General features: G+C 33.8%; 1 protein-coding gene across 1 annotated transcript; it reads left to right on the forward strand.

The window, feature by feature from the left end:
- Positions 1-26,170: 26,170 nt before the first annotated feature.
- On the forward strand, positions 26,171-32,670 carry LOC147400234 (putative disease resistance protein RGA1). Its single transcript, XM_086445853.1, has one exon. The coding sequence runs from the start codon at positions 26,275-26,277 to the stop codon at positions 28,225-28,227; it is 1,953 nt and encodes a 650-aa protein (XP_086301979.1). The 5' UTR covers positions 26,171-26,274; the 3' UTR covers positions 28,228-32,670.
- The last annotated feature ends 39,419 nt before the right edge of the window (positions 32,671-72,089 follow it).

The following is a 72,089-nucleotide window of genomic DNA, read 5'->3' on the forward strand; positions in this document are numbered from 1 at the left end:
ATATCCAGGGATAATGTTACTGGTTGCATGTTTATTTACTTTCTGTTAGCGCGAGGCGCTCTGTTATGTTATTTATTTTAGGCCGGGTGGCCACACTTGCATGGTAGGAAACTGGATATCTATTCTCAACCTTGTATTGTTAATTTCTCTTTTATTTTCAAATGAAAATAATATATATAAGTAGCTATTTTGTGAGCTGTTAAAGAGTTTGTGAATGCCTGAAGGGATAGTGCATCATATCATCCGGAGTGGTGTACTATCCTGGGATGTACGGTAGGGACCACCAAACTCATACGTGGTATGGGACGCGTATGAGAGTGGAGTCACAACTGGAATCCGGGTTTATTCCTCTCTATCTTTACCAGTGAACTTGTAATGTAAAGGTGGTCGTATACGAATGGTTTGTATCTTTGGGAATCACATGTACGCCTGATAGGCATAGACGAAGATGATTAGTCAGTGATCACTAACAATCTATAGTAGTCGAACGTTCTGACACATCGAAAAGAGACCCATTGCTTACGGTCACGTCAAACGGCCAGCCTGAGCCGGATAAATGGTCAACCAAACGTGGTAAGTGCAGCGACCGGCCACAAAATCAGGAACTAAAAGCCAGAGAGAAATTGTAACATCATGTCCCGACTGGGAGCGATCCAGTCGTGAATCCCAACACTCTAATTCCAATACTCCACCATTGTGTATTATGTATCTGTTGCTTATTTTGATATATAAAATGAAATCCATGTTTAATGTTTCCATTTGATCAATTAGAATTGAATGTTATAGTGAGTACTGTTGATTGATGTAATGTGAGTTTTAAAATGTTTAGTTGCTCATCCCTGGCTATATGTACCAGTTAATCGTAGTTTTCTTCTGTAAAACTTTGTTTATTTTAAAATGATTCAGTATGTTTATTCGTTCATGTTAGGAGAGGTTATTGGCAGAGATTGTTGCTTCCTTACTGGGTAACCATTGTTACTCACCCTTTCATCCTCCATTTTTTTAGTTTCAGATCCAAAGCTTAGCGAGGCAGGAGTAGAACATGAGTGAGAATCATCTGGTGGGTCAGATAGACAGCCAGAGTCCGTCACCTGGTAAGTATTGGAGTTATACTCCATTTGTCTAGGAGTATTATAGATTTGTATTGAGCGTTAGGACTCTTGTTAGAGTGAGAAAATTTTGTATAATCCCGTAAATTTTCTTCTTCCGCACTCTGATAATTCGTACGTTATTAGACGTGTATAAGCTTCCGCTAGTATTATATTTTGTATATGTATGCAGGATTGTATGTCGTTTATCAGGTGCAGGTTGAACGCCTTGGAATGCTAACATAAACAGAGGAGACCATGCCGAAATTTCGAGGTGCCACCTAGTACCTCGAGATCTGACATGGGGATTTGTGTTAGCGTTCGGCGGGGCGCCACAGATGGTATCATAGCATAGTATTAGATCCGTATGGGATACTGATCAGCTATGTTTTAGAGAATTTGTGGATACCATAGATATTAGATCGACAATCATAGAGTGTCACTAGGAATTCGGTATCCGAGCTCATCAGTAATTCCGTACTGGAATTACGAGTTCTTCTGTGTCTAGAATTCTATAGAGCTTAGTAAGCCTAGGATAGGATTCTTGATTCGTTCTGTTAGTAATGAAAATAGAATCCATTACTAAGTTCCAGGCTGTAGTAGAATTCATAGTTACGTAAGAGTAGTTTTGGCCTTATTCTAATAAGCTCCTTGTTACGGATAAATACAAGCTGGAGGAGCTAATGAGGTAAAGACCGAAACGCAACAGAGACGAGGCAGATTCTGGATCAAACTACTGACCTGATAATATAGCTAATGTTATTCATGGGACAGATGGCCGAGTCTCATGTCAAGTTTAGAGAAGAAATATGAATAACACAACCATCAATACCTCAAAGCCAAATGAAAGGAAAACAAGTAGTATCTAATAAGATACAAGCAATTATGAAACTAGCAAATTCATAGGCAAAATAACTATATATGAGGAGTAAGATGATAGACATACCAACTCAATGGATGAAAGAATTTTATAAGAAACAACATATACTACTAAATCAGTTGAAAATAAGAGTTATGATATATTACGAATGTGGTAAATTGGGATATAAAGGAGAACAATGTTTGGGTCGATATCAATCGATTAAGGATGCGTGTCTCAAAAAGATGCTAGACAAACCAATTGAAGGAACAATACGGCCACCAGGTTTAAATAAAGTTGATAACATATTCGTGCCATCCCGAACAGACAAGACTAGCGATCGAAAATGAGAGATGGTACAAGACTTACCACGATTGCAAGGCACATCACTAAATCCAAGGATGTGGTTGTAGAATTTTCAACGATTACGTCCACCAAGATTTGGGGGTTTTTCCGATCCGATTGAGGTCAATGAGTGGATTTTGAAGACCTGAAAGATTTTGAGTACCATGTAATACCCAAGAAATCAATGGATGACGGTGATTACATTCTAGTTGGACGAGAATGCTAATCATTAGTAACATTTTGAGATGAATGTATTGGGAGATGGATCGTTTGAGTGGGTAAACTTCGAGAGGATATTTCTCGATAGATTTATATTTGAGATTGCTCGAGAAATCAAAAACTAGGAGTTTTTGAGATTAGTGCAGGGTAATCTATCGATTGCCGAATATAATATGATGTTCACTAGGTTGTCACGATGTGCGTCCGAGCTTATCTTGACAAATCTGTAAAAGGCCCGTAAATTCTTTAGAGGACTATAAACTTACCTAAGGGCCAGGAGGTCGATGATTGAGACTACCAATTATAGAGATACAGTCAATCGAGCTTAAAGGATAAAACAAGAGGAGATAGAGTTTCAGACCTCCAAGGGGCAAATGAGTTGACCTTAGATTTCTTTTCTTCTCAGATCAGATTCGGCTAAGAGGCCAATGTATTCGAGGTTAATCTTACCCGGATCCGTGTATCCACAATATAGAACTCCTCCACTATCAAGTTGTAGAGTTGCCCAATCGCCGAGTTTTAGAGCACTTGGAGCTCCAATGATACCAATAAGGCCAAAGGAATCAACAAGGTAGGTTCAGAGCTTACAAACCCCAGTCTACCAACTGCCTACTCCACAGAGATCTACGAAGACAAAATTATTGACATTGTTACGCGTGTGGTCAGGTGGAACATATTAGGAAATAATGCCCTCTATCACAGTCGCGAGCAAGGATTGTGACCCAAGAGAAAGTACATGTCTCCAACGAAGTTTTGGAAGATACAATTTCTAATTATAATGTTAGAACATGGAGTTTTACTCAATATTGGTTCCTCTAGATTATATAATTCTGTGAAAAGTTTGCACACTTGCTAGAACTAGAAACCACTGACACAGGTTAAGTAATGAAATTATTTATACCATTGGAAGGCCTTGCGAAGAAAGAATAAGATTTTTGGAAGATCATTTAAGAACTTGCAAAATAGGTATTAGAATAATTGTAAAGTGTGAAAAGACAAGTGATGTTCAATTGGTACGCTAGTCTTTATATCAATAGTCTAGTCAATTACCCGTATATTACGCTAGTAGATAAGCAAGTGTTTCTTGTATATCCTTCATATTGAGAGCTACTTCCTCGAATATCAACACAGGGAGTTGCGTATCTCTCTTTTCGATTGAAGATGGCTTAACTTTGGGAGACCTAACGACTGAACTATCAGATAAAGCAGCTCTTGCTTTACAACTTTTTGAATCGATTCTCCTCCTTTGAAAAGATAGATCATCTTTTTCCTTTTATCTATCTATCCTCGATGTCGATTCTAACTCTTCTTTTGCTTTCTCTTTTCACGATCGCTTTCCAGTAAAAGAATTCATTATTATCGTTCTCGTAACGTGATCAATGCCTTCTATAGACAAGCGCTCACTTCAAGACTTCGATCGTGGTTCCTTTTCACTCCTTGAAACGAGAGAGTTATAAGTAATGATTATGATTCCGTAGAAGCAGCGGCTACTACCTACTTGTGCCCACATCCATCCTAAAGAGATTTAGTAGAGTATAAGTTAGGAGGTGGGTCGATGTAAAATGTGAGAAAGAATAATCTTGTGACAATGTTGCATTAATGATGACTTAATGGAATTGTGAGAAAATAGATGTATGATTTATCCCCTCGAGTAAGATCTTAAATTATAAAGGTTATGACAGAGGTTTTGAGGAAATATCGCAATAAGTAGAAAATATAATATTGAATTAAATATAAAGATAATGGTGTGTTTGCGGTAAGACTATGCATTGAGGAGTAATATTCATAGCAATTATGAGTAAAATATACTAGACGGTGTAATTGGTGAGAGAAGTAAAGATAAGGATAGAGAAAACGTGAAAAGATTGTTGTTGATAGACATTGGTGGAGAAGTGATACAAGGCAAATTGATTGTTATCTTAGGGTTAACAGATACTGGATTTGTTGGAGTATGAATTTGAATTAGAGTAATAAATTAATGAATATACAGAATATGGGAGACATAAGTCTACGAGTTATAAATGAGATTGACTTGGGACTAAGAATAGATGATAATCGAAAATAAGTGTTGTTTCTTATATATGTCGTATTAGTAAAATCGCGACTAAGCTCAATAAGGTATGATTTAAATTTCGAGGACGAAATTTTTATTAAGGGGGGGAGAATGTAAAACCCCGAATTTTTAATTCGTATCTCGAGGAAAAAATAAATAGTGGAATTTTAAGAAAATCTTGAAAGTGGGACTTAGGGTAAAATTGTGGGACCTTATTTTGATCATTTTTAATAGAATCTAACCTCACCATTAGATTCAAAATGATCGAAAAACATAGTTTAACCTGTAAGCACGCTCAAATGCGAGTCCAAATATAAAAGTTACAAAATCCTCGATTACCGGGTCGGACCAGGCTAAAATAGTAACTTTTTGTTGGAGTAATAATTTTTAAAATTCGATCATACCATTGGTTTCATAACGAAAAATTATTCAACATAGACTATTTATTTGTCATTTTTGGAGATCAGGAAGTTGAATTATCGTCAAAAACGAAAACGACATCAAGTTTATGGGTCACGTCAGGCAAAAAATGTAAATTTTTTATGGAGACTTAATTTGTAAAAATTGACTATACCATTAGATCCGGAATGAAAAATTAGGCGAAATAGAGTATTCGTTTGTCAGTTTTGGAGACCGAATGACCAAGTTATCGTCGATCAAAACAATAGGCGAAATACCGAATTCGTCCCAAATATTATATAAATAATATTTAAAATTTTTTTTAGTCTCATCTTCCCCACTCGTCCAAACAGTGCGAAAAAAAAAAAAAACGAAAAATAAATAAATTTGTTTTTCCTCCGATTCTTCCACCTCAGATCTTTCACAAACGGCTCGCCGTCGACGATCGACGCAGAAGAGAGAAATGTCCGCAGCTACGTTCTCTACAAAACCCACCCAACCTTTCTTTGTTTCACTTTCTATTTCACCCGATATCGTCAAAAATCAGTCGTATTTGGATACGGAAATTTCGAAACTTTGACCTCGGATTTCGTCCGTTTCGGGGTCAAATCGCTTTCTGACGCAGAAGGGAGAAACGTCCGTCGTCTCATTCTCTACATAACCCACTTAAATTCCTTCCGTTTTCTCGTATTTTTCACCCCGTATAATCAAAAATCAGCCGTATTTTTATACGGAGATTTTCGTAACTTCGACCTTGATTTTCATCAATTTCGGGGTCAAATTGTCTTTCGCCGTAGAAGGGAGAAGAGACGAGCACATCGAGATCTTCAAAACCACCGGGCCGGTTTCAAAAATCAGCCGCTTCGAAGTTCGGTCCATCTCGATTTCCGTGCCGTTCGCCTCGATTTCCGCGCACGTGCTTCAATTCTGTCGCCTAGTGATTGTAAGGAACTCTCAATTTCTATTAGTAATCATAGATTGTGAAAATTGCATTTAGGATTTTATTGGAAAATTTTGGATGTATTTCCGAAATATAGAATTCTTTGTTTATTTCAAAATTCACGCCAGAAATTGCATGTTTGATATGTTTAATTGTATTTTTAACAAATTATACGTGGGTAGAGTATTTTAACGGGTTATTGCCATAAATTGGGTCTTGTGCACTGCTCGGACCCCGTTTTGATATGAAATTTGTATTTTTTTTTAATATTATTGATAGAAATAAATTGTATAGTTGAAAAATGTGATTTAATATTCAATGAACTCATATTGAGTTGATGAATATCAGAAAATGGATATTTTATGAAGAGATTGAAAACTGTAAAAATCGAAAAAATGGAAAAAGGGTATGAAACGGTAAAATGTCAGAGTCACAACCGAGGGGTGATGTCTGCATTTTACGTTGTTGTGTTGTATGCAGGTTGGTGAACGGATATCCAGGGATAATGTTACTGGTTGCATGTTTATTTACTTTCTGTTAGCGCGAGGCGCTCTGTTATGTTATTTATTTTAGGCCGGGTGGCCACACTTGCATGGTAGGAAACTGGATATCTATTCTCAACCTTGTATTGTTAATTTCTCTTTTATTTTCAAATGAAAATAATATATATAAGTAGCTATTTTGTGAGCTGTTAAAGAGTTTGTGAATGCCTGAAGGGATAGTGCATCATATCATCCGGAGTGGTGTACTATCCTGGGATGTACGGTAGGGACCACCAAACTCATACGTGGTATGGGACGCGTATGAGAGTGGAGTCACAACTGGAATCCGGGTTTATTCCTCTCTATCTTTACCAGTGAACTTGTAATGTAAAGGTGGTCGTATACGAATGGTTTGTATCTTTGGGAATCACATGTACGCCTGATAGGCATAGACGAAGATGATTAGTCAGTGATCACTAACAATCTATAGTAGTCGAACGTTCTGACACATCGAAAAGAGACCCATTGCTTACGATCACGTCAAACGGCCAGCCTGAGTCGGATAAATGGTCAACCAAGCGTGGTAAGTGCAGCGACCGAGCACAAAATCAGGAACTAAAAGCCAGAGAGAAATGGTAACATCATGTCCCGACTGGGAGCGATCCAGTCGTGAATCCCAACACTCTAATTCCAATACTCCACCATTGTGTATTATGTATCTGTTGCTTATTTTGATATATAAAATGAAATCCATATTTAATGTTTCCATTTGATCAATTAGATTTGTATAAAAAGAGAATGTTATAGTGAGTACTGTTGATTGATGTAATGTGAGTTTTAAAATGTTTAGTTGCTCATCCCTGGCTATATGTACCAGTTAATCGTAGTTTTCTTATGTAAAACTTTGTTTATTTTAAAATGATTCAGTATGTTTATTCGTTCATGTTAGGAGAGGTTATTGGCAGAGATTGTTGCTTCCTTACTGGGTAACCATTGTTACTCACCCTTTCATCCTCCATTTTTTTAGTTTCAGATCCAAAGCTTAGCGAGGCAGGAGTAGAACATGAGTGAGAATCATCTGGTGGGTCAGATAGACAGCCAGAGTCCGTCACCTGGTAAGTATTGGAGTTATACTCCATTTGTCTAGGAGTATTATAGATTTGTATTGAGCGTTAGGACTCTTGTTAGAGTGAGAAAATTTTGTATAATCCCGTAAATTTTCTTCTTCCGCACTCTGATAATTCGTACGTTATTAGACGTGTATAAGCTTCCGCTAGTATTATATTTTGTATATGTATGCAGGATTGTATGTCGTTTATCAGGTGCAGGTTGAACGCCTTGGAATGCTAACATAAACAGAGGAGACCATGTCGAAATTTCGAGGTGCCACCTAGTACCTCGAAATCTGACATGGGGATTTGTGTTAGCGTTCGGCGGGGCGCCACAAGCTTTCTTGCATTAGAGCAAACTTTCGATCATTTCTCATCCCATGTTCTTCCAAAAAATAAAATAAACATAGGTCAAAATAAATTTAAATATAGTGGTGGCAGTGGGTGGGGTCGAGCCATGTTGAGGTAAGGTCTTTTGAAAATGTTACAAACCCAAACCGACTTGTTTAGTAATTATGTCAAAAACTTAAACCCAAAGCCGACACATTATTAAAAGGGAAGTGTTCGGAGGCCTTAAAGAGAGACAAAAATTGTGTCAAACATTTTTCAAAATAAGGGAGAAGTTGCAGAATGGGCTGATTTTTTGCGAGGATGATCTCTATGCTGAGGAGATCATCCTCACCAAAAATCAGCTTATTTCAAAACTTCTAACCTTAGTTTACAAGTTGAAGAATCGTGGATCGTCCGATCTTTGTAAATAGAAGTTTTGAAATGGGCTGATATTTTGTGAGGATGATCTCCTCATCATAGAGATCATCCTCACATAAAGTCAACCCATTCCAAAACTTATAATCCATATATTGAAAAAATGTTTGGCTCCCTTTAGGGCCTCTAAACGCCACCCTCATTAAATAGTTCGACGTGTTTAGCAAATTTTAAATCTTAAGTGGAAAAAATATGTTCCATTCCAACTATCAATTTCCAAGTTCTAAGAATTTTGTCCTCTACATCCATGTGTCATTGGATCATGTTTTTGGATGACACAAGCTAATGTAGTAAGGATGTCAATAAAGAAAGTGTTTTTATTTACCAAACTAAAAACTTAACCCTTAATTACTTGAAAAATATTTTAAAACACTTTCTATATTTTAAAATTTTCTTAAATAATTGCTGATATTTTTAATGCCTCTTATATTTCATGATTTAAAATAGCATGTAAATGACACGATAATTTAAACAAATCAACACATTATAATTATGTTTTACATTTACATTTGTATCTAGATCTTCTGATATTTTGTTATGTGATGATTATCAACTCCTTCATCCCAACAGTAGTCATGCATTCTAGAATTCTTGAGATTACTTCAATCAAATTTTGAAAAAAAAATTACCAATTGTGCATTTGGCCATTTGGCTTTCTCCAATGTTTCATTAATCTATAAGAAAAATAAATAAATTATTGAGTTCATAAAAGAATATCTTGTACAAGATTTATTTTCTTCTAATATTTAATTATGAATAATGATTTTCTGACGCCCCCCTCTAACACATGCCCCCATATGCCCTGACATGGCATGTGTTAGAACCATAGATTCTTTTTCTTGAGATACATAACTGCATATATTTATGGGGAGGTACAGTGTGTATCCTAAGAGGAAAAAATATATGGTTCTAGCCAATGCCACGTCAGGGGGCATGTGTTAGAGGGGGCATCAGAACTCTTTAATTATATATGACCAGACAAACCTGGTTGATTATATGTAGGTCTTGTTATAATGGCTACTACTTTTATTTGGATAGCCCTTAAATATTATTTTAATAATATTTAAATATCGAAAATAAGAATAAAATAAACCAATGATAGAAAGAGAAACATTTTCCTTACCAACTTAGTAAAGATTTTAAGCCTTACCAAGGATCATTTTATCACCACATTGGCATCCAACACCCAAAAACAGTGTCCTCTACAACTCTGAAACATTGAATCATGGTTTTAGATACCACAAGTTGAGCCCAAGGACCCTTAGTAAGGGTAATTGGACTCTTAACACTTTGTTTGGACTGAGAGAAGTGGAGAAAAGAGAAGGAAAAACAAGAGTAACTCAATTTCTCTCTACCATGTTTGGATTGATAGGAGATAAATTGGGGCAACTTTGAAATTTTAAAGTATCTTAAAAGAAGTCTAGGGTCAGAGTTGGAACTATAAAATATTTTAAAGAGGTTTCTCTCCACTTTTGGAGTGAAATAAAGATCGTTTTTTTTCCGCTTCTCTTCTCTCCAATTCTTTCTCTTATCTCACCACTTAACAATCCAAACAAGAGAAATGGAGAGAAAATAATTTATTTTCTTTTCTCTTCTCTCCATTTCTCTCAATCCAAACACAACGTAATAGAAATGCAAGTCACCTTTGTTGCGGACAATTTAAGAATCACCAAAGTCCCACCATGGTTGAGTTTGGCAAATTCAAATCCAATAATTATTTGAACAAGATAATAAAGATACATGTACAAAGGAGCTAAAAGGGAAAACATCAAACCATTCCCCCCACAAAAATTATGTGGGGATAAGTACAATTTAAGGGGTCTAGCAACCATCTTATAAAAAATAAGTGTAATGATTTCCTGACACCCCTCTCTACACATGCCCCCATCACAGAACCGTAGATCATTTGCCTCGGGGTATGGATAACCATAAATCTTTTTATTGTGTATCTTGAGGCAAATGATTTATGATTTTGTGATGGGAGCGTAGGGGGATGTGTGTCAAAGAGGGGCGTCATATTATCAGGACTTTAAAGATAAGGGATGATTAAAAATAAATAATAGCTTTATACATATTAATATGTTTTTGAATTTTTACAATTATCGTTTGAGTCGTGAGGTTTTGAAAAATGCCAAAATAGGGGTGGAGCCAGGATTTTCTTGTTGTGGGGGGTGGCAAACTATAGATAGTTTATGATGTTAGTAATTGATTTACTTATATGTTTTAAATCAAATGTCATGTCCCCTTGACCTTGGTATTCTCTTGTAGACTAATTCTGAATGATATAAATACCCTCATCTTCAATATCTTGCTAAAAAATTGTCAACTTTTCTTTCCAAACCTATCATTTTCAAGTTATTTAAGCTCTATGATAAATTATTTTAATCTATTTAAGCTTATCTTTATCCATTGTTTTCAACATTGTCTTATTCCTTTGAAGAAAACCCTAACTTTTTTTTATCTAAAAGTTCTATCTTTCCTTGAGGTTTGAAGGTCAGGGCAAGTATAGTATCTTAAGGTTGAAGTTAACTGCTTTGGAAAAAAAATAAAAAAATCAAGGGTTGAAGATGTAATTAGTTTTATTTTTTTTGGGGGGGGGGGGGGGAAACCACTTATTATAAGTATATAAAAAAAGACTAACTTCAAGAAAAGATGTCATTATTTTGATAGATATTTGAGATATCCCCTTGTTTTCAAACTGATGAAATCCCCCCCCCCCCGCCCCTGATCGTTTGCAACCTCAAGTAAAGAAATTTATCCTTTTCTTCGACTTTAAGATTCTATCTACTTAAGACTTCAAAGTTAAAGCCAAGATAGGATATTTTGGCAAGTAGAAAACAATTGATAGAAGGTGACGTTAAATTAATTTGTCATAGATACCCTCATCTTCAATATCTAGCCAAAAAAAAAAAAAAACTCTCAATTTTTCTTTCCAAACCTATCATTTTCAAGCTATTTAAGTTCTATGATAAATTATTTTAATCTATTTAAGCTTATCTTTATCCATTGTTTTCAACATTGTCTTATTCCTTTGAAGAGAACCCTAGCTTTTTTTTATCTAAAAATTCTATCTTTCCCTTGAGGTTTGAAGGTCAGGGCAAGTATAGTATCTTAAGGTTGAAGTTGATTGTTTTATAATAGAAAAAAAAATCAAGGGTTGAAGATGTAATTGGTTTTGAGGGGGGAAAATAAGCATTCAAGCCACTTCTTATAAGTATATCAAAGAAGACTATGTTCGAGAAAAGATGCCATTATTTTGATAAATATTTGAGATATCCCCTTGTTTCCAAACTGATGACATGCCCCTCCATCGTTGCCAACCTCATGTAGAGAAATTTATCCTTTTCTTCGACCTTAAGATTCTATCTACTTCAAACTTCAAAGTCAAAGGAAAGATAGGATTTTTTGGCAAGTAGAAAACGATTGATAGAAGGTGACATTAAATAAATTTAAATTAATTCGTCATAGTAGTTGAAGAGCATGAAGAAGATTAGTTTTGGGAAGAATAATCAGAATAGAATTTTTGGGAAGTAGATAATGTTGAAAATGACAGATTGAAGATAAGGGTAACAGACTAAAATAAATAAATTTACGGTATACATAAATTCTTTTTTTTTTTTCGGAGTATATATAATTTTGTCCTCTAGAAACCTCTGGGATTTGATCATGTTTTTTAGGCCATAAGATGAGGTCAATGACCCTTAGCAAGAAAAGAAGATGTAAAACTGATTTCTTTCTTTCTTTTTAGATGCAAATTACATAACCCTAATAAGGTTTAAATAGAGGAAACATATTGAAGGAAAAGATCCAATTGATCATATTTTGACATGTAATCTTTTCTAATATTGTCTAATCTAATTCTAATCTTCATGAGATGATATGGTGTATCATTATACACCTTATTAAAATGCACCACATCATAACACTCTAACATTCTCCCTCAAGCTCATGGCGATTGAAGATCAATGTGAGTTTGACAAAATATGATGAATCCTTGAATCCTCCTCTTCGCCTTGTAAAATAAGAATTGCGTCTGTCGAATTTGAGTCATCAATGAAAGTCTAAGAGATCGTTCAAGAATTATTATTGTCAAATGTGTTTTGAGGAAATAATAGGTAACCCAAATGCTCATATGTTTAGAAGAGGAGAAAAATAACTTAACTCAACTAGACCTTCATTGAACCATGATCAGTTTAGGCTTATATAGAAACCTGTTGGAATTTAATTCGATATTGAAATTGGACCTTTATTGGTCAAGATGAGCTTGATCGTAATGGATCCAGAGGCTCAAAAATTCTCAAAACATGATTTTGGGCAATAAGAAGCTTGATCACTAGGATTCATAGGCTTTTTGACCAATAATGCCAAAAGGAACTTGATTAATGAGGATTCAAAGGTTCTTTGATCATTGTTTAAGCATCTTCAATAAATAGTGAAATCGGGTTATGATGATGATTTGATGACTATCCATGGTGCAAACTTGAGCCCTTGATGATATTTGGAAGGCATGGAATGATGGAGATAGGTCTTATTGTTGATCACAATCATACATTGTTGGCAATGTTGATTTGAAGAATGTGTGGAATACTTGAGAATAGGGTTAATAAAATGGACTCCACTGGCATTGTAACTACCACTGAATTGAAAACGAGATACAAGAAGTAAGACTACAAGTCGATCTAGGTGTTAGAGAAGAAGTGAATATGGTGACACATATAAGTTGCTTGATGAAATACCTAATAAACATAAGTTACTAATAAATGATTGTCCACCAGTAGTGTTGCCACCGTTGGCAGCGGTTAGTGGACTACCAAGATCGGTCTCTCAAGAGAGACTTTGTTTTGATACCATAAAGAATATTTAAAATTGTTTTCTTTCTTTCTTTTTAGATGCATATTACATAACCCTAATAGGGTTTAAAAAGAGGAAAGATATTGAAGGAAAAGATCCAATTAATTCTATTCTTCATGAGATAATATGGTGTATTAATATACACCTTATTAAAATGCACCACATCATGATACTCTATCATTCGGTGAGTTTACTTACCTTTCAGATTTTAATTTGAATGCTTCATACAAAGAACATGCAGAGAATTCATTTTTACAAACCAAAAGCCACGCTAGTAATTAGTGTAAAAAAGATACATTAATGGATAAAATATACACATTTCCCCTCAGTTTTCCCAACATTTTGATCCATGATGCCCATCAACTACATCATCTCTTCAATAATATTTGTTCCTCAAATTTTATTCCTCGAGATTCTTGGGATATTTCAACGAAGTTGTACCCAATTTCTCTAACGAGGCTGGATTATGTGCCATACGACAACGTTATAAACATCTAATCATAGTCATAGAAGTACAAGTTCTAACTCGAACTTTATATGAAGAAGAGGTAGAAGAAATTAGTCGACATGTTGTAGTGATATAATGGAAAGTAATGGACTAGGTGTGATTCCTGCATTAGAATCTTTTGTCGAAGCCGTACAGACGAAGAAATTTAAGAAAGGGGAGTTGAGATGCCTACTTGATTCTTAGTTGCTTTGATTTTTAATCTTTATTTGTTTTCATAGATAAACATTTATTGTTTTTTTTCCCCCTTAAATTAGAAAGACACCCACAAAAAATGTATTGGACATATTGTAATTAGAATATGAGTAGACTAATGCTAGAGTGACACAGTTGTTCTATAAAACTTAAAATACAAAAACGAAGATTGATAAATGCATGAAAAGATACAAATTTTATCTACAACTTTTGAACTATCATATTCAGTGTAATTGTGGTCATTTGATTGAGTTATTTCCATTTTAGATTAAGTTCTTGAGAATCATTCATTTGAGTTCAAATAAATGAAATAAATCAATTAGAAAACCAAACAATAGAATGAGATTTCAATAGTAATCATATTTTATTGACATAATCCGTCGAAATAATGATTTTTAGAACCTTTTGAACCCTAGATTCAGTAGAAAAAGGAAAAACTAATAACAGCTTTCTTCACCTTCGCCAATGGCATGAACAAAAATTTAAGGTTTTAGATTTCAAATGTTTAGTTATTATGGTGGGTTCAAGTACTATGATGAATGAGATCCATTTGTCATTTATTTTTCTTTTTTAAGTGGGTGTAGATTTCTCAAAAAGTGGGTGCCAATATTCTCACGATTTTCAACATACGGTGATGTTTATACGTTAATCGACGTAATTCTCAAGTTTTATGTGAAAAATTTATCAGATACACAATAATTAGGGTTTCGAATGATATATTTCTCAGCCCTGATCAATTAGCTGAACCTGTCACCTACAAAATGACATAGGTCATGTAAAACCCTGAGTTTTCAATTTGTATCTCGAGAAAAAATAATAATGGAATTTTGAGAAAGTCTAGAATGTTGGACTTAGGGATAAAACTTTAGGAGGTTTCTGATCATTTTTTAAGAAATCTGAGCTCACCATTAGATTGAAAAAAAATATACTTTAGCCTATAAGCACACTCAAATGAGAGTCCGAACAGAAAAGTTACAAAATCCTTGATTACCGAGTCGGACTAGGCGAAAATAATGACTTTTTGGTAGAGCAAGAATTGTTAAGATTCGATCATTCCATTAGGTTCAAAATGAAAAATTATTGAACATGAACTATTCTCACTTTCAAAATTTTCACAAAATTCCATTATTTATTTTTTCTGGAGATACGAATTGAAAACTTGGGATTTTACATTCTCCCCCCCTTAATAAAAATTTCATCCTCGAAATTGAAATCATGCCTCATCAAGCTTTGTAGCCATTCCACTAACACGACAGGTATACTAAACAACACCTAGTTTCGATTACCATCTATTCTTAATCCCAAGTCAATCTCATTTATAACTCATAGACTTATCTCTCCCATATCCGTCAACCCAACACATTCATTTATTAATCACTCCAATTTTAACTTATATTTCAACTAATCCATTATTTGTATAACCTCACTTCCCCCCCAATATCTATCAACAACAATCTTTTCACATCTTCTCTATTATTTATCTTTATTTTTCTTATCAATTACACCGTCTATTATGTTTTACTCATACTTGGTACGAATATTACTCCTCAATGCATAGTCTTACCACAAACATACCACTATCTTTATATTCAATTCAATATTACATTTTCTACTTATTGTGATTTTTCCTCAAAACCTCTGTTATAACCTTGATAATTTAAAATCTTACTCGAGGGGATAAATCCTAAATCTATTTTCTCACAATTTCATTAAGTCATCATTAATGTAACATTGTCACAAGATTATTCTTTCTCACATTTTACATCGACCCACCTCCTAACTTATACTCTACTAAATCTCTTTTCTTTTACATACCACATGTTTTTTCAAAATTGTACGATACATTTTTTAAATTTCACCAGTTTCTCAACTCAACCATATATAGTATTAGTTATTACCCATACATTCACTTTCTATATAGTCACATTACTAGTCTTATAAATCGCACTCGCCTTCTCACACTTTACAACCATCCTTACACTTAAAAAACATACATATCAACTATCAAAACGCAGTTTAGTTGGTTCACGATTAGCTTTTTTTTTTTTAATTTTTTTATAAGCTTGCACTCTTTCATTCTTGTTCTGAATTAGTTTCATTCATTTACCTCCTTACTATTAGTTGTGTAGTTTCTACTCCGCTCACTTCTAGAAACTTCGCAGTTCCAAATTATAATAAATATCAAATCGCTAGAAATATGGTGAGATTAAAGATGAGGATGGGATGATAGCATAGAAAGTGAAAAGTGGCAGAAGAAAGATTGGTTGTTTAGTCCGCTCCAAATATTACACTAGAATAATGAATATTAGGAAGAACAACTCTACCAAGTATGCAAATTTTTAATAGAATTATATGATCTAGAAGAATCAGTATTGAATAGAATTCCAATTTCTAACATTATAATTAGAAATCGTACTTTTCAAAACTTCGTCGGAGACAGGTACTTTCTCCTGGGTCATAACTTTTGCTCGCATCTGTGATAGAAGATATTCTTTCTTAATATGTCATAACTGATCACACGCGTAACATGTCAACGATCTTGTTTTCGTAGATCTCTATGGAGTAGACAGTTGGTAGATTGGGGGTCTGTAGGCTCTGAACCTGCCTTGTTGATTCCTTTGGCCCTGTTGGCATCATTGGAGCTCCAAATGATCTCTAACTCAGTGATGGGAAACTCTACAACTCAGTAGTGGAGGAGTTCTATATTATGGATACACTGATCCGGAGGAGATTAGCCTTGAATACATCAACCTCTTGCCTGAATCTGATCTGGGAGGAAAAGAAGTCTAAGGTCGACTAATTTGCTCTTTGGAGGTCTGTAACTCCATCTCTCATCGTTCTACCCTCTAAACTCGATTCATCGTATCTCTATAATCAGTAGTCTCAATCATTGACCTCCTAGCCCTTAGGTAAGGTTATAATCCTCTGAAAAATCTACAGCTTTCTACAGATCTGTCAGGAGAAGCTCGGACGCATATCGTGACTACTTAGTGAACATCATCTTATAGTCTATAATTGATAAATGACCTTGCACTAATCTCAAAAATTTCTTATGCTTGATTTCTTGAGTAGTCTTTGATATAAATCTGTCAACAAACATCCTCTCAAAGTCTAACCACTCAAACGATCCATCTCCCAATACATTCCTTTCAAAATGTTACTAATTACTAGCATTACTAATGACTAGCATCTCCATCCAACTGGAATGTAGTCACCGTCACCCACTGATCTCTCAAGCATTACATGGCACTCAAAATCTTCAGGTCTTCAAAACCCACTCATTGACCTCAATCGAATCGAAAAAAAAATTCTCAAATCTCGATGGACGTAATAATTGAAAATTTTACACCCACATCCCTGGATTTACCTATTCTTTGGGCTAGAGAATTTTCTCATTCTTTAAGGGCACGACTTGTAGTAGTGCTCCCTGAAGTGGAATAGTATTTCCCTCTTGCGAAGAGGTCCAGCACTCCCTCATTTCTTGGATTTAGTGGTGCACCTTGCAATTATGGTAAGTCTTATACCATTTCTCGCTTATGATTGTTAGTCTTGTATGTTCGGGATGGCATGAGTACGTTATCAACTTTGTTAAAATTTAGTGACCTTATTATTCTCTGAATTGATTTGTCTAACATCTTTTTGAGCCACACATCCTTAATCGGTTGACGTCGTCCCGAACATTGCTCTCCTTTATGTCTCAATTTACCACATTCGTAATATATCACAATTCTTTCTTTCGACTGATTTAGTGGTATATATTGTTGTTTCTTATAAAATTCTTCCATCCATCGAGTTGGTATGTCTATAATCTCCCTCCTCATGTATAGTTATTTTTCATATGAATTTCTTAGTTTTGTAATTTTTGTTTCTTATTAGATACTAATTGCCTTCCTTCTATTTGGCTTCGAGGTGATGGTGGTTGTACTATTCATATTTCATCTCTGAACTTGACATTAGACTTAGTCATATGTCCCATGAATGACATTAGTTGTGTTATCAAGTCAGTGATTTGATCCAGAACCTATTTTATCTCTGTTGCGATTCGACCTCTGTTTCATCTATTTCTCTCTATTGTGTTTATCCGTAATAAGGCACTTATCAGAATAAGGCCAAAATCGTTCTTACGTAACTATGAATTACTATCGTAGCTTGGAACTTAGTAATGGACTCCATTTTCATTACTAACAGAATAAACGTAGAATCCTATCTTGGCTTACTAGGCTCTATAGACTTCTAGACACAGAAGAACTCGTAATTCTAGTACGGAACTACTTATAAGTTCGGATACCGAATTCTTAATGACACTTGATTATCGCTCTAATATCTGTGGTATCAGCCAATTCTCCAAAACATAGTAGATCAGTATCTCATACAGATCTAATACTATGCTCTGATACCATTTGTGGCGCCCCGTCAAACACTAACACAGATCCCCATGCAAAACTCGAGGTACTAGGTGGCACCTCGAAATTTCGGCATGGACTCCTCTGTTTATGTTAGCATTCCAAGGCATTCAACATGTACCTGATAAACGACATACATTCCGGCATATGTACATTTAAAATATAATACTAACGGAAGCCTATATACATCTAATAACGTATAAAAATCAGAGTACGGAAGAAGAGTTTATATTCACGATTGTATAGAAATTCCTCACTCTAACAAAATTTCTAACGCTCAAGACTAAAATCTATATTACTTTTAGACAAACCGACACCCCTAGGGGTAATAACCCTAGTACTCACCAGGTAATGGACTCTGGTCGTCTATCTGACCCACCAGATGGTCCCCACTCGCTGGTTCTACGCCCGCCTCACCAGCTGCAGGCTCTGAAGCTAAAAAAAAAAAAAGGAAAGAATGGATGAGTGACAATGATTACCTAGCAAAGAAACAAATAATTTCTGCCAATAACCTTTTCTAGCATGAATGAATAAGCATATTAAATCATTTTAATATATGCAAAATTTTACAGAATAAACTACAATTAACTGGTACATATAGCTAGGGATTCGCAACTAAACATTTTAAAACTGACATTACATCAATCAATAGTACTTACTATAGCATTTTCTTTATATACAAATCTAATTGACCAAATAGAAACATTAAATATGTATTTTATTTTATATATCAAAGTAAAGCAACAGATACATAATACACTATGGTGGAGTATTAGAATTAGAGAGTTGGGATTCACGACTAAATCGTTCCCAATCGAGACATGATGTTACAATTATTTTCTGACTTTTAGTTCTTGATTTTGTGGCTAGTCGTTGCATTTACCACGTTTAGTTGACCATTTATCCAGCTCAGGCTGGCCGTTTGACTTGACCGTAAGCAATGGGTCTCTTTTCGATATGTCAGAACGTTCGACTACTATAGATTGTTAGTGATCATTGACTAATCATCTTCATTTGTGCCTATCAGACGTGCATGTGATTCTCAAATATTCAAACCATTCGTATACGACCACCTTTACATAACAACTTCACTGGTAAAGATAAAAAGGAATAACTCGGATTCCAGTTGTGACTCCACTCTCATATGCATCTCATACCACGTATGAGCTTGGTGGTCCCTACCGTACATCCTAGGATAGTACACCACTCTGGATGATATGACGCACTATCCCATCAGGCATTCACAAACTCTTTAACAACTCATAAAATAACTACATGTATATATATATATATAGGAAGCAGTTTGACAGCCCTAAAGTTTGCCAAGTTTGGTGCCAAACATTTTTTGTAAATCACTTTTGATAGGGTTAGAAGTTTTGGAATAGGCTGATTTTTGGTGAGGATGATCATAAAGATCATCCTCACAAAAAATCAGCTCATTTCAAAGCTTCTAACCCATATTTTGAAAAATGTTTGGCACCAAACTTGGCAAACTTTAGGGCTGCTTGGTGCCAAACATTTTTCAAAATATGGGTTAGAAGCTTTGAAATGAGTTGAGTTTTTGTGAGGATGATCTCTATGATGAGGAGATCATCCTCACCAAAAATCAGCCTATTCCAAAACCTCTAACCCCATCAAAAGTGATTTACAAAAATTTGACGGTCCACGATTCTTCAACTTGTAAACTAGGCTTAGAAGTTTCAAAATGAGCTGATTTTTTGTGAGGATGGTCTCTTCACCGTAGAGATTATCCTCACAAAAAAACAGCCTATTCCAAAACTTATAACCTCATCAAAAGTGATTTACAAAATATGTTTGGCACCAAACTTGGCAAACTTTAGGGCTGCCGAACCACTCCCTATATATATATAGGCTCAGGTTCAAGGGCCATATGAGAAAACATATGTAAAAACTTTCGTTTTTAATAAAATTTTAAAATATGGGTTAGAAATTTTGGATTGAGCTGATTTTTTGTGAAGATGATCTCTATGATGGGAAGATCATCCAAAAAAAATCAGCCCAATCTGAAACTTCTAACCCCATTAAAAGTGATTTAGAATGTGGACCGTCGATTTTTTACCAATTTTTATCACTAATTTGTAAATCACTTTTGATGGATTTAGAAGTTTCTGATTTAGCTGATTTTTTGTGAGGATGATCTTTTCATCATAGTGACCATCATTGCAAAAAATCAGCTCAATCCAAAACCTCTAACTCTTATTTTGAAAAATGAAAGTTTTTTCATATGTTTTCTCATATGGCCCTTGAACCGCCCCCATATATATATATATATATATATATATATATATATATATATATATATATTATTTTCATTTGAAAACAAAGAGAAATTAACAATACAAGATTGAGAATGGATATCCAGTTTCCTACCATGCAAGTGTGGCCATACGGCCTAAAATAAATAGCATAACGAAAAAATAAACAGCGCTTCGTGCTAATAGAAAGTAAATAAACATGCAACCAGTAATATTATCTATAGATATCTGTTCACCAACCTACACACAACACAATAATGTAAAATGCAGACATCACCCCTCGGGTGTGATTCTGACAATTTACCGTTTTCATACCCTTTTTTCCTTTTTCCGAATTTTACAGTTTTCAATCTCTTAAACAAAATATCCACTTTTTAATATTCATCAACTCAATATAAGTTAATTGAATATTAAATCATTTTTCCAATTGCAAAATTCATTTTTCCAATTGCGAAATTCATTTTTATCAATAACATTGAAAAATTACAAAACTTATATCAAAACGGGGTCCGAACATTGCACATCCCAACTGACGGAAATAACCTAGTGAGATATCCTACGCACGTATATTTTGTTATAAAATACAGTTAAACATATCAAACATGCAAGTTCTGGCGTGAATTTGAAATAATCAATTGAATTATATAGTTTTGAAAACTCACCACAAATTTTTTTATAAAATTTTAAATGCAATTTTCATAATCTACGATTACTAATAAAAATTGAGAGTTCCTTGCTATCTCTACGAGATGAAATTGAAGCACGTGCGTAGAAATCGAGGCGATCAGTGTGAAAATCGAGGTAACTCGTACTTCAAGACGGCTGATTTTTGAAACTAGTCCGGTGATTTTGAAGATCTCAATGTCGTCATCTTTTCTCCCTTCTGCCACGGAAGACGGTTTGACCCCGAAACGGATGAATCCGATGTCAAAGTTTCGAAACCCCCGTATATATATACGACTGTTTTTTTTACGATACGGGATAAAAAAAGAATAGAAAACAGAAGGAATTTGGGTAGATTTTGTAGATGTTGAGGCTGCGGACGTTTCTCCCTTTTGCGTCGGAAGTCAACGACGAGCCGTTTGTGAGAGATCTGAGGTTGAAATTCGAAGAAAAAATTAATTTTTTTAATAAAAAAGTTGGCTGATTTTGATTCGTTTAAGATGAAGGTGAAAGTGAAAAAATATTAAAAAATTTATTTTTATATATATCTTGGGATGAAATCGATATTTTACCTATTGTTTCGATCGACGATAACGTGACCGTCCAGACTCCAAAAGTGATGAATGAATATTCTATTTTACCTAATTTTTCGTTCTGAATCTAATGATGTAGTCAATTTCTATAAATTCTGTCTCTAACAAAATTTTACATTTTTAGCCTGAGGTGACCCCTAAAATTGACGTCATTTTCGTTTTTGACGATAATTCAACTTTTTGCGGTCTAAAAATGACAAATAAATATTCCATGTTTAATAATTTTTTGTTACAAATCCAATGATATAATCGAATCTTAATAATTCTTGTTCTAACAAAAAGTGATTATTTTAGCCTAGTCCGACTTAATAATCGAAGATTTTGTAACTTTTCTATTCGGACTTGCACTTGAGCTTACTTACAGGCTAAAATATGTTTTTTGATCATTTTGAATCCAATGGTAAGATCAGATTTCATTAAAAATGATTAGAACAAGGTCCTACAATTTTACCTTAAGTCTCAATTTTAAGATTTTCTCAAAATTCCATTATTTATTTTTCTTGAGATACGAATTGAAAACTTGAGATTTTACAAAACTGGATATCCATTCTCAACCTTATATTGTTAATTTCTCTTTTATTTTCAAATAAAAATAATATATATATATATATATAGGAAGTGGTTCGACAGCCCTAAAGTTTGCCAAATATTTTTTGTAAATCATTTTTGATGGGTTTAAAAGTTTTGGAATAGGCTGATGTTTTGTGAGGATGATCTCTACGGTGAAAAGATCATTCTCACCAAAAATCAGCTCATTTTGAAACTTCTAACCCTAGTTTACAAGTTGAAGAATCGTGGACCGTCCAATTTTTGTAAATCACTTTTGATGGGGTTAGAAGTTTTGGAATAACCTGAGTTTTGGTGAGGATGATCTTCTCATCATAGAAATCATCCTCACAAAAATTCAGCTCATTCCAAAGCTTATAACTTATGTGTTGAAAAATATTTGGCACAATGCTTGACAAACTTTAGGGTTGCTAAACCGTCCGCATATATATAGTTATTTTGTGATCTGTTAAAGTGTTTGTGAATGCCTGAAAGGATAATGCGTCATATCATCCGGAGTGGTGTACTATCTTGGGATGTACGATAGGGAATACCAAGCTCATACGTGGTATGGGACGCGTATAAAAATGGAGTCACAATTGGAATCTAAGTTTATTCCTCTCTATCTTTACCAATGAACTTGTAATGTAAAGGACCGTATACGAATGGTTTGTATATTTGAGAATCACATACACGCCTGATAGGCATAAATGAAGATGATTAGTTAGTGTTCACTAACAATCTATAGTAGTTGAACGTTCTGACATATCGAAAAGAGACCCATTGCTTACGTTCTCGTCAAACGGCCAACCTGAGCCAGATTAATGATTCCACAAGTGTGGTAAACAGCGACCAGCCATAAAATCAAGAACTACTACTTTATTATGAAACATCATGTCCCGACTGGAAACGATCCAGTTGTGAATCCTAATTCTCTAATTCCACTACTCCACTATTGTGTATTATGTATCTGTCACTTTATTTTAATATATAAAATGAAATGCATGTTTAATGTTTCCATTTGATCAATTTGATTCGTATAAAAAGAAAATGCTATAGTGGGTATTGTTGATGAATGTAATGTGAATTTTAAAATGTTTAGTTACTTATCCCTAGCTACATGTACCAGTTAATCGTAGTTTATTTTATAAAATTTTACATATTTTTAAATGATTCAGTATGTTTATTCGTTCATATTAGGAAAGGTTATTAGTAGAAATTATTTGCTTCCATACTGGTAACCATTGTTACTCATCCTTTCCTTTTTCATTTTTTTAGTTTCAAATCCGGAGTTTGGCAAAATAGGTGTAAAATACAAGTGAGGACTATTTAGTAGGTCAGCTAGACGACTAGAGTCCGTTACTTGATGAGTATAGTGGTATCAGTGCATCTAGGTAGTCTTATGGATTTTGTCTTGAGTGTTAGGACTTTTGTTAGAGTGAAGAATTTTTGTATAATCCTATATTTTGGTTATCCTTCCAGACTCTGATCTATCGTACGTTATTAGAAGTATATAGGTTTCCGTTAATTATTATATTTTGATGTATATATGCATGATAATGTATGTCGTTTATCAGGTGTAGGTTGAACACCTTGGAATGCTAACATAAACAGAAGAAAACCATGCCAAAATTTTGAGGCACCACCTAGTGTTTTGAGATTTAATATGGGGCTTTATATTAACGTTTGGCGGGGCGTCACAGGTTAAGGCTAAAAAAATAGTTTTATTTTCTTTTTTGGAAGACTTGTTTAATTGTCAAGACATTTTTATGCCTAACTTTCCATGTTAGATTTTTCACATTTAGTTATGTCAAATTGTTTGTGATCACACTTTGCATCAAGGCTTCAATTTCTTTTTTATAAGTTTATATTTATTTTTAATTTAAAATTATTATAATTTTATTTTTTCATAGGTAGTACCTTCAATGGATACGTGAATAGTTGAATCTGGAAAACATTTATGACATCCAAAATTTGATGGATAGCATAAATATTTTATTATATTATCAAATATCTCGTGATATCTTATTCAAATCATATATAAAATAGAGTTTGCTTGTGGTTTAGTGGGGGTGAAAGAGAAAAAAAAAACCACAAAATTTGGAAAGGTAGTATTAGAAAAAGGAAAAAGAAGAAAGTAATATAAAAATTTGTAGATATTATTTAGGAAGGATAGAAGAAAAAAGATAATAAAGTTGAGGATATTCTTGGGAAGGGGAAGAAGTGACAAGACAAAGGAAGAGAGATAATTTCCTTGAGATATGTTATGATATAAATCTTATAATAGAGTGGGACCTGCTGTTATGTTTTATTATATATATTATAATTTATAAATATATTATATATTTAACCATATTCAAATAAGATACTAATGGTGGGGATATTTTAAAAGTCCGACTAACCCCACTAAGTAAGAATTCCACCCTTACTAAGGGTCCTTGAGCTCACCTTGTGACATTTAAAAACATGATCAGATGCTTCAAGATTGTAACGACAAAAATAGATGAATTTCATATTTATTTTTTCTGAAAAAAACTTATTAGTCCCCATTAAATTTTATTTTTAAGTTTGGGAGTTAGGTGGAAGATCAGTAGCTGCCCAATTTCAAAATGTTGGATTGAGCTCAAAAAGGAAATTGATTTTAATGTCTTTGGATTTGAGTTTTTTGATGAAATTTAGAGGGTTGTGATTCTGGATTACGGAAGTCATCAATTTTAATTTTCACCATTATTTTAAGTTTAAAATTTAGGAGTATGGAAGCCATCAATTTTAAATACCAATGATCAAGCTTAAAAGGGTTTTTATTTTTTTATTTTTGGTCTGAGTTTTTCCAAGAAATCTAAAAGGCCTTGTTGTTGGATTGCTGATTTGATAATCTATGTGAGCCCAATGATCATTAGTAAGATCTAAAATCTTACTAAGTTAGTCATGGTAGTATGATTAATAAAGTAAGATTTGTTTAAGTAAAAAACTTATGAAGTAAGGGGTTTTTTTGTAATAAAATGGCTACAGATGGTCTGCTTGGTAAATCTTTCAAATCAAAATTTACTTATTTCGTAGAGAGTAAACCTAATCTTGATGGTTGTTTTACTTACCTCAGTGTAGTAAAAAAATAGAGAGATGTTGATGCAATAGACGCCAAGGAAAACTGCACTAGTGGCAACCCAACTCTTACTTATTACAGCCCAATTTCAAAAATTATTTTTCATACCCTAATTAAAAATTAAAACTCACCATTCAAATGTTAGAGAGGTTTGCCTCAAATTATATCTCAATATTATAAAACATTATAACGGTCGTTCACAACTTTAATAGTTTTTTATAATTATAATTAGATTCAAATAAAATCTTAAATTCTAAAAATAAAAAATAAAAAAAATCTACTAAAAACAAATAAAAAAAGGGTGAATCTTCATTTCGTGCATTGAAAATTTTGGGTTGGGTTCATAGGTCATTTTAATTCTCAAAACATGCATTTGTCATTTTTACAATCTATGAACTTGTGAATTTGTCAATTTTACTATTTACAAATTTATGAATTTATGAGTGGATTCATTGATTATAAAAATGACAAATTCACTCAAATACATGTTTTTGGATTAAAATGAGGAGGTAATTGAAATTAGAATTTGGTCAAAAGTTGTGCACATTTTGGGCAAAATCTCATATTTTTAAATTAAGATTTGATAAGTAAAAGTTGGAGTGCCAATAACAGCTCTTAAGGAGGATAATAAAAAAACAAAGATGATTACAGCTTTACTAGAAATAATTTAAATAATAGTTGTACAAGTCAAAATGGCATCATAAGCTGGCAGCCTACCACGGCACCAGATAGTGGAATCATTGTTTAAGTCTCCCACGGTCCCACCAAACCAATAATAGATTATAACTTTTCATTCCTGTTCTGATGACTTTCACCCTTCATCCTCATTGCTTGCTTCATCTTCATCAATTTGCCTCAACCTTGTCTCTCATTTCCAAGTATGGCGCATACTCTCGTTTCCACTGTTTTGAAGGAATTGGGATCCGTCATCCTTGAAGAGGCGAAGAAAGAGGTGAGAATGGTGTTGGGTACCCCTCAAGAAATTGAAAAGTTTACTTCTACACTCAAAAGTATTCAAGCTGTACTCATAGATGCAGAGGTGAAACAAGTAAAAGAGGAAACAGTGAAGCTTTGGTTAGAAAAACTCAAAGACGTGGCCTACGACTTGGAAGATGTATTGGACGAATGGAGCACTGAAATTCTCAGATCGGAAATCGAGGGAGTTAGCGTATTAGAGAAGGTATGTTCCTATTTGTTCTCTCCTTGCAATTGCAATTGGAATTGCTTCAGTCAAGTTTCTTTGCGTCATGACATCGGCCATAAGATAAAAGAAATAAAGGGCAGATTAGATGTAATTGCAAAGGACAAGGACCAGTTCCAGCTTATTGATAGTGGGATGAGGACTACTACTACGGAACCATCAACATTTCGAATGACTAGCTCTCTAATTGATGAATTAGATGTATGCGGTCGTGCCGACGACAAAGATATTATACTAAGCAAGTTGTTGAGTGAGAGTAGTCAACAAGAAACACCTAATGTTTTTCCTGTTGTCATCTCTATATGTGGAATTGGGGGAATTGGGAAGACTACTCTTGCCCAAATGATCTTCAATGATGATAAGGTGAATAACTATTTCGAGAAGACAATATGGGTGTGTGTATCTGATCCTTTCGATTTAACAAGGCTTGCCAAAGCGATTATTAAAGGTGCTGGTGATCAGAACGTCTCTAACAACATTGAATGGCAAGATTTACATCAAGAATTATGTAGATCTATCATGGGAAAGCGGTTTCTACTCGTGCTGGATGACGTGTGGACTGAGAAGCATGCTGATTGGAGTCCATTGAAGCTTGCTTTCAAGGTTGGTGCACAAGGAAGCAGAATTGTTGTTACTACGCGCAGTGCAAGAGTTGCATCAATGATGGGTTCGGCCTACACTCATGATTTGAATAAATTGTCCGAGAAGGAATGTTTGGTATTGTTTAAACATATCGCTTTTCAAGGATGGAGCAAAAAAGAGTGTGAGAAAGTGAACGATATCGGCATGGACATCATAAAAAAGTGCCAGGGTGTGCCTCTTTTAGTCAAGGCTTTGGGAGGTCTCATGTTCTTCAAAAAAATCAGATCAGAGTGGGAACAAGTCTTGGAAAGTGATGCATGGGAATTACAAGATGTTGAAAAAGAAGTTTTACCTGTTCTCTTGTTGAGTTATTATGCATTGCCCTCAAATGTGAAACGTTGCTTCATGTATTGCGCTGTCTTTCCAAAAGATCATAGGATAAGAAAGGATGAGTTAATCAAGTTGTGGATGGCGCAGGGTCTTCTTAACTCCACGAGAAGTATAGAATTGGAAGTAGTGGACGCTGAATGTTTCAATGAACTACTGATGCGCTCATTTTTCCGAAACATGGAACGGGATAACGATGGAAACATAATTTATTGCAAGATGCATGACCTTATTCATGATTTTGCCCAATTTCTCACGAGGACTGAATGCTTTATCATGGATAGTAATAACACAGAATTCAACAACAATAGCAAGAAGGTCCGCCATTTAAATGTTGCATTGTTTACATATTTAAATTTCTTCCTTCCTTCCATTTACGAGGCAAAGAATCTACGTACTCTCAACATCGATGGACATTCATGGGCATCACAATCTGTTCCAGTTCTTTCTGATTTGTTTTGTCAATTCCCATGTCTTAGAAAACTATCTTTGTGCACTAGTTATCTTGAAGAACTGCCAAATGAGGTTGAGAAGTTGATACATCTTATATTCCTTGACTTGTCTTGGACAAGGTTGAAGGAATTGCCTGAAACAATGTGCAGATTGTATAATTTGCAGACTCAATTATTGTCACAGGCTATGCAAACTACCTCAAGGGATTAGGAAAATGATTAACATGAGACATCTTGAAATTGAAGGAATTGATGAACTAAGCTACTTGCCTCAAGGAATTGGTAGATTAAGCTCCCTTCGAACATTGTCCAAGTTCATTGTTGGTGATGTGAGGGGAGGTGGATGCAAAATTGGAGAATTAAAAGATCTCAACCACCTCGAAGGGGATCTAAAAATATTTGGGTTGGAAAGAGTGGCGGATATAAATGAGGCTAATGAAGCACAATTGAAGAATAAGCGACATCTCCCTGGTTTGAAATTGATATTTGAGTGTGATGGGTTGGGAATCATAGGAGAAGGCGAGATAAAGAGGATTGAGGGTGTGCTGGAAGACCTACAACCACATCGAAACTTGGAGGAATTGCGAATAAAAGGTTACTTTGGTTCTAAGTTGCCTAATTGGATGGATAATTCAATGTTACCCAAACTCTTGACTCTTAAAATAGTTTATTGTGCGAAATGTGTGTGCAATTTCCTGTTTTTGGGAAGTTTCAATTTCTTCAAAAACTAGAAATAATACACATGGATTCGGTTAAACGTATAGGTCTTGAGTTTTTAGGAATTAATGTGGATGTTGATGAAGATGGTACAAAAAGAGATGGTGGAGAATCAAGAGTTGTAGTTGCATTCCCACAATTAAAGGAACTAACATTGGGTCGGATGAGAGAATTAGAGGAGTGGGAGATGTTGACAAGGAAAGAAGAAGAACATGCTGCTGGAAGTGAAGGAGGAAGAGATATAATCATCATGCCACTTCTTCACACATCATCAATTTCTCATTGCCCCATGTTAAAGGAGTTGCCTCACTACATATTCCCTGCTTCACTAAGGAACCTGACCATTGATAATTGCCCAAAATTGACTTGGACACCATGCCTTCCTCCACTCCTTGAAAAGTTAACTTTACGAGAGGATGTAGGTGCTTTTCCAAGGTCATTGCCCACAAACAACAATCTCAAGTCTCTAATTGTCTCATCATCACATCACTCCCCAAAGACTTGGCTCGCTTACATCGCTCAAAAGCTTGTCAATAAGGTTCTCTGATTTCTTGATGTGCATGTCTAAGGAGCTGAAACAACTCACCTCGCTTCAAAGGTTGTCAATTTATGACTGCTCTATTTTGAAAGCATGTTGCCACAAGGAGGTTGGAGAGGTAGGGAGCATCATATCACACGTCCCCAACATCATCATCAAGGACTTAACAAGAGATTGGAGGGACTTTAATATTAGAGCCACACATGCATCATGACTCCACCAAGATCTGAGAGAGGTAAAGTTCGTTTTTAATTAATAAAGATTTTACATTTGAATTTTGAATTTTGAATTTTGAATTAAGAAAAGAAACAACTCCACTCCTAATTGGTTGTGATTTGCTCTCATCAGCACAATATTTTGAATTTATTTGTTTTTCTAGATGAGAATATCCAGTCAGTGACTTTAATATTAGAGAGGTAAAGTTCCTTTTTAATTAACTAAGATTTTACATTTGAATTATGAATTATGAATTAAGAAAATAAACAACTCCACTCCTAATTGTTTGATTTGAGGTTTGCTCTCATCATCATATCATATCACATGCCAACAGTTCAAATGATAGGGGAATAGTATTCTCAAATAGTTAGATTCCCAATACAACACATACATAAATATATGAAATTTATTTGTTTTTCTCTTCATCTTTCTCGAGAAAATAAATATTTCAAGCTTTTTTGGGAAAAAAAGGATTTACTATTGCCACACCAATTTAAAATCTTTAATAAGCATTATGGGATGTGAGAAGTAACTCCAAAAAAAGTTGGAGCACCCCACCTTCTTCATTATCAAGGGGGAGTGGCTTCTCTAACCATGGTGGGTTTCATAAACATTCTCTCTCTCTCTCTCTCCCTCTCTCTCCATGTGTGTTTTGCACTATTGCGATTTAGGGATTAGGGTTACCTAGAGCTAAAATAGATTTTTTTTTTGTACAACTTTTTTATTTTTTATTTCCAATCACTAGAGATTCAAGTAATTCCTTACTTGAATCTATGGATAATTTCCAACGAAGAAGGTTTTAGGGATAAGTTTTTTACTTTAATCTGTGTTGATTTAATAGGCATCAAATGTATTTGATGAAATGTGTAGAAGAATGGATGCAACTTGAAAATCCAAGAAGATGCATAAATGGACTGATTAACACATTTCTTTGTTATTTTTCTAACTATTGTTGATGTGTTTTTACTCAAAATACTATATGATTTTAGTTGTGGGAGATACTCTATTGATCAAATGTTTGTGGTGATGTATTGGTAATGGAGAAGCTAGCCTGAATCTCATATATATAGATATTGTGAGACATTAACACTAGATGTTGTGGTGATGGATTCTAGGATGCTAGTCTGAATCTCATTTGCTTTGTTTTGCCTTAAAGAATTATTGGTGTGTAGTAAAATAAAATGGTGTGTAAATTTGTTTTTTCAATAAATGGTGTGCACATTTCCTTTCTTGGTGTGGCACATATAATCTAATTGGTTGGTGTGGCAATCGTTCTTCTCCATTTCTAAGTTGATATTGTTGGTCCGGGAATCAAGACTATGAAAGGGATAGTTCGATAGGTAAAAGTCGACAAATTGCTTGAAGGGCTTCGGATAGCTCATAAACGCACCATCACTTACTTGGTGTGTGTGATGTGTGAGCGTTGCATGTGCCCCAAGACTTGTCCTTGAACAAGACCATGGTCTATGGACTGGGCAAAGCCCATATATGGGCCCGATCCGTTGTCTACAGGATACCTAGTAATTAAAAAAAATACACACACACACGCATCATCTGATTATTTGTATAAATGATTTATCGCCCTCCTCCTGGCCTTGTGGTACACTCAATTGAACCCACTAAATCTATTAATGAGCTTTTGGTGGACTTGTGAACACAAACAATCAACTTTATTGATGATTTATAATTCTCATCTTGATAACTTGTCGTGATGGATTTTTAATCATAGATTTGACCATATTTTAAAACACTTATTTATCATTAATCTTGCGAACATGTTTTGATTATAACATTTCAAAGTGCCACATGTCATTTTGACAATACTTGGTATAGTTTTTTTATGTAATCAAACTAGCATCGAACTGGTTTCTCCCTAAGGTCAAATGACTGGCAACATTGTTCTTAAAAGTGTGTTATTAAAGAAGTAAGCCATTGTGATTGTAGTTTTAAATTGTTTAATTAAAGAACGTTTTTAATATATTTTTGAGATTATAGGAAAGATGGAGTGTATTTTAAAGGCAAAAAGGAATCTTTTTTTAATCCCTAGATGGTCGGTCTCCATATCTAAGTTGGGTTGTATTATTGTACAAATAGTAAGTTAGTAATAAATAATGTATGATACTACTCGGCACCCATTTGATATTGTCAGGTTGGGCACTTGACATCATTAAAGTAAGGCTGTCGAATGTCGACTTGATTAGATCATTCTAATTGGACAACTTCAATCCGATTGAAGTTTTGGATTTTAAGAATGATCCACTGATAGCTCTATTCATAAGATTTCACAAGAGGGTTAGACCCAAAGGCCATGGCCCTGTTGGTTTGTCATGTTGCATCTTCAAGGTCGTGATAATCTCAACATGACCTACGAACACGACACAAAATTAGTGGGCTTGGGTCAAACTCAATTTGTCTAACACCATTATTAAATGGGTTAGATTCGGATTAGGGCATCAACCAATTTAGTCATTCTATCATTAATGTGTAATTTTAAATATACCAACAATTATTTAAGAATTTTTTAAACTACCCATTTTTTGTGATAAAACTTGATTTATATTTGGGATATTTAATTTATGTCTCAATAGATATCAGCTTATAATTGTGTGACTTTATTTTTAGTAGTGATGTTTTAATTTTTTAGGTGGAAATGAAACTTATTTTTTTCAATAAAAATTAGAATTTTATTAAACAGGGTTATATTTAGGACACGGCCTGACCCATTGCCACCCCTACATAAGAAATAGGGTTGTCAATGGATCAATTCGGATCCAAGACTGATCCGAAAGTATTAGATTCGGATCGGATTTTTATTGGAACTACATATTAAGATCCATATTCAACCCATTAACAATCGAATAGGGTCTGGATCTGGCTAAATCCGATTATATATATAAAATCTAAATAAACTTCACACATCTCAACAAATATATAATATATGATCTATATACTTTCTACCATATTATCAAATCGGGATATGGTTGATCTAGAGTTGATCCAATAAGATATCAAATCGAAATCTTATCGGATCGGAATGTATTGGATTTTAGGTCTGATCCAATCAATTGACCTAAAAATACTTGAATCTTTCATGGGTTTTGTTTCGAGTCTAGAATCATACTCTTACCCATAACTAGAATCTAGAATCTGATGTTATGTTTGTTTTGAACTAAATATTTAATCTCCCATTATTAGATTAGAGATTGCCTAGAATAAGAAATTATGCAAAATCCATTTCTTTGGATTTTGAAATTTTTTTTTTTTTGCATTTTAAACACTAAAGAAAAATTCTATCCAATAATAATTGAATCAGGTCTGAACCCAATCAAATCCTATTTGATTAACAAAATATAAATAAACTTCATCTATTTAAATAAAATATATAATGTTATTTATATACATTTTGACATTTCATAATATCTGGTCCTTATCTTATCGAAACATAATTAATCCAAAATCAATCCAATAGATTATCAAATCGAATCCTTATCGAAACCCAATGCATCCTATCCCTTTTTCAACAAACTTGCAATTCTATCATTCCATATTTAGAAAATTTTGATCCATTTTTGACATAATTAATAATAGATTCGAATATAGATAGACGGACATCAAAACATGTATATGGGACATTTATGTTCCAACATGTTTTGCAAATTTATGTTGGCAACTTGCCATCAAATGTGGTGGCTTGATCCATTTGGATTTTGTTTATATATCTCAGAAATACTGCTTGCATATTTGGCTGCAGAAGTCACATGCGCTCGAATCATGCTGTTTAGTAAATATTGTTTTCTTGACTTCACAAATGATCGAACCATATTTGGATGGTCCCGAGGTGATATGTATTGCAAACTTGGGCCAATTATAGGTATAGTCACAAAATTCTCTGAATTTTAAAAAAGTGATAAAATTCTCCAAATTAGGTTCATCATGTTAAAGGAATTGCTTCATATGAATCAATCATGTTATGATAATTCAATCACTACATTAGGGTTAAATTCTACTTGACTCTTTTAAACACTAAGTAAAAAAAAAAAAATGCTAATTTTGCCAGACCTTGACATCAACTTTACCCCTTTTTTCACGTAGTGAATGTTGATTGATAAGTGAAATAATTAGATTATTAAATCAAATGCTTCAACCATGGTGATTGGGTATAGAGAGTTGCACTGACCTAAATGACTAGGTGGCATACCAATTTGTGCCCACCCATGTATTTACAAAACACTAATTTGTATACACCTTCGGACCCACTACTTATTAAGAAAACATCTGTAATCGAAACAAAAAAAACAAATTGAAAAAACAAACACAAGATACAATGATTTTATGTGGTTCCCTCAAGATTGAGGTACATTCACGGATTACATTGATTCCATTATGAAAATAAAACTTGTAGTTACAAATTACACCCTTTCACCAAAATGAGAAATATAAATACCCCAAGAAACCTAATTAGGTATTACATAATATTAGTGAAATTATGAAAATACCCTTGGGATGGAATAGTGTAGATCCATGAGCCACTAGTATACTTGGGGAGTAAAAGATGTTCGCTAGAAGTTGAGTTCTTGTTTCTATCGATATGTCCATATATAATGATCATCATCAACCCCATCATTTTTATTTTATTGGGCTCTAGGGTGAATTATAGATCAATTCTCAATTAATAAGAAGTTATAACTCTCACCTTATAACTAGAGATTTTAACTTGTAACTCTTAACAAAAGAGTCATGATAATTTGACTACCCCATGTGGCATACTTCAATCGACTACCTAACACGACAAGTTTGGGAATCATAGATATGTGCTCCTCAGGAAACACGATTCCCTCGAGATACACTTTTTATAGGGAAGTGTAGTCATGTATCCCGAGGAGTGCAAATCTATGATTCCCAAACTTTTCACGTCAGGATAGTCGATTGAGTTTGCCACATGGGGTAGACTAATCAGATTATCATGATTCCAAAAAAAGAGCTATAAAGAGTTAGAGATTTCAAACTTTTTGAAGTTGGGCATTCCAAACACGTACGAATATTGCAACTTCTACGAGTTGTCAACTTTCAACCCCCAACTCTTTCTTCCAAACATCCCTTAATATCCATAGAGTTGAGCCAACTTGTGAGTTGATTAAGGTAGGGGTGTCCATGGATATCTGAAATCCGAATTCAAATTCGAAAAATTGGATATTATCCGAAATTTTCATATATCGGATTCGGATGTTATTTTAAAATTCGAATGAATTTCGGATACGAATTCGGATATTGCGAAATCCGATCTGATAATATCCGCTCCGATATAATATACATATTATGTATTCATGTTTTACAACCAAACTTTTATATATGTATATATAAGTGTCATGTATTCATGTTATACAACAAAACATAACTTTTTAACCATTATCTTCTCTCACGTCTGAACACACAAGAACCAGCAGCCATTAACAATCAGTGAGGGAGGTTTCGACTGTGAGTTCCATACCCATCGTCTTCTCTAGCCGGCGACATGTACACATTCTCTCTCTCTCTCTCTCTCTCTCGGTAAAATCCGACTGACGGACCATAACCATCGTCTTCTCCGACCGACGAGGTTCCAAAGATACTCTCTCTCTCTCTCTCTCACACACACACACACACAAAATAAAAGCCCATTTTATCCGATTTGAAGATTGAAATAGTTAAAAGATTAAAAAAAAATTGAAAATCAATTTTTTTTCTTTTACATATTGCGAATGATGGTATTTTATAAGATTTTTTTTATCGGATTGGATATTATCGGATATTCGATATATTTTTCGAATTTGGATTCGAATGTTTGTTAATAATATCCGATCGAATTTGAATTCGGATATCATCATTTTTTTCCGGATTCGAATTCGAATTCGGATACAGTACTATCCGTTGACAGCCCTAGATTAAGGCATATCAAATGAATATATTAAATACTTAAAATAATTTATTAAAATTTCAATAATATTTTTTTATAGTTAAAATTAAATACCATCATGTCATTCGGACAAGCTAGTTTCTAATACAGCTATATGTGTATCCACATCAATTTGGTGGTGTCATTGGGTTGGAACGCGCATTACTGGTACAAACGATTTTTAAGATCGAGCCACTTATAAATATAATCAAATCGAGTGGACTCTGTCAATTTTTAGCAGCCTCGGCAACTTTTGAAATATAGATCACACTCATGTAGAAAAAAATCAGGTTGTTGTAAGCCCTTGGATTTAAACCACTTGCTGACTTTTAGGCTGTTGAATTTGAAAACTTCTTGGACTGTAAAATAAACCAAAAGAGATTTACCCGGCAGACCTAATTATTGCATTTTTATTTATAATAAAAAGAACTCACGACCACTCCAACAGAATCTTACTTCATCAAGTTTTTATCCAAGGAGTGAGATCCCCATCTTAAAATTCAAAGTGATGTGCTTAGTTTGTTACTTGACATACCTTGGAGTAGATTCTAGGTGCATCAATTTGTGGCATTAAAAAAAATGATATGATGTCACACGATTATAAAAGATAAAATTCTAATAATTTTGAAAAAAAAAAAAAAAGAAAATTAATTTTTACCGTTAAAATTTAATTTTAAATTTGGGAGTTCAATAACCATCCATTTTCAACACCTTCGATAAAGTTTCAAAATGAATTTTTATTTTTATTTTTTTGTGAATTTTTTCTCTTAAATCCGAGTTTTCCTTGAAATCTAGAAGGTTGTGGTGTTGGATTCCCAATTTGATAGTCCACGTGGACTCAACGACCCTTAGTTATGCTACTTTGATTCATAAAATAAGGTTTGTTCATTAATAATCTTGATAAACTAAGGGAGTTTTTAAAATAATTAAAATTGCCACAGATAGGTCTGACTTGTAAATCTCTCTTTTTATTGTGCAGAAATTCTGTTGACACGTGGACTTTTACTTATAAGGGACTAATCCTTTTGAAATGACTTGGTTGGTCATATGTAAAAAGGTGTGTTATAAGTAAAATTTGATGTATTAATAGCAGCTTTCTTGTCTTAGAACAAACTTTCGATTATTCTCATCCCATGTTCTTCCAAAAAAAATATATATAAACAAAGGACAAAATAAAGTTAAATATAAAGGCATGTGTTTATTCCCCAAACATTCAATATTATATATCAAAAAAGAACTAAATATGCATTGTAATACATATATAATTCTCACCCCTTCTCATGATGTATCTACATTCCTTACTAATACATATATAATTCTCTATGAAGTATGATCATGTTAGAAAAAAAAAAAGTTATCATCGAAAATTATTCAATTTCATTGTGGAAACTACATGCCTGCTGCAATATCTACTGCTCCATTAATCCACTTTATACATTTCCTTCTCAAATCATCTTCGGGTGAATCAGAACAAATATCCAAACAATCAATAAACGAGAAATGCCCTATTAAGAAATGGATATGGGGATCCAAAAATAATTACAATTAATTTCGATTATAACCAATTCGAGAACTTGTAACCAATAGAACAAATACGAATTAGTTAACTACGTGTAATGCAATTTATCTGGCCACCCTTGCTCAAATGCACCTATATACCTCTCGAGTGTACTCAATTAGACGGTACGTGGTGACTTAGTTTGATATACCATATAGGTGACAATTTAAGACTCCAGCTCAAATCTCTAAAGTCAAAAGCAGTTAATTTAATCCCCAGTTGAGAGGTGGCGCACGATGTTGAGCAAGGACATTCTTAAGTCACCTTTCTTCTAGAATAGACGTAGTCTATCCCCCTGATACCGTAGGACCTTGGGGTAGGATCTCGCTTAGGCACTGATTTTGATCAAGAAGTGCAATTGATGAACTTAGATTATCTTTCATATACCGTATAGGTACGAGTCTAGGATTGTAGCTTTAATAAATGGTTTAACATCCCGCGAGAGGACCGATCACGTACTAGTACTACGTTGACAATTGGGACATATGACTGTGCAACTTACAATAGGTCAAAGGCTCAGGTCGCTCCAGCCTGGGTGCATCGATATATCTTTCAGAGTCACCTAATCAAACGATACTGATGCCCAGTTTAATATATCCTAAGGTATGTGATTGGAGTTGTGATTTTTATTAATGACGTTGCATTTCCGAAGAGACCGGGCTACGCATTAGTGTCACGTTGGCTATATGGGACATGCAAGCGTGCAAAACAATAAACATACCAGTGGTGTGTACAAAATAGGGTGGGGTGTGCCCGGGGCGTTTTTTAAACTAATGGGCACATGAGACTAATCATTTCAGCACAACATTGATACCACATGAATATTAACCACAACTAATATCAATCACATCATTAAGATCAAAATAAGCACATCAAACATATATCTTAATTAAGATCCTGGTAATGTTAGATAGGCAATCAACACAAAGACTAATAATCATATTCGATCATTGAAACAAGCATATAATTCTTAATCCAAACCCAACAATGTTTTTTTTCATATATATATGGTCCAATCAAAGATCACTTTTGGACGATCCAAAATAAATTGAGATTTTAATGAATATTGACTTGAGGATGGCACGATAGTTGTTGAGATAGAGCACGGTGACTTTTTCCTTTTTTTTTTCTTAAAAAAAAAAATTGCTACTCAACAAACTTCTCAATGAGAAATTAGGTTACTTTGACTATCACATCAAGATTTCAAGTTATACAAAGAATCATTGGGCCCACATGATTAATAATCCAATGTCATGGCCTTTTAGATTTGACAGAGACTTGGACCAAAAGAGAAAAAATCAATTTTAAAAATGAGAAATTTAGGTCCAAGGTTTTGAAAATAAGTGATTATGAAATTTCAAATTTAAAAATCAAAGCTCGAAATGAAAATTAATTTAAAAAATTTTCTTGAAAATTTTCCTTTAAAATTTTTCAGAATTTCATCCCCCACAAGCATGTGGCGTTGGATCATCTTTTTGAGTGCCACGTGGTAAGATCAATGACTCTTAGTAAGAAAGGAATCTTATTAAATTAGTAATACTAGCATTTTCTTATGGATATAAAAAATTAGTGTTGTCAAAAGTATGGAATGGAGATCCATGCTAAAGTTCAAAACATGATTTAACGGCACATGGTTATAGCGCACAAAATTCTGAGATTTTAGAAATATAAAAGTTAATTTTCATTGTTGAATTTCAATTTTAAATTTGGGAGATTGTAACCATCCATTTTTGATACCTGTGATCAAAATCAAAAGAGTTTTTTGTTTATGAATTTTTCTTTTAAAGCGGAGATTTTCCATTAAATACAAAAAACAGTGATGTGGGATTTTTAATTTGATAATCCAAGTGGATCTAATGACACTTAGTAAGATTTTAATCTTACTATGTGAGTCATGATAACATGGCTCATAAAGTGACTTCCAACCCATTTGTTTCACCATTGCCGTTGCTAACAGCACATACGCACCTTTTTTTTTTCGTTTTTTACAAAACCAAAAACCCCATGTAGCACCGGTAAAAATTGGTGTAGCCATAGCCACTCTCAAACAAAAGTGAAGGCCTTTCTTTCCATCGTAGAAATGGCTGCCAATGAACCCTTCTTTTTCTTTTTTTCAATAAACATGATTTCGTTTCACACGAGATAAATTAATCAAATCACCCATCGTCTCCCACATAGATAGTGGAAAATCATTCTACATCAAAACCAGCATCTTCATCAAGCCATTGTTCGTCGTCACTGCATCTCGTGCTTTCCAATCTCTAACAAAGAACTACAAATGCTCCAACTTTTTGTGAGAGATGAAATCATCTCTAGCAATTTCAAGATTTTTTCGATTGTGGGAATCATCTATTTGAGAGAGAAGTCATCCCAATATTTAGATCGATCTAAGTCTCTCTTTTTCTCCAAACACCAAATCGGATATGGGGTTGGGTTTTTTTTCTTTTAAAAAAAAAAAAACAAATTGAATCCCACGTTTTTTTTTTACAAAATCGAAGTTAATCAAACTTCTTTGAAACCGAAACTTGGTTTCTTCAAAATCACCAAAAGAGAAATGATTTTTCTAATCGATTTAAACTGAGAGGGAGAGAGAGCATAAATAGAGAGAGAGAGAGAGAGTAGACTTTTTTTTTTTTTTGCTATCTCTTCTCATTGGAGAAGAGATAAAAATAGTAAAAAAACAAAATTTGCTAAGGGCACAACACGCATAAATTTTTTTTTTTTTTTTTTTTGATTTTTTGCTTGTTGTCAAGGGACAAATCAACTCGCCTACAAAAAAAAAATATTTTTTTGAAAAAAGAAAAACTGCCAAAAAACAAATCATGCATACCTAATAAAAATAAAAAGATTTTTTTAAAATAATAATAATAATAATAATATTGTTAAGGACAGATTGCACACATCCAACAAAAATAAAAAAGATTAAAAAAAAAAAATCCACACATGTACCTAAAAAAATTAAAAACAAACTTCATGGTCGAACAATCATTATCTCATCCTCAATAAAACCATCCCCTTGAAATCTCGAATTATTTAGGGTTATTCCAAATGATCCTTGATTGAACCATATATATAAATAAATAAATAATTGCCAAAGTAAAATATTCATAATCCAAGCAAATGATCAATAATTGAGCAAAAAAAAGAATGATAGAAACAAAAAATAAACAGATAAACAAACAACCAAAAATATAAAAAAAAAACTAGGTCGTTTTGGCAATGCTCCCATACTTGGGGCTTTTCAAGTTTGATTCTCAATAATCCCCAGTGGAGTCGCTATTGAAAGCACCTAGATCTGTGGGATGTGTGGATTCACTTTTGATTTTTGAGGTTTGGGAGTCACCACCTACTTATTATAATCTAGGAACCGAGCAATGACTCTAACAGATAAAAACGACTAATCTACGAATAAATAGAAACTATGGTCCGGGGATCACATTACGGGGTTGGAAGGTGTTAGGCACCAACCCCATCCTGTAAGTGCCGGTCTCTACTATTTTTCAGAAAATTACATTGCTAAAAGACCTAAAACAAATAAATATAACAAATAGAATAAAAAAAATATACTTATATGATGATCGCAACGATTTGTTCCCTCAGAATTGGTAGAATGGCTCCTCGTAAAATATTTCTCGCTTTGTTTTCGTCACTTGATCTGCTTCGAATTTCCAAGATGATGTATCTCCTTCTTATATCTGAGTATTTTCTAAATTTTTTGATGGATTTCTAAATATTTTTTGGAGAGTTTTTGAAAGTTTTTCTACAAAACCTAGGGCTTGGATGATAAATAGAGAGTTAAGACTTCAAAATGAGGGTTTGGGGAAGGCTAGGCAGACTTTTTGACCTACTTTTTCTAGGGTTTATTTTGACCTCTAAAATTAGGTTGTGGATGCTCTATATTAATAGATTTTTTTTTTGGAAAAATTAGGGTTTGACTAGGTCTCCTTTTAGATAAGGTGAATTAAGATTTTGACTTAAATCTTATTTGATTGACTAGGTTTCTTTAGATTAGGGTTTTGACTTAAGTCTTATGAGATTGACTTGGTCTTTGAAATTAAGTTTTTTAATCTTGCATACAATGAAAGAATATATTTTTAAGTTTTGTGGAGAACCCCCCAATTATATTTTTAATTATTTGGACTCCACATGGAAGAGTCTTTTAGTAAATATCAATGAGCTCCACTTAAATAAATGTGTAACTATCAACAATTTTGCCTGAGGGCTTGATTGATTAATTTTCTTGATTCAGATTTTTAAATTAATTTTATTAAGATTTCACTTTATGTTAATTAATATTTTATTTATTAATTTCAAATTTTAAAATTATTACAATTAAAAAATTACCATTTTGCCCTCGAAGAGAATTTTTGCATTTCAAGTCGTTTTTCGATGTTCCGAGATGTTTTGGAATCGGTTTTTTATAAAGACTTCAATGGGATTATGGGTTTGTATTATTTACGAAATTTTTGCATGAAATAATTGTTAACCCCATGAGGGGCATTTTCGTAATTTTGATAAATTTAGTGAAAGTTGGCGAAATAATTTATTTGGTTTCACTTTGTTATTTTATGTGTTCGAAAGGATTTTCCTAAGCATAAGGGGGGCTCTAAGGATGTTTTGATGTTAGGAGTATTTTAGTAATTTGGTCATTTTTAGTGATTTTTATCGTAAAGCTTCTTTTTGTCTGAAAAATGATGATTTCTATGTTTTTTAGGTTATATTTTCCTAGCGTAGCGTGATTTCTATAGTTTTGTTAGTTTGAGATACCTCATTCGAATTTCTAAAACATATCTAGTAACAAATAAAGTATTGGAATAATTATCCATCATTGGGAATCGTCGCAATCGGGTTAACGAGTTGTTTAATAAAGTGAATGCAAAAATGGGGTGTCTACAGTTCTCTTTGTACACTATCTTGATTGATTGCCCATCTAATATGCCATGATCCTGGTTGTAATGCATTTTGATACTCATACATTGATCTTGATTTTGATACTATGAATTTTGTGTGTTCTGATCGATATTTATGTGATATCCTTGATTGTATGGTTTGATCTGGCCCATGGGCCCATTTATCTGAAAAGTACCCCGGGCACACCCCACCCTGTTTTGCACATGCCACTAACACATTTATTTGGTTGCATTGCATGCTTGCATGTCCCTTCTAGCCAACGTGGCACTAGTGTGTATTTCGGTCTCCTCGGAGATGCGACGTCATTCATAAAATCAAAACTCCAGCCACGTACCTTTATGGTATATAAAATTGGGGCATCAGTACCATTTGATCATGTGACTTTGAAAGGTATATCGATGCACCCAAGTTGGAACGACCTGAGCTTTTATCCTATTGTTAGCTGCAAAGTCATATGTCCTGATCGCCAACCCTAGATTCATACATATATGGTATATCAAAATTAATCTAAGTTCACCAACTGCACTTTGTAGACACCCCATTTTTGCACTCGCCTGATTAATCAACTCGTCAATCCGATTGCAATGATTCCCAATGATGGATGTGTATTCCATTGCTTTATTTTGTTACCAGATGTGTTTCAGAAATCCGGATGAGGTATCTCGAATTGACAAAACCTTAGAAACCACGCTACGCTAAGAAAATACGACCCCAGAAACATAGAAATCATCATCTTGCAGACCAAAAAGAAACTTCACGATAAAAATCACTAAAAAATTACCAAATTACCAAAATACCCCTAACCTCAAAACAACCCTAGAGCCTACGTTACGCTTAGGAAAACTCTCTCGAACACATAAAATAACAAATCGGAACCAAATAAATCATTTCACCAATTTTAACAGAATTTGACAAAATTACGAAAATGCCCCTCATAAATTCACAATCATTTCACACAAAAAATTTCATAAATAACACAAAATAATATTTCCATTGAATTCCTTACGAAAAATCGATTCTAAAACATCCTAGAACATTAAAAACCGACTTAAAACGTGAAAAGTCCTCTCCGGGGGTAAAACGGTAATTTCATAATTTTTTTAATTAAAAAATTCTGAAATTAATAAATAAAATATTAAATAATTAAAGTGAAACATTGATAAATTAATTTAAAATTTTGAATTAAAAAATGATCAATCGGACTTTCGGGTAAAATTGTTGAGGGTTCGTGGGATATTTCTTTAAGGACCCCTCCATTTGGGGGTCCAAAGAATTAAAGAAATAATGGAAGGGGATTCTCCAAAATTTTAAAGTCAATCAAGAAAGACTGTAGTCAAAGTATTAAAGTCAATCAAGTGAGACTAAAGTCAAAATTAAAGTCAATTAACAAGACTAAAGTCAAAATATTAAAAGTCAATCAATTAAGACTAAAGTCAAAACATTAAAAGTCAATCAAATAAGACCAAAAGTCATAATAGAATTCTAATTAAATAATAACTCTATCTAATAGAGTTCTAACTTAAAAACAATTCTACCTAAAATAATTCTAATTAAAACACAATTCTACCTAAAACAATTTTAACTAAAACACAACTCTAATTAAAAGATCTCTAATTAAACACTAATTCTATCCAAATCAACCTTAAAAAAATTCTATAAATAGAGGTGCTCACACCCTATTTTCGTATCAAATCATAAACCCTAAGAGAAGTAGGTCTAGAAGCTCCCTTAGCCCCCATAAACCCTAGTTTTGGAGCCCCAACTCCTTACCTAACATCCCTCCTTCAATTTTAGTCTAGAAAACACCTAAAATCCCTCCAAAAACACCCCCAAATCCGTAACAAACTTGAAGAGTTCAGATCCAAAAACAAGGAGATACCTTGATCTAGGAGATCCGAAGTCAAATCCGGAGACAGAACGAAACAAGGGAGTACAGTACAAGGAGCTCTTTTTGTCAGATCTGAGGGAACAAAATCCTTGCTATCGGAAAGGTATGTAATTTTTTTATTTTTATCTAGGTTTTTAGCAATGTGATATATTTGGGAAGTTAGTAGAGACCGGCTTTGGCCGGGCGGGGTTGGTGCCTAAGACCTTCCAATCCCGTAACATGATCCCCGAATTCAGATTTTTTGTGGTAGATTAGTTCTTTTTATCCATGTTAGAGTCAGTTTGATTCCTAGACCACAATAACTAGGTGGCGACTCCCAAACCTCAAGGGTCAAAAGCGGATCCGCGCACCCCGCGGATCGAGGGCGCTTTCAGTGGCGACTCCACTGGGGACTATTGAGGATCAAACTTGAAAAACCCCAAGTATGGGAGCATTGCCAAGATGACCTAGATTTTTTTAATTATTTAGTTGGATTTATTTTATTTATTTTTTCTGTTTATTTTCTTTTTGTCTTGATTGTAGATGATTTTGGGTATTGCATTTTTTTTTCCAATTAAGGATCACTTTTTGATAACCCCTAAATAATGAAAGATTCAAATTGACCTATGAAAATGATGGAATGATGAAGGTTGGACAGAAATATTAAAACGTTTTTAGAGAATATTCTAGTGAGAATTAAGTCTGGGAGCCTCTTAATAAAACATAGATCTCGTCGAGTAGATTAATTTAGAATCTGAGTTCACTCAATTTCGTTATCGGAAGCCTTAGATATCATCGATGCAAGTTCAATCTGTAAATCTGGAATTATTTCTGAATGAAAGTTGGGACAGCAATGTTAAAACTATTTTAGAGAATATTCTAGTGAGAATTAAGTCTGGAAGCCTCTTAATAAAACATAGATCTCGTCGAGTAGATTAATCTAGAATCTGAGTTCACTCAATTTCGTTATCGGAAGCCTTAGATATCATCGATGCAAGTTCAATCTGTAAATCTGGAATTATTTCTGAATCAAAGTTGGGACAGCAACGTTAAAACGTTTTTACAGAACATTCTGGTGAGAACTAAGTTTGGACACCTATTAATAAAATGTAGATCTCATCGAGTAGATTAATTTAGAACTTGAGTTCACTCGATTTCGTTATCAGGAGCCTTAGATATCATCGATGCAAGTTCAGATTGTATTTTCCTAATTCACAGAAAATCTGAATTTATCTAATGTTGGCACAATTAATGTTCTTGAGAGTGAGCTCATCTCAACCATTGTCATTCTATCATCAATGTAACACCTATTGGAATCTCGATTTATTTTGGATCACCCAAAAGTGATCATTGATTGGACCTTAAAAATTATAAAAATTATGCCTATTGCAATGTTTGTTTGATCATTATCATATGCCATATTTATTGATTAATTTACCATGATCTTGCTTGAAATACATGATTGATGTTGATCGTAATGTTAATGTGCTTATGTGATGGGAATAATGTGATCTTAATTGAATATTCATATGATTTGAATGATTTTGGTTTTGATTAAATGTATGATTGGTTTGATTGGATCCATGGGCCCATTTGTTTGAGAAAGGTCCCGGGCACACCCCACCCTGTTTTGCACACACCACATGCACGTTTACTGTTTTACTCACTTACACGTCCCATTTAGCCAACGTGGCACTAGTGCATGGCCCGGTCTCTTCGGAGATGCGACGTCATTCATGAAACCCACAACTCCAGTCACGTACCTTAGGGTATATCAAACTGGGGGCATCAATACCATCTGATCAGGTGATTCTGAGAAGTAGTTGATGCACCCAGGCTGGAGCGACCTGAGCCTTTGACTTATTGTAAGCCACACAGTCACATGTCCCGATTGCCAACGTAGTACTAGTACGTGGTCGGTCCCCTCGTGGGATGCCAAACCATTTATGAAAACTACAACTCTTGACTCGTACCCGTAGGTATAAAAGATAGTCTAAGTATATAAATTGCACTTCTTGGTCAAAACCGGTGCCTAAGCAGATCTTGCCCCGCTGTACCCTACTGTACGAGGGGGATAGACTACGTCTATTCTAGACGAGAGGTATTTAAGTGGGCCCTTGCTCAGCATTGTGCGCCACCTCTCAACTGGAGATCAAACTGGCTGTTTTTGACTTCAGAGAAGTGAATTGAGGTTTTAGATTATCACCTATACGGTATATCAAACCAAGTCACCACGTATCGAAAGGTATATAGGTGTGCTTGGGCAAGGGTGGCCAGATAAAAATGCATTGCACGTAGTAAGCTTAGAGTCTAGAAACCTTCCCAGTAGGTCACGACTCGAACTTATCGTGGGTGTTCCCGGGTTGTTTATTGAATGAATGCATGTGATTGATGAATGTATGTGAGTGATGTGAATGATGAGATCAAGAATGTATGGTTGTCCTCAAGGATAAAAAATTTTCTTTTTGTAAATTAAAATGGGTGCACCGACCCAATAAAGAATCCATTTTTTGCAATAATTTATAATGACCCAGTCCATCTCGATCCAATAATCATGATGGGTCGGGCCATTTAGATCAAAATGGAAATCAAATTCTTTTCTAAATTCGGGTTTCAACCCATTTTTAAAGAAGAGAAATGGTTTACAAAAGGAAAGTATTTTCTAGAAGAAATGTTCTCTAAAAATATATATATATATATTTTCCAGAAAAAGTGTTTTCTAGAAAAAGTGTTTTCCAAAATAAGTGTTTTCCAGAAAAAGTGTTATTCTCTAGAAAATAATGTTTTCTAAGAAAAAATATTTTCCAGGAAAAAATATTTTCCAGAAGAACAAGATTTTTCAAGAGAAAATGCTTTCCAAATAACAAACTATTTTTCAGAGAAAAAATATTTTTCAGAAGAAAATGTTTTCCGAAAGAAAAGAAAATGAAGGAAAAATGATTTACAAAAGATCTATTTTTGCATGAAAATTTTTTGAAATATGTTTTTCACCAAAAACCTTTGTTTTTTTGCATGGATCTTGTAAAATTATCAAAATATGTTTTTCTAAAAAGAAAATGATTTGCAAAAAAATAATCAGATTTGTGAAAGTTTTATTCAATGAAAACATTATTTCCAATAATTTTCAAGAGTGTAATAAAATTATTTCCTTCTGAATAATCATTGAGCGGATGAATTGTTTAATGGATTGGTGTACAAAATTAAATAAAATCTCAGGGTTCATTTAAAATGTTATCAAGGGGGTGACACTGAAATTGGTTAAATTCACCTTCAAAGAGGTTTAAGGGTTATCATTGTACCTAAGCTCAATCGTCCACCGTCTAGCTAGGGTTACTAGTCCAGTCAGTTGGAACGAACGTCAACGCCAAATCAATCCTTTAGAATTTCTTAACATTGCCCAGTTATTCCCTGAAGATCATAGTACTTTAGTCTTGTCGGTTATAAGCAATGTCTCAGTCCTTAGTCCTAATCAAGCCCGTTGTGGGTAGTTGTATTGAGTTTTCATGAGTTATTTGAGTTAGCTCGAGTCCAATTTTTCAATGTCATATTTTCTTTAGATCGAGTCTACTCTTTTTCTGTAGAGTCGAGTTAGTTTGTCGAGTCATAGAGGTATCTATCGCCCCTTTTGAATTTGATTGGCTAAAGGAAATATTTGAATATCTCGAGCGCATTAACGAATTAACTACTAATCTGGCTTCAAGGATAGATTTCTTTCTTGAGCAAGAAGATAAGAGTCAGGCTCAACGTTTAATCAAGAAAACAAAGGTTATTGACCTCGGAACAGAAAATATTTCCTAAAGAGATTCAAATAGAAACCCTCCTATCCCTAAAGGAACACGAGGGGATAATGAATTTACTCAGAAATTTCAAAAGACTTATTCGTGTGATCTGATGAGGATGTGTTAGGTGCAAGCTTGGGTGTTGTTCAACACGGAATAGATACTCGTCTATATTGATGGAATTAAAGAAGATGTTATAAAATGTATCAGCACTATCCTTACTACATCTTGAGTTTCAAATCACATATTATCAGTCGATATGGGGGTACCTTTTGAACTGATCTCTGATAATGGGTCGTACTTTAAAGCATAATTATTACTCTTTATTTAAAGTTGAAGATCCGGAAGCACAAATCATCCTCCTACCGTCCTCAGATCAATGGAACGGTTGAAACAGTTAGTAAGAGTCTCAAGACTATCATCAGGAAAATGTGTCAATCACATCGAGATTGGTCAGAAAAATTATCATTCACGCTATGGACATATCGAACTTCAATTCGATCATCTACTAGAGCTACTCCCTACTCCTTAGTGTATGGCATGGAAGCAGTCTTGCCAGTTGAAATGAAAATTTCGTCTCTCAGGGTCTTGTTGGAAAATCATTTGTTAGAAACAGATTGGGTTCGTCAGCAGTATGAAGAATTAAACTTGATTGAAGAAAACGAGTTAAAGCCTTGTACCATGTGCAAGCTTATCTAAGAAGAGTCACCCGTGCATTTGACAAAAAGGTCAAAGCTCATCATTTACAGGTCAAGGATTTAACTATCAGACTTCAAAGAAAATTGAACACTCTTCCTCGACTATAGGAGAAAGTCTGAACCCAATTGGAGAAATTCATTCATTAAGAAAATACTGTCTGGAAAAGTCATCAGACTTCAAGAAGTGAACTATTAGAGTCAACCAACCTTGACCAAATCAAATGGTACTACATTTAAGGAGGCCATCTTTGGCCGAATTAATTTTCCTGCTACCCAATTCATTATCTCCTTTCTCAGCCCTTTGCAGCCTTTTCAAAAAAAATGATGCATTTTTCTTTCTAGCCCGATCACCTAACCTAGGGGAGGGAAAATTCGAACTACGTTTTGGTCTGATCCCAAAATTCTGGGGTACGTAGGCAACCTGAGAAGTTACTTCAGGCCCGACCACATCAAAAAAAAAAAATAGATTCCCCGACAAAGAAAAAATCTAAAAAAAAATTCAAAAGAAAAAAATTGTCAAAGTGGGGAAGAAAATTCAAGGAAAAAGAAAATAATTTAAAAGGAAATGTCACACAAGGGGCATTTGGGTTTTTGAGCCTCAAAATCCCTTTCTTTTTATACCTAGTCCTAAGCTTACCCATGAAAGTCCTCCTAAGTACCGTGCGAGAAGTCAAGGAAGATAGCAAAGCATGATCAGACAGCAACTCCAGAAGTTAGAAGGGAAGAAGAAGAAAAAAATCTGCTAAGTTGAAAACCCAAAAAGGGCGACTTAGGCAAAAATTAAGGTAAGCTCGCAAGGTTGAAGATCTGAAAGGATGACCTTGGCAACAATCAAAGCAAGGAAAAAAGAAAAAATTGTAAGCTCACTAGATCGAAAACCTAAAAAGGCGATCTAGGCAAAAGCTAGAGCATGCTCGCTAGATTGAAAACTTGGATAGGCAATCTAGGCAAAACTTAGAGCTATCAAAAAATAAAAGAAAATCTCCGTTGAGTTGAGAAGCTGAAAAGGTAGCCCGAGCCGAAATATCAGAAGTCCGAATGATCAAGTTTCAATACCCAGTTTGAACCAAATATAGACTCAGTGGATACAAGTATCTCGTCTATGATTGATCTGAAGAGTTTCATGTCCCTAAGCGAACCGACGGGGAGAAAGAACAAATTCTATGATGAATTTCAGAAAGAAATATTTTGTTCCAATGTCTTTGAGCCTGACTCAAACTCTTCAATATAAAAAGTCAAAATTAAAAGTTAAACCTTTATTGCGCTTGCGGTAATCAAGGATTTCAAACTTTCATAACAAGGGCACTTCCTTTTTCTAAAGAGTATAGTTTCCCCCCTTACACTAGGGGCATTTATTTTCAAATTATATTCAATTATCCCTATGCAATGTTCCTTGTCAAACTAGGGGCATTTTTGTTCTGATGCCTGGTCAATTTCAACCCCAAAGGATAAGGTTAACTTTGCATTAAAGGTTACCCTCTTGATAGCAATTTTGAAAACTCCTCAGATTCAAAGAGAGTTAAAATATTTACCAGACCTTCATAAAATCCAACTTTTTATTAAAAAAAAAAGTCAAATGCGAGGTTAATCCCCCGTTTGTTCCCTCAAAGCTTAGTTCATTATTCTTGCACCCTGGGCAGGTAGAATAGAACTTCCTAAAAAAGAAAAAAATTAGTTCATTACTCTTTCACTCCGAGTAGGTAGAGTAGAACTTCCCAGAAAAAATTAGTTCATACTCTTTCACTTTGAGTAGGTAGAGTAGAACTTCCAAAAAAAAAATTAGTTCATTACTCTTTCACTCCGAGTAGGTAGAGTAGAACTTCAAAAAAAAAAAATTAGTTCATTACTCTTTCACTCCGAGTAGGTAGAGTAGAACTTCCAACAAAAAAATTAGTTCATTACTCTTTCACCCTGGGCAGGTAGAGTAGGACTCCCAAAACAATTAGTTCATTACTCTTTCACTCCGAGTAGGTAGAGTAGAACTTCCCAAAATAATTAATTCATTACTCTTTCACCGTGGGCAGGTAGAGTAGGATTCCCAAAACAATTAGTTCATTACTCTTTCACTCCGAGTAGGTAGAGTAGAACTTCCCAAAATAATTAGTTCATTACTCTTTCACCCTGGGCAGGTAGAGTAGGACTCTTAAAAAGCTTGGTTCATTACTCTTTCACTCCGAGTAGGTAGAGTAGAACTTTCCAAAAAAGAAATTAGTTCATTATTCTTTCACCCTGGGCAGGTAGAGTAGGACTCCTAAAAAATTAGTTCATTACTCTTTCACTCCAAGTAGGTAGAGTAGAACTTCCCAAAAAAATTAGTTCATTACTCTTTCACCCTGGGCAGGTAGAGTAGGACTTCTAAAAAGCTTAGTTCATTACTCTTTCACTCCGGGTAGGTAGAGTAGAACTTCCCAAAAAAAATTTAGTTCATTACTCTTTCACTCCGAGTAGGTAGAGTAGAGTAGAACTTTCCAAAAAAAAATTAGTTCATTACTCTTTAACCCTGGGCAGGTAGAATAGGACTCCTAAAAAATTAGTTCATTACTCTTTCACCCTGGGCAGGTAGAGTAGGACTTCTAAAAAGCTTAGTTCATTACTCTTTCATTCCGAGTAGGTAGAGTAGAACTTCCAAAAAAAAAAAACAAAACAAAAATAGTTCATTACTCTTTCATTCCAGGTAGGTAGAGTAGAACTTCCAAAAAAAAATTTAGTGCATTACTCTTTCACTCTGAGTAGGTAGAATAAGACTCTCAAAAAAATATAAATTTATTACTCTTTCACCTAGAGTAGGTAGAGTAGGACATTTAACTTTCTCCCAACTTTTGCTCAGATTTGTCTCAAATATCATTCAAATTTTCTCGAGTTTTGTTTTACTTAGATTTTACTCAATTTCACACAGTGCACACACTTGCACTTTTTTAGTCAGGGAGAATTCTCTAAAATTCAAGGATCTGATACTGTCAGTGAGAGCTCTCGCTCAAGGACCTGACAATCTTTTAATTCGGGGAGAGCTTTACCCTCAAGGATCGAACACCCCGACGAATTGCTAAATCAGGCTGCAAAATGAACTGTCACTAGCTTTGGCATTCAGATATCGCACTATCTACCAAAATAGATTTGCTATCTAGTTTGCTTCAACCCTCTGCCAAAGAGGGGCATCTGTAGACACCCCATTTTTGCACTCGCCTGATTAATCAACTCGTCAATCCGATTGCAATGATTCCCAATGATGGATGTGTATTCCATTGTTTTATTTTGTTACCAGATGTGTTTCAAAAATCCGGATGAGGTATCTCGAACTGACAAAACCTTAGAAATCACGCTACGCTAGGAAAATACGACCCTAAAACATAGAAATCATCATCTTGCAGACCAAAAAGAAACTTCACGATAAAAATCACTAAAAAATTATCAAATTATCAAAATACCCCTAACCTCAAAACAACCCTAGAGCCTACATTACGCTTAGGAAAACTCTCTCGAACACATAAAATAACAAATCGAAACCAAATAAATCATTTCACCAATTTTAAAAGAATTCGACAAAATTACGAAAATGCCCCTCATAAAGTTCACAATCATTTCACACAAAATTTTCATAAATAACAAAAACTAATATTTCCATTGAATTCTTACGAAAAATCGATTCTAAAACATCCTAGAACATTAAAAACCGACTTAAAACGTGAAAAGTCCTCTCCGGGGGTAAAACGGTAATTTCACAATTTTATAATTAAAAAATTTGAAATTAATAAATAAAATATTAAATAATTAAATTGAAACATTAATGAAATTAATTTTAAAATTTGAACCTAAAAAATTGATTAATCGGACTCTCAGGCAAAATTATTGAGGGTTCGTGGGATATTTTTTTAAGGACCCCTCCATTTGGGGGTCCAAAGAATGAAAGAAATAATGGAGGGGGGTTCTCCAAAAATTAAAAGTAAATCAAGAAAGACTGTAGTCAAAGTATTAAAGTCAATCAAGTGAGACTAAAGTCAAAATTAAAGTCAATTAAGCAAGACTGAAGTCAAAATATTAAAAGTCAATCAATTAAGACTAAAGTCAAAACATTAAAAGTCAATCAAATAAGACCAAAAGTCATAATATAATTCTAATTAAATAATAACTCTATCTAATAGAGTTCTAACTTAAAAACAATTCTACTTAAAACAATTCTAATTAAAACACAATTCTACCTAAAACAATTTTAACTAAAACACAACTTTAATTAAAAGATCTCTAATTAAACACTAACTCTATCCAAATCAACCTTAAAAAAAATTCTATAAATAGAGGTGCTCACACCCTATTTTCGTATCAAATCATAAACCCTAAGAGAAGTAGGTCTAGAAGCTCCCCTAGCCCCCCATAAACCCTAGTTTTGGAGCCCCAACTCCTTACCTAACATCCCTCCTTCAATTTTAGTCTAGAAAACACCTAGAATCCCTCCAAAAACACCCACAAATTCACAACAAACTTGAAGAGTTCAGATCCAAAAATAAGGAGATACCTTGATTTAGGAGATCCGAAGTCAAATCTGGAGACAGAACGAAACAAGGGAGTACAGTACAAGGAGCTCTTTTTGTCAGATCTGAGGGAACAAAATACTTGCTATCGGAAAGGTATGTAATTTTTTTATTTTTATCTAGGTTTTTAGCAATGTGATATATTTGGGAAGTTAGTAGAGACCGGTTTTGACCGGGCGGGGTTGGTGCCTAACACCTTCCAACCCCGTAACATGATCCCTGAATTCAGATTTTTTGTGGTAGATTAGTTCTTTTTATCCATGTTAGAGTCAGTTTGGTTCCTAGACCACAATAACTAGGTGGCGACTCCCAAACCTCAAGAGTCAAAAGCGGATCCGCGCACCCCGCGGATCGAGGGCGTTTTCACACTTTTTAGTTAAAATCAGTGCCTAAGTGAGATCCTGCCCCCAGTATACTACGGTAAAAGGAGGATAGATTACGTCTATTCTAGACAAGAGGTGACTTAAGAGTGTCTTTACTCAGCATCGTGTGCCATCTCTCAACTGGAGATTAAATTGGTTGCTTTTGACTTTAGAGATTTATGTTGGAGTCTTAGATTATCACGTATATGGTATATCAAACCAAGTCACCATGTACCGTCTGATTGAGTACGTTCGAGAAGTATATAGGTGCATTTGGACAAGGGTGGCCGGATAAATTGCATTGCACGTAGTAAACCTAGAGTCTAAGAGTCTTCTTATAGGTCACAACCTGAACCGATTATGGGTGTTCTCGGGTTGTTCTATTCAATCCAATCAACAGGTAAATGGGTAGACCGGTCCAGACCGTTCAAACTAAACTCGTAATATCAGTCCGACCTAATGTGTGAAATGTAAATCAGTTGGCCCAATCAACAAATGGATCAAACTGATCAACACCAAATTTATTGGACCAATTGGTTTTACTTTAAAAGATTCAGACTATTTTATACAAAAAAAATTTGATCTTCGGGTCAAATTAATTTTTCTGATTGAAGGTTCTATCCCAATCAAAGGTAGACTCGTGACTATCATTTTTCACCTTCTTGGTTACTACGGACTTGGGCTAATCTATATCAAAATTTAACCATGTGGTTAAGAGTCAAACCTTCATAATCAATGATTAATCTTGGTTTACTTCCAATCTGGTAAGAATTGCTCCTAGACGTTCTGAACCCCCGTCTATGCTACTTTAGGTCTGTCAAAAGAGTTGTCAAAGCAAAGTACCAATGTCAAGTCCAAGTGGTCTAACCTTGCAGCATAGTATCAAGTCTATCCACCCAAAAGGACCTCCTCGCTTTGTAGATAAGTGTCCATGAGTTTCCTTTTAGTTTTAGTTCAATTTTCGTCAATCTTTAAATTCAGTTAGTCATTTGAGTTACGTTAATTTTTCTTTAATTCTCGAGTTTTAGTCGAGTTTGTCAGTTTATTTTTTTTAATTCCAATAAAATAAAGAAGTTTCTGATTATCATGCGTGTATAACAATTTGAGCATAATATCAAACATGAAGAATGATTCAAAACTCACTAATCGAACTTGATAAATATTGAATTAAAGAGTACACTCAAAAAGTACAAATTTGTACTACATTATCCCTAGGGGGAACATGAGAGAATTATAAACTTACTTGAGAAATTCAACAACATTCCTGTTTGGTCTCATGATGATATATTGATAGATTGTACCAAAATAGATCAAGTCATAAAGTTGATGATGAACTTCAAATTCGAAGATTATCAGTCAAGAATGATGTAGTTGAAACCATTGACAAAGGTGGTAAGACTCACAAGAAGGGATTCATCATGTTTTCTCATTAGCAAAAGAATATGAGATTTCTTTCGAAGTTTGGAAAGGCTTGAACGAGTCAATGTCAAATACAAAGAACTTAAACACACTCAATTTTGTAGAAGAAGACTAAAGATTACTCCTTCTTAGAAAAAGATTGAAGATTACTCCTTCTAAAAAAAAAACCTTACTTGACAAAGCAATCAAGACATCGAGTTCCTAAATCCTTGACCAAATCAAGTAGTATTTCACCAAAGGAGGCCTTCTTTGGTCGAACCATTTTCTATCTTACCAAGAAAAAGATAACTTTCTTTAACCCCTCGTCGCTTCTAAAAAATCAATAGCTTCTTCTTTCTAAACCACACCAACTAACCTCGGGAGAGAAGTCTAGTATGAACTATGTTTTGACCTGATCACAAAAGAGAAAAGAAATATTTGGGATACATAGGTAATCTAAGAAGTTACTTCAGGCCCAGTCACACAAAAAAATGTATTCACTTAAGAAAAGTGTCATCCAAAAGGAAAATCTCTTATTGAAATGCTCAAAAGAAGTAATGCCAAACTAGGGGCATTAAAAAAAGAGTCAAAAAATTGACAGAAAAAAAAATAATGCCAAACTAGGGACATTAAAAAAAGAGTCAAAAGAATTGATAGAAAAGAAAATAATTCCAAATTAGGGGCATTAAAAAAAAGTCAAAAGAATTTACAAAAAAGAATGCCAAACTAGGGGCATTAGAAAAAAAGATAATATCAGATAGGGGCATTTTGGGAAGTCGAGCCTTATACCTTTTGTTTAGAAACCATGTCTTAAGCCCACCTATTACGTCCTCCTAAATGGTAATTGACTCGATTAAGATGCAAGGAACCAAGAAGTTGTCGAGTTGAATATTCAAGGTCATCAAGAAAAAAAGAGAAGCTTGCTAGGTTGAAAACTTGAAAATGCGACTTAAACAAAATTAAGGTATACAAAAAAAGAAAAATCCCATTGAGAAGAAAAATTCAAAAAGAAGTTGTCGAGTTGAATATTCAAAATCATCAAAAAGAAAAAGAAGTCCGCTAAGTTGAAAACCCGAAAGGGTGACTTAAGCAAAAGTTATGGCATAATTATAAAAAAAAAGAAGGCCTGCTACATTGAAAATCTGAAAAGGTAATCTAAGCAAAAATGAAGGCATCATTAGAAAAAGAAAAACAAAGCCCTCTAGATTGAAAATCTGAAGAGTCGATCTATGTAAAAATTAAGGCATCATCAAATAGAGGGAAATGTTTCATTAAGAAGAAAAATTCAGAAGGAAACTTGTGCAGGAATTAGGAAATACAATATCATTCAAGCCACAACATTCGACGAAAATAATGTTGAAGTCAAAGAAACTTAGAAGTCATCTTGAACATTGTAAGATCCTCAAGAATATCTTTACTTATCCAAGTGTTCGCCAAAGGAAAGTGTAGAACCTTCGACTACTTTGAAGAGAGAGATCTTTTATTCCAATAATTATCAAAATTTTAAGTCCAGCTCAAGCATTTCTCCAAAGAAATTTGAAAAAATGATCAAATTCCTTATTGCATATATGATAATCATAAGAGTCTTGAAAACTTAAAGGAATGCCAATTCTTCTGTCTATCATATATCAGAGTCCATAGTTACTGATGCAATCCATTGCATCAGTTTCATAGTCAAGTTCTAATTAAAGCCAACCTTGAAACTAGGGGCATTTTTGAAAGTCATTGTGATTCCAAAGTTTTGTTATTAATCACATGATAAAAAAGAAAATCTTGTTAAAAGCTGAAAAGTCCGACGAAGTCTAATGATAATTATGAATCTAGATGCACGATAAGCCAATAAAGGCCCAATCTCCCAATCTTTGAGCTCAATAATACCGAGTCCTTAATTAAACCTCAGCCTGAGAAGTGTGGCTTTAATAAGTTCGAGTCCGAGAAACGAGACTTCAACTTTTTTGAATCATAAAATGAATTAACAAGATTGTTTAAGTTCCTGCAAACCTTAGCCAGAGTCCGAGAAACGAGATTCCAACTTTGTTTGAATCATAGAATAAATTAACGGGATTGTTTAAGTTCCTGTAAACTTTAGCTAGAGTCCGAGAAATGAGACTCCAGCTTTGTTTGAATGATATAATGAATTAATGAGATTGTTTAAGTTCCTGTAAACCTAAGTTCGAGTCCGAGAAATGTGACTCTAACTTTTTGAATCATAGAATGAATTAACAAGATTATTTAAGTTCCTTTAAACCTTAGCCAGTGTTCGAGAAACGAGATTCCAACTTTATTTGAATCATAAAATGAATTGACGGGATTGTTTAAGTTCTTGTAAACCTTAGCTAGAGTCCGAGAAACGAGACTCCAGTTTTGTTTGAATCATAGAATAAATTAACAAGATTATTTAAGTTCTTGTAAACCTTAGCCAGAGTCCGAGAAATGATACTCCAACTTTGTTTAAATCATATACTGAATTAACGGGATTGTTTAAGTTCCTACAAACCTAAGTTTGAGTCCGAGAAATGAGACTCCAACTTGATAGGATTTTTTAAGTTCCTACAAACCTTAGCCCGATAAACGTAACTCCAATAAGTTCGAGTCTGATAAATGAGACTTAAATTCTTTCGAACTCTAAAAAAGAATTTCGATAAGATTTAATGAAGTTTCTACATCACCTATCTCATTATTCAAACTTACCATAATTCAATATTATGTGATTATCTTCATTGCGTATGCATATTTCAATTTGAATTATCATTGTCAGTAAGAAAAGATCTCTAGGACTTGAAATTTATGGTTATAGATGAGAGTTTATTCTCAATGATCCAATACATTACTCAGTATGCATCACACATTGCACATTGCATTTGCATTAGTCAGGGATAATTTTTCTAAAATTAAAGGATTTGACACTGTTAGTGAGAACTCGCGCTCAATGACCTGATACCTTTTAGTTCGGGGAGAGTTTTACTCTCAAGGATCCGAATGAAACAGAATAATTAAATCAGACTGTAAAATGAATTATCACTAGCTTTGGCATTCAGATATTGCACTATCTACCAAAGTAGATTTATTATCTAGTTTTCTTCAACCCTCTGTCAAAGAAGGGCATCTGTAGACACCCCATTTTTGCACTCGCCTGATTAATCAACTCGTCAACTCGATTGCAGCGGTTCCCAATAATAGATGAATATTCCAATGTTTTTTATTTGTTACTAGATGTGTTTTAAAAATTTGGATGAGGTATCTCAAGCGAACAAAACTTTAGACACTATGATACTTTAGGAAAATATGACCCAAAAACATGGAATTTTGAGACAAAAAGAAGCTTTATGAGAAAAATCATTAAAAAATGATCAAATTATCAAAATACCCCTAACATCAGAACATCCCTAGAGCCTATGTTACGTTTAGGAAAATCCTTTCGAACACATAAAATAACAAATTAAAATCAAATAAATTGTTTCATTAATTTTCACCAAATTCGATAAAATTATGAAAATACCCATCATAGGGCCTACGATCATTTCATACCAAAAATTCATAAATGACACAAACCAATATTCCCATTGAATTCCTTATGAAAAATAGATTCCAAAACATCGAAAAACGACCTCAAAATGCAAAAGTCCTCTTCGGGGGCAAAACGATAATTTTCCAACCTTAAAAATTCAAAATTTTGAAATTAATAATTAAAACATTAATTAATGCAAAGTGAAATCTTAATAAATTGAATTAAAAATTTTAAACAATTAAAACCAATCAATCAAGCCCACGAGCCAAATTTTAAGTGGTAGCCCACTTGTTCAAATGGAGCCCACCTGATATTTATTAAAAGACCCCTCCATTTGAGGGCCTAAATAATTAAAGATATAATTAAGGGGGTTCTCCCAAAAACTTAAAAAATATATTATTTCATTGTACGTAAGAATCAAAACCCTAATTCAAAATCTTAATTTAAGAAACTCATTTAAACCCTAATTAAACAACTTTATCTTATTTAAAAGAAACCAAGTCAAACTAAAAGACTTTCAAAAAAATCTATAAATAGGATCCTTCATAACCCAATCTCGTAGGTCAAGAGAAATCCTAAGAAAGAGAGATCAACTCTCTACCTAACACCCAAATCCTTTTTTCTATTAAAAAAACAACTAGAAACCTTCAAAACACTTAGAACATCTAGAAAATACTCAGACGTAAGAGGAAAGTATTTCATCTTCGAGATCAGAAGCAAATCTAGTGATAGAGGAAAAGTAGGAAAACTCACATGAGGACGCTCTCCGCCAACTCTAAGGGAACCAATTGCCGCAATCACCCAAGGGTAATAAAGGTAATATTTTATTTTGATTTTAAGGTCATTTCTAGCAATGTAATAATTTTTAGAAAAGTAGAGATCAGCGTTTGCCGGGCGGGATCAGTGCCTAATACTTCTGATCCCGTAACATGATCCCCAAACCCGTCTTTTTCATAGATTAGTACATTTTTTCGATTTTGAGTCATGTTTCAGTTCCTAGACCGCCAAAACTAGGGGAACGACTCCCAAATCCAAAAAAAAAATAAAACCGGATCCATAACCCGTAGATTAAGAGCACTTTTACAAAGATTCCGCACGACTCCTCTATATTTATCAACCCAGCCCAACCCTAATCCAAAGCCAGAACTATTCAACTTACTACCCAAACATTCTACCCAAGCCCAACCGATACCTAAAGCCAGGAACTTCAAAATCTAACACCATACCTATTCAACCCATTACGCAAATAACATACCCAAATCCAATCACCTACCCAAGCCCAAGGTTCAACCAACTTAAAGATCAGAACCAATCACACAAGAGCAGGAAGGTGGGACTCAGGGCACCACCGCAACGCACCGCCTTGATCCAACTACCGAGGCCCAGCACCTTTCGGGAAAAAAATCAGCACCCACATCCAAGCGATCACCGGTCTCGAACCGACGCTCTTCATTCCTTACAAAGCCATTCTCACAAAGCAAACCCACACCATTATCTCCAATCAACTCATTTCCACACGCCCGTTTGACACATGTCACAACCTCCTTCACCCTCTCAAAACTTAATCACCTAATTTCTTAAACAACTCATTTTTTAACCTAAACCCACTCCATTCAACCTACCTAACACTCAACCAACAAATCAATCTCTTACACCCCAATTATCTCCTCTTCACCCCACCTAACACTTAACCCAAATGAGTTGAAGGATCCAACCCATTTGGATCACAAATAACCCACCTATACCCCTTTCATAAATGCCTTTCTATCACCCTTAATTCACACACACACCCTCTCACAAATCCCAAACCATTCTTCTAATTCTCATCATTTCACCCTATTTTGCCCCTAAAAATAACTCTCAAAATCCTATAAAATCCTATCATTCTCAACATAATCAACTAATGAAAAAAATACCCCCTTACTCTCAACTCCTTCTACTTTTAACTCACAACTCACTCACAACTCACTCACAACTCACTCCCAACCCTCTACTTACTTTCAATTTCCTTAACTTACCAATTCAACACTAATCTCTACTATGTAAGTAAACCAAAATCAACTAAAAAAAAACCTATCCTTTGAAGGTCAAAGAATGTCAACCTAAGAATAAGGTAGGACATGGACTAAAAAAGAGGAGAAAAACTCTTCCTCTCCCTCTTCTCTTTCCTCCAACTTTCCCCTTCTGCTCTTTCCCTTTCTCTGCACTCATGCACACACCAAAAATAGTTTTAGCCATAGATGAGCCTTTTTTCTCAATAGGGTGGTCCTCAACGATTTAAACCAACATCAAAGTCCTTCATACTTGAGGGCACATATCAAATCTTCCCGATTTTTCTTTATATTTTATTTTCAAAATGATCGAATCTGAGGCTACCACCAATGGTGGAGGGAATATAGTGCCTAACACCTTCCCTACTCCATAACATGGACCATCTTACCTAGATCTAAGGTTGGACCAATGAGCCCTATCCGTACGAGAGTCACTAAATGCCAAAATAACACACTTTTCAAAAAATACAATTCAGGTGACCATTCACACCCCTTTCACAAAAAGAATGGTGGTGATTCCAAATCCCAAAGTGGGACAGATATTTGGAAACAAAAATCTCGTGTCCACATAAAAGATGACCTTAGGTCTTTAAGAAGTAGATGATTTTTTTGAGAGTTTGGGCCTTGGGGCTCATTTGAATTTTTGTGACATTTTTGGGCATTTTGCATGGAGGGCCCGTTCCAAATACAAGCTTATTATTAAAATACTTTGTTTTGTCGATGGTGAGGGAGCAATTGCAGGGTACTTATATGAAGCAATAGAAATGGCAAAAGATACATTGAAACATCGATTTTATAATAGTCAATCAAGGTACATGAAAATATGGGAATTATTTATTTCAAGAAGGGATATAAATATACTTTATAATGTTCATGTGGCTGCTACATTTCTAAATCCATTGTTGATGACTAGTGAAAAAATAAGGTATGATAGCTTAGATGTTAGAAAGGGATTACTTTTTGCTGTTGAGAAAATGTTTGACACAAGTGATAAGCAAAAAGGCACTTGGTATATAAATAATGGAGTACAATACTTAAAGTTCAAATATTTTTACTACTCTTAGTAGAGATCAATTGGAAATAATTCACCCTTATAAGTATCTTATTATACTATTTTAAAACATCTTTATAAAAAAACCTATCAGGCGTGCATGTGATTCCCAAATGATATAAGTATCTTGTCTATTTATTAATTTAAAAATATCTTAAAACACTCTTTATATTTTATAGAATTGATATTAAAAAAAATATGTATTATGAAAAAATTCTAGGAATTCTAGAAAAAAATGAGTAATTTAAAAAATTCTCAAATAATTGTTGATATATTTAAAATTGCACGTTAATGATAGAATAACTAAACGTGTTAGATGGGTTGACACACATAACCTAAACCCAACCCATTTGATAATCGTGTTAGATGGGTTGACACTATTATGACCCAAACCCAATTATGCTCGACCCAAATTCACTAACTTCGTGTATTTTTCGAGTCGTGTTCATGGGTCATGTTGAGATTGCCACTCCTAGAAGCTCCTGGACATGTTTGCTCGCACCCCAACAAATGTTTGCCATGTGGCGCGATTGACATTAACAATAGAGATACCTTCTCTCTCTTGCCCGTTGTCCACAACTTTGTTCTTTTAGATTTCAAATCTTAAAAAAGGTCATTGAACCACATTGATTATCACATTGACAATCCTACAACACATCATTTTAGATTTCATGAAACTATTCATATTTAAAAAATATATATTTTTCGAGCTTAATCCAAAGTGTTGAAAATGGATGGCCACCGTGCACCTATATTTAAAAATAAAATTAAACGATAAAAAATAATTTTTTTAAAGTTTATATAATTTTATCCTCTAAAACTCCATTGCATTGGATTGTATTTTTAAATGTCACAAGTTTGTAAGATCAGAAAGTATTTTTTCACTATGAGCAGGAGGGAGAATGGGGTGTCTGCCAAAAATGATTTCATATTATCAAAATTTTAAAATAATGCTCCTTTGTTTATTTAGATATAAAATAAATGTCTAAGTTATCCTAAGTTGAGAGAGAGAGAAAGAGATAGAGAGAGAGAGACTGAAAAAGGTCACATATATAGCCTCGTTCCTTTTTCTAATATTGGAATGCGTGTTTGATTATGCAAGCAATTAAAAAGAGGCACAGATTTTCTGTTGACCTAAACACAAGAAACTTATAGTTGCTTCATTTCATTGGACTTAATAATTTTTCATGACCGATTTTTATCATGATTGATGTATATTTATATTTATGTATGGGTTAAGTTCAGCAACTAACGTTAGGGAGCAAACGCATTTCTCCAATATATGTGGCTTAAATGTTTGGGATTGAGCTGATTGTTTGTGAGGAGGATCTCTATGGTGAGGAGATCATCCTCACCAAAAATAAGCTGAATCTGAAACTTTGAAGTCCATCAAAACTGGTTTAGAACTTGTGAACCGTCGATGTTTTATCTAAAATTTGTAAAGTACTTTTGATGGACTTCGAAATTTCAGATTCGGCTGATTTTTGTTGAGGATGATCTTCTTATTTTATAAATCCTCCTCAAAAATAGTCAGCTCAATCTGAAACTTTTAAATCACATAGGACAAACATCTTGACTCCTTAACAGTTGTTGCCGAATCAGACTCATATATATATATATATGGAAACGGTTCAGCGGCCCTAAAGTGTAACAAGTTCTTTGCCAAGTTTTTTGAATCATTAGATTTGACGAGATCCAACGTTCTACATTTAATTTAACAACTGTAAAGTTTTTATGACTTTTCAGCATAAAAATTAAAAATTAAAAAAAACCCCTCGAAATTTAAAAACAAGTCTCTTTCTCTCTTTTTTTAACCTCCACATTTCTCACAATCATCCTGTCCTGTACGCAAACACAGAGAGAGTCGAAACCCTCTCACATTCATCTTGTATAGATGGAGAAGAGAATTCATGTTGTGGGTTGGGAAAAGAAACGTAAACCAGTGGCTGAAGGTCTGAACTAAGAATGGCCTTGCAAATCAGTGATTGAAACTCCTCTCTCTCTCTCTCACATACACACACACCTTCCGTTAATGTTCAGTTAAATTGAATGGAATATCCTACTGTTAAGAATGACAAAAAAGAATTCTTTCTCATAACAATTAAATTAAAACAGGAATTTGAAAAGGATACTTCATCCATTTTGAGAAAATTTTAACAAAAAAATAAAGATTTTTTTTTTTTTTTTGAGTTATAATGGTTGTTTAGGATAAGAATCTGCTTTGATATGATATAATTACCTCTTTGAAAGTAATGAAATTTTGTTCTTTAAAGAGAATAATTGATTAAAAAAAATCAAATAAGCAGAAATTTGCAAGGACTTGTATATATTCTTGTAATTTTTGTCTCTTTATCTTGTCCTCTCATTATATAAGCAAATCCCCCAATTTTCTTCCTCTTGAATGCTATTTCAATTAAATTCCGAACTCTCAAATGACAGCATTTTCACAGCAATACACTCATAATTTCTTCTTGACTTAGTTTTCCTTCCAAGTTTTCCCATTAAGATATCTGGCTTATTGGAGGAAGGATTCATCAACAACTCGGCATCTTCTTCACCTCCACCTCCTCTTGTTTTCCTTATTCATTCCCATCTTAGCCTTTTCAAGAGACTCCATTTCCAATTGATGTTAAAGTTCTTCAATGTAGTGATAATGGAAACTCTGTAATTGAGAAACAAAACACATATTCATCATCCAAGGTGCTTGATCTTGATGTAAGTGATCAAGTCAATCAAAGGGAGACCACTCAGACATGCATATTGATTGATTTCTTCTCTATCCAACGTAAATTAGTCAAAATTTGACTTGAATTCTTGTGAGAGCAAGAAGAGGTGAAGCAAGAGAGGGGAGAGATTTCTGTAGAAGACGAATATGAGAGGGTTTCCACTCTCGCCGTTAGTGTGCAAGACAGTGAATGTGAGAGAGATGGGGAGGTAAAAGTTAAAAAGAGGGGTTTATTTTTAATTTTAAATTTCTTTTTCTGAAAAGTCAGAAAAACTTTACAGTTGTCAAATTAAATGTAGAACGTTGGATCTCGTCAAATCTAATAATTCAAAAAACTTGGCAAAGAACTTGTTACACTTTAGGGCCGTTGAACCGCTCCATATATATATATTATTATGGTGCCCCATACGGTGCCACGCATTTTTCAAAACATGGGTTACAAGCTTTGGAATGAGCTGATTTTTGGTGAGGAAGATCTCTATGATGAGGAGATCATCCTCACCAAAAATTAGCCAATTCCAAAACTTCTAACCCCATCAAAAGTGATTTACATAAGAATGAATTCAAAGACGAAGACTAATTGTGGTGATATTGAAAAATGCGATACAGAAGCAATTAATCTTGAGCAACTTGGGGAGCTTCTAGAATATGTAGATGATGATCATGAAGAATTTGAAAAATAAGATGAAGTTATACCTAATCATGAAGATATTCTTTTTTATGGGTTATATGGGTTTCATTCATCTACTTCATGTCAATAGGTTTTTTGAAACTATTAGAAATATATAATATTTTTTTGAAATTATATCATAGGACATATGTAGATTTTGAATATTTATTTTTCAATTTAGGATGTTAAATTTAAACATATATGATTATATAGATTAGTTGATTTGACATTAATTGTTACTTCTTTAATTGTAAATTTCTAGTTTATTGGATGAATGCGGTGTGGATTATTATATGCTTATTTAAGATTTTTTTATATTAAATTTTGATGTATAATTATTGGATAGGAATTGTTATGACAAATTATACTTTATTTATGTTTATTAATATAGGGATGTTAATATATATTCGAATTTTGAAAGTTTAAAAATTATTATTTTCAAACTATACTTGAATTATTTCAGTATCGTATTATTGCCATTATGTGGCTTTTTCACCAAATTCTTAAACGGATTGATGAATCACTATTCCGAATCACACTCAATTTATTTCCATACCAATTTTTTGTCGTACACCGAATTACTAACTATGGGAAGGACTAGAAGGTTGAATATTATTATTATTATTATTATATTTTTTACAAGACAAGCAAGGGGTTAGAGGCCAATATGAAAGTTGGTTCAATAGGACCTAAATATGAAAGTGGAAATCTCCCAAATAAAGAGAAATACGAGAAAGAATGCAATTTTAAAATAGTGTAATGATTTTCTAACTCAACCATGATTGACTCACTCAAAAACTCACTAAAGTGGCATGTGCATGAACCGTAGATTTTTTCCCTCGGTATACACAACTGCACATGTTTTATTGGGATGTGCAGTTGTGTATCCCGAGGGAAAAAATCCACTAACATGTGCAGTTGTGTAACCCAAGGGAAAAAAAATCTAGGGTTTAGTGAGTTATTCTGTTAGGTTGACTTAGAAAATCAGTATTCTTCAGAAAAGGGTATCTATTGTACTTGTATTTACTTAGCAGGAGCATTTATTTGATGTTGAAAATAAGGGTATAAAAGTAAATTTAAATAAATACAAGTAAAACAGTACCTTGTTTAGTAAAAAAGTTCCGTTATGATATAGGGATATATCTGTGTTTAAAATAAACTATTCTAAATATTTTCAAAACATGCATGACTTTCAGGGTGCCAAACAAGGTGAGTGAGTTTTTAAAATATTTAGCATAAACAGGACATCCCCTATTTGGTAATGAAAATTTTCCTTTTATTTACTTGCATTTATTTAAAATTATTTTTATCTGAAGTTGAAAAGTTTTATAAATTAAATTTACAGATTCCTGTTTGGTAAAAAAAAATCCCATTACCGTATAGGGATATCTCATATCTTCAAAATATTTTAAAACCCTCGTCATGAGATGGTAATTTTGGCTTCTAGAGTGCCCTGTTTTGTAAGGCAGTAAAAGATGTCCTGATGCGGATACAACACAATTGTGAGGTACTTTTATTGGGGATAATATTGGACCACTCCAAAGAAACGCTGCAAATTTTGATTTATTATGATCCAAAATATGATGTAGAACATTTAGATCGTTTCAATTGGGTCAAGAGATGGTCTCCAAGTTTTCAGACAACCAACCATTAAAAATGACTAATTTCATTTAAACATAAAATTTGGAACTTTGATTATAATAGAAATAATTAAGATTTATTATTCAATCTAAAAATCATTTCTCCTCTCCAACCTTAATATTTACTATTGCAACCCTTCAAATTGACTTCCAATCAATCAAGATTGGTTTTTGGAGGATCTAGAAGAAGATGGATTTTGATGTATTGAAGATCTTCAAGATGAAGAGTTTTTCTTTAGAATAATCAAGTTTTGTATTCTAGAGGTTGAGGGTGATGGATTGAATAATTAAGGCCTATGTTACGTTTAGGAAAATCCTTTTGAACACATAAAATAACAAATTAAAATCAAATAAATTGTTTCACCAATTTTTACCAAATTCGATAAAATTATGAAAATACCCATCGTAGGGCCTACGATCATTTCATACCAAAAATCCATAAATGATACAAACTAATATTCTCATTGAATTCCTTATGAAAAATAGATTCCAAAATATCGAAAAACGACCTCAAAATGCAAAAGTCCTCTTCGGGGGTAAAACGATAATTTTCCAACCTTAAAAATTCAAAATTTCAAAATTAATAATTAAAACATTAATTAATGTAAAGTGAAATCTTAATAAATTGAATTAAAAATTTTAAACAATTAAAACCAATCAATCAAGTCCACGGGCCAAATTTTAAGTGGTAGCCCACTTGTTCAAGTGGAGCCCACCTGATATTTATTAAAAGACCCCTCCATCTGAGGGCCTAAATAATTAAAGATATAATTAAGGGGGTTCTCCCAAAACTTAAAAAATATTTTTTTTTCATTGTACATAAGAATTAAAATCCTAATTCAAAATTCTAATCTAAGAAACTCATTTAAACCATAATTAAACAACTTTATCTTATCTCAAAGAAACCAAGTCAAACTAAAAGACTTTCAAAAAAATCTATAAATAGGAGCCTCCACAATCCAATCTCGTAGGTCAAGAGAAACCCTAGGAAAGAGAGGTCAAAAACATCCGCTAACCTTCTTAAACCCCTAAATTCGAAATTCCAACTCCCTACTTAACACCCAGAAACCTTTAAAACACTTAGAACATCTAGAAAATACTCAAATCTAAGAGGAAAGTATTTCATATTTGAGATCAGAAGCAAATCTAGTGACAGAGGAAAAGTAGGAAAACTCACATGAGGACGCTCTCCGCCAACTCTAAGGGAACCAATTGCCGCAATCACCTAAGGTGATAAATGTAATATTTTAGTTTGATGTTTAGGTCATTTCTAGTAATGTAATAAGTTTTTAGAAAAGTAGAGATCAGCGTTTGCCGAGCGGGATCAGTGCCTAACACCTTTTGATCCCGTAACATAATCCCCAAACCTTTTTTTTTTCGTAAATTAGTACATTTTTTCGATTTTGAGTCATGTTTCAGTTCCTAGACTGCAAAACTAGGTAGCGACTCCCAAATCCAAAAAAAAACGGATCCATAACCCGCAGATTGAGAGCGCTTTCACAAAGATTCCTTACTACTCTATATTTATCAACCCATCCCAACCCTAATCCAAATCCATAACTATTCAACTCACTACCCAAACATTCTACCCAAGCCCAACCTACTACCTAAACCCATTAACTTCAAAATCTAACACCATACCTATTCAACCCATTACTCAAATAACATACCCAAATCCAATCATTATACTCGAGTCCAATTTTCAACCCAACTTAAAGATCATAGTCAATCACACAAGATCATTAAGGTGGGACTCATGTCACCACCTCAACTTACCTCCTTTATCCAACTACTTATTCCCATCAACTTTCTCTAAAAAAAATCATCTACCCACATATCAATCTATCACCTTTCTCTAACCTACTTTCATCATTCCTTACAAATCCATTCTCACAAATCAAACCCACACCATTCTCTCCAATCAACTCATTTTCACACCCCCTTTTGACATATGTCACAACCTCCTTCACCCTCTCAAAACTTAATCACCTAATCTCTTACACAACCCATTTTTTAACTTAAACCCACCCCATTCAACTTACCTAACACTCAACCAACAAAGAAATCTCTTACACCCCAATTATCTTAAACCAAATACCACTTCTCTTCACCCCACCTAACACTCAACCCAAATGAGTTGAAGGATCCAACCCATTTGGATCACAAATAACCCATTATACCCCCTTTCATAAATGCCTTTCTATCACCCTTAATTCACACATACACCCTCTCACAAATCCCAAAGCACTCTTCTAATTCTTATCATTTCACCCTATTTTGCCCCTAAAAATAACTCTCAATATCCTATAAAACCCTATCATTCTCAACATAACTAACCAATGAAAAAAATACCCCCTTACTCTCAATTCCTTCTACTTTTAACTCACAACTCACTCCCAACCCTCTACTTACTTTCAATTTCCTTAACTTACCAATTCAACACTAATCTCTACTATGTAAGTAAACCAAAATCAAGTAAAAAAGAACCTATCCTTTGAAGGTCAACCTACTGAATAAGGTAGGACACAAACTAAAAAAGAAGAGAAAAACTCTTCCTCTCCCTTTTTTCTTTCCTCCAACTTTCCCCTTCTGCTTTTTCCCTTTCTCTGCATTCATGCACACACTAAAAATAGTTTTAGCCATAGATGCCATTTTTCTCAATAGGGACCTCAATGGTTTAAACCAACATCAAAGTCTTTCATACTTGAAGGCACATATCAAATCTTCTCGATTTTTCTTTATATTTTATTTTAAAAATGATCGAATCTGAGATTACCACCAATGGTGGAGGGAATATGGTACTTAACACCTTCCCTACTCCATAATATGGACCCTCTTAACTAGATCTAAGGTTTGATTAATGAGTCATATTCGTACGAGAGTCACTAAATGTCAAAATAACATACTTTTCGAAAAATACAATTCAGGTGATCATTCACACCCCTTTCACAAAAAGAATGGTGGTGATTCCAAATCCCAAAGTGGGAGAGATATTTGGAAACGAAAATCTCGTGTCTACATAAAAGACAACTTTAGGTCTTTAAGAAGTAGACGATTTTTTTGAGAGTTTGGGCCTTGAGGCCCATTTGAATTTTTGTGACATTTTTGGGCATTTTGCATGGAGGGCTCATTCCAAATACAAGCTTATTATTAAAATACTTTGTTTTGTTGATGGTGAGGGAGCAATCGCAGGGTACTTATATGAAGCAATAGAAATGGCAAAAGATACATTAAAACATCGATTTTATAATAGTCAATCAAGGTACATGAAAATATGGGAATTATTTATTTCAAGTAGGGATACAAATATACTTCATAATGTTCATGTGGCTACTACATTTCTAAATCCATTGTTGATGACTAGTGAAAAGATAAGGTATGATAGCTCAGTCGTTAGAAAGGGATTACTTTTTGCTGTTGAGAAAATGTTTGACACAAATGATAAACAAAAAGGCACTTGGTATATAAATAATGGAGTACAATATTCAAAGTTCAAATATTTTTGCTACTCTTGGTAGAGATTAATTGGAAATAATTCACCCTTATAAGTATCTTATTATACTATTTTAAGTTTTTTATATTAATTATTAATATATGATAATGTGTTTTGTACTTTTTATTTTCAAATAAACATAGGTATATGGTGGTCACAAAATGGTGAACTAATTCCCATAGTTCAAAAGATCACTATTCGTATCTTAAGTCAACCACGTGGTTCTTCATCATGTAAGTAAAATTGGAGTGCATTCGAAACTGTGCAAACAAAAATGAGAAATAGATTGACACATGCTATGATAGAAGATTTGATTTACATAAGAATGAATTCAAAGACGAAGACTAATTGTGGTGATATTGAAAAACGCAATACATAAGCAATTAATCTTGAGCAACTTGGGGAGCTTCTAGAATATGTAGATGATGATCATGAAGAATTTGAAGAACAAGATGAAGTTATACCTAATCATGAAGATATTCTTTTTTATGGGTTATATGGGTTTCATTCATCTACTTCATGTCAATAGGTTTTTTGAAACTATTAGAAATATATAATATTTTTTTTAAATTATATCATAGGACATATGTAGATTTTGAATATTTTTTTTTAAATTTAGAATGTTAAATTTAAACATATATGATTATATAGATTAGTTGATTTGACATTAATTGTTACTTCTTTAATTGTAAATTTCTAGTTTATTGGATGAATGTGGTGTGGATTATTATATGCTTATTTAAGATTTTTTTATATTAAATTTTGATATATAATTATTGGATTGGAATTATTATGACAAATTATACTTTATTTATGTTTATTAATATAGGGATGTTAATATATATTCGAATTTTTGAAAATTTAAAAATTATTATTTTCAAACCATACTTGAATTATTTCAGTATCGTATTATTGCCATTATGTGGATTTTTCACCAAATTCTTAAACGGATTGATGAATCACTATTCTGAATCACACTCAATTTATTTCCATACCGATTTTTTGCCATACACCAAATTACTAACTATGGGAAGGACTAGAAGTTTGAATATTATTATTATTATTATATTTTTTACAAGACAAGCAAGGGGTTAGAGGTCTATATGAAAGTTGGTTCAATAGGTTTTGAACCTAGTTTGTTGGATCAACACTCCACACGACCTACCAACTTAGCTAAGTTGGCACCTTAAAATTTATGATTTACAATAGAAATGAATATGCAGTAGTAATATGAGTTTTAGGAAGATTAAAATAGAAGGTGCTTTAGATTAATTTAGAAGAAATCAAAATGATTTCTAACTCAACCATGATTGACTCACTCAAAAACTCACTAAAGTGGCATGTGCAAGAACCATAGATTTTTTTCCTCGGTATACACAACTGCACATGTTTTATTGGGATGTGCAGTTGTGTATCCCGAGGGAAAGAATCCCCTAACATGTGCAGTTGTGTACCAGAAGGGAAAAAAACATCTACGGGTCAGTGAGTTATTCTGTTCGGTTGACTTAGAAAATCAGTACCCTTCAGAAAAGGGTATCTATTGTACTTGTATTTACTTAGCAGGAGCATTTATTTGATGTTGAAAATAAGGGTATAAAAGTAAATTTAAATAAAGACAAGTAAAACAGTACCTTGTTTAGTAAAAAAGTTCCGTTATGATATAGGGATATATCTGTGTTTAAAATAAACTATTCTAAATATTTTCAAAACATGCATGACTTTCAGGGTGCCAAACAAGGTGAGTGAGTTTTTAAAATATTTAGCATAAACAGCACATCCCCTATTTGGTAATGAAAATTTTCCTTTTATTTACTTGCATTTATTTAAAATTATTTTTATCTGAAGTTGAAAAGTTTTATAAATTAAATTTACAGATTCCTGTTTGGTAAAAAAAATCCAATTACCGTATAGGGATATCTCATATCTTCTAAATATTTTAAAACCCTCGTCATGAGATGGTAATTTTGGCTTCTAGAGTGCCCTGTTTTGTAAGGCAGTAAAAGATGTCCTGATGCGGATACAACACAATTGTGAGGTACTTTTATTGGGGATAATATTGGACCACTCCAAAGAAACGCTGCAAATTTTGATTTATTATGATCCAAAATATGATGTAGAACATTTAGATCGTTTCAATTGGGTCAAGAGATGGTCTCCAAGTTTTCAGACAACCAACCATTAAAAATGACTAATTTCATTTAAACATAAAATTTGGAACTTTGATTATAATAGAAATAATTAAGATTTATTATTCAATCTAAAAATCATTTCTCCTCTCCAACCTTAATATTTACTATTGCAACCCTTCAAATTGACTTCCAATCAATCAAGATTGGTTTTTGGAGGATCTAGAAGAAGATGGATTTTGATGTATTGAAGATCTTCAAGATGAAGAGTTTTTCTTTAGAATAATCAAGTTTTGTATTCTAGAGG

The sequence above is a fragment of the Akebia trifoliata genome, chromosome 6 (assembly GCF_017979445.1).
Source record: "Akebia trifoliata isolate Shusen 1 chromosome 6, ASM1797944v1, whole genome shotgun sequence".
NCBI lineage: Eukaryota > Viridiplantae > Streptophyta > Magnoliopsida > Ranunculales > Lardizabalaceae > Akebia > Akebia trifoliata.

Bases quoted from the DNA above. Each gene is read 5' to 3' on its own strand.
- LOC147400234 (XM_086445853.1), top strand. From the start codon at position 26,275: ATGGCGCATACTCTCGTTTCCACTGTTTTGAAGGAATTGGGATCCGTC.